Raw genomic sequence first — 72,089 nt, 5'->3', positions numbered from 1 at the left:
CTTGGATGAACAAGTGTACAGAGTCAAAGCAACGTGATGAGATGCACTTCTGCTTTCAGTCTAAAAGTCTAGCTTCCTTATTGATACTAACAAGTTTGCACTACAAATGATGGGAACAAGCAACTAAGCTTAAATACTGAAGAATAGCAAAGAGAACTCAGAAATTTACCCAAGTCAATGGCGCCAACACGTACACAAGCCTTTGTAATGTCCTGGCAGAGGGCACTGTTGAAGTTTTCATGGATACGGAGATTTGAAAGTCTCTGCACTCAAACATACACCACGTGCTACCTACCATTAGACGAGCAAATTAACAAGGACCTCCTATTAATTCAACGAGATAAAAGAGACTAACAAATATCCGAAGTCTCTGCAAAATGTCGTGTAAAAGATTAACATCTTCATGGTTCACACAACTTTGTATTAGGGACCACAACCAGGCATTTGGCGGAGCAGATCTTTGTTCCACGACAGATTTCAGCATCTTATCATACAATTCCTTCACGGATTCTGCTTTAAAACTACGATTCAGAAATAAATATAAACATAAAAATCAAAACCACTCAAAACCATTCGCGAAAACAAACTATCACCTGTCGCACTACTACTTTCAACTGGCCCTGCTTCTGTAGAAAATGATGCCTTGAGCATCCTAGAGCATTTCTCACATTGACATACATTTCTCCGAATATTGCATTCTGTTTGCATATAATTTCCATTAATTGTAGTACCTGGTTATCGATAATATACCTATCTTAGGATACCGGTAAATCAAATCTGTCATTTAGCCGGAAAACAACAGCAACTTTACTATAGCATTCAGGTATAGACTTGTCTAAGTTGAAAATTTATTAATTAGAAAATCTTCAAATAGCAATCATACTTTCTATAGAACAAATTGCACATTTCACAATTTTTGACCTAGTAAAATCCAGAAGAAAACATCCTCTTGCTCAAATCAAAAATGAATAATTACCAGAGGTAAAGTAACCACGCCGTGAAGAAGAGTTGAGACATGATTCAGTAGCTTCATAGGTACAATGACATTGAATTCGTGACACTGAGTTGAGCAAAATCGGAGACGACGAGTTTCTCAAAACCCTAACGAGCTGGCGAGCCTTCAAAACCCTTTGCATTTTTGCTTTACCTAAACCCTCACAACGTGAGTGACAAGTCTACAGAATCAGGTGTTCCCAAATTTTCGTGCGAACGTCGTCACGTAGATCTAACCGTTCACTTTATTTTTGAAGTGTGGACCTATTAAAAAAAAAAAAAAAAAAAAAAAGTGTGGACCTATCAAATGGTCCAAACAAGGAAGTCCAATTACCTGATCCATATCAAAAATAACTTGTTAGCAATTAGTAGGCGCAAGTGCATAGATAGCCATTCCCGGGATGCTATTTAAAAATTAGCCAATACTTATTTTGTCCTGAAATTTTAAATTAAAATTCTTAATTTCAGGAAAACTCGGGATATTTTATCCTGAAAAACTGAAATTCAAGATGCGTTGGATAATTCTTAAATAGCATCTCTTTAGAGTGGTTGTTGTTGTTGTTGTTGCATCTCTTTAGAGTGGCTACCTAGTGTCATTTCTACCAATATGTTTTTATCCTATGGGATCTTTATAGAAATAGGCGGTCGGATTTACTATTTATTTTTTTAAACCGGTATACATAGATTTTATACTAATTATTTATGGTTACACCCATATTTCCTCCATCCCAATTTATATTAAGGTATTTGACTTGGCACGTGTTTAAGAAATAAATGAAGACTTTTGAAACTTGTGGTCTAAAACAAATCATAGAATTAGTATGACTATAAATTATTTCGCTACGAGTAAAGAAGAAAGTTTAACGCTGATTGTTACTAAATATAGAAAAGTGTCATTCTTTTTGGGACTGATTAAAAAAAAAGAGTATCACATATATTGGGACATACGGAGTAGTATATGAGATACATTATATTCTACATCGTTCGATTATTTTTAGTTTAAGCGGTTGGATGGCATGTATTTAAGTTTTATTCTTCTTGTCCTGTTAATATTTTGGCAAACATGAAAAACAAGTAACGTACGACCAGTGGCGTAGCCACACCATGCCAATGGTGGTCAAGCGATCACCTTCGCTGAAAAATTACACCGCGTATATAAGTCAAATACTACTTTATATGACTATAGATTATATTTTGGACACCCTTAACATAGTTGGGTGAGATAGTCCAACGATCCAGGGTGTTCACAGTGATATGTTGTTCACAAGTTCAAAGTTATTTGCCCATTTTGTTTGCCAAAATTAACCGAAGACCACCAATATGATCTATTCGATTCTTTTTCAATCTAATTATTTAAAAAAAAAATTGTTAATACTTAAATGTATATAAAGACAAACAACTAATCTTAAAAAGTAATTTTCTAAATAAAAGTTATTTTTTAAATAAATTTTATAATTTAAAAGTCAAGTTCAACAAAAATTTCTTCAACAAAAGCTCTCTACGAAGTACAGACTACAAACTCTCTCGACTCTCTCTTTCCTTTAATTTTATGCTTACTTTTATTAGTAATTTTTCTATCATTGTCTTTTTATGTTAATTTTAATTTATAAAATTATAGTTTGATTACAAGTATTTTTTATTGTTTAACTAAATATTGCTCAGATTGATTTTAAAAATTTTGGTACACCATTTATCGACAACAAAAATAATTATTGACTTGTTTAAAGTTTGAACATCTTTGACGAAATTGTTATTACACTGTATTTGTAAAATAAATTCTGAAAATATAAATGAATATAAATAGTAATGAATATAAACAGAAATGACATAAACCAATTCGAGCCCACTGAATTCACAGTGTTTCCTTAAGGAATTTAATCCCCTCCTAGTACCCAAGGTTATGGATTATTTCCTCCCAGGATAGAACGAATTACACACTGGTGTAGTGGTACTTCAAACCCTAGTGTTTCAGCGAACACAAAGTTCGGTAGCAAATCACACTTACTTATTGCTTTGTTTTGATGCTAAAAGTATGCAGAAGAAGGAGAGGAAACTCAGAAAATTGTAGTTAAAATTCTGAGCAGAATAGTGTTGTATTTATAGCCAAAGTTGGGTCTCTTCAGAAAGGCTGTTTATGCAAAACGCCCACAACATAAATGTCATTATATAAATGGCCATTTACTCAATAATAAAGAGAGAAAATAAAGAGGGAAAATTGAAGAGGGTAGTTATTTTTCTGTTACCAAAACAGAAAAACGGATTGGATTTAATTTTAATATTTAATATTAATATTTTATTATTAAAACAAATATTTAATAACATTTCTGTTAATATTTTACTATTAACAAATAAATTTGGTTCAAAAAGTTAATCAATCAATCGATCATTTGACCAAATCCGAATCCGAATCCGAATCCGAATCCGAATCCGAAGCCGAAGCCGAAGCCGAAGCCGAAGCCGTAGCCGAGCCGAGCGAGCGACGACGACGACGGCGCGAGGCTTGCCTTCTTCTCAACTCTTTAAGAGCTAGAAGAAGAGCAATTGCTTATATACCCATAAAAAACCTCTTCCTCTTCCAATATGGGACAATGCCCATTTGCCAAGGGAGGGGGAACTTAAAATTTCACTCAAAAATTTCATTTCCCTCCATTTCCCATTCACCCTCTTTTAAGTATTTAATATATTAATTAAATACCTTAAAAACCCAACAATCCCCCACATGAATGGGGAATGGCTATATCACGGAAGTATGCATGAAAAACTGTGTGATTCACAAGTAAGGATTAATTGCATCTGGATAAGTAGGTTTCCCTTTGAACTTTCCATAGTGAACTTATGTCGGATATACTCGATCAATCGGTAGATTTGATATCTTTGAACCGTCGAACTTTAGTGTATACCTAGACAACCACAAGTCACACAACCAACCCTTAACCGTCTTTGGTTCTCATTGTTGTGTTCGTTTCAGCCATGAACACCGCCTGGTTTCATAAGTGCGTAGAGAACTGGCCTTGCTGTGTTCTCCTTGAAGCGGCTAACACTTCACACTTACATAGGTGATTCCTAAACGTGTCGATCCCGTAGATACACTATTTGATATACCCTGTATCAATTTAGAAATCATTAAAAAGCCTTAATGCTTTATCCTTGNACCTTTGCTCCTTTCTCTGATGGCTATGATGGAAATTTTAAAGGATCAGTAGATGAGTTACATTCATTTTATTCTTCTTTGATTAGTCACGGATCTGAATTCGTGACCAGACTCGTTACATCCAGGGCGGCAGAGGGCCGCCCTTTCACGCGTATTATTTATACGACCCTTATGGCTTGGGTCGGTTTCGTGGCCAAGAACATTAATATCCCATCCACACTTTTTTGGATCCAACCAGCCACAGTTTTCGATATTTATTATTATTGCTTCACTGATTACAACAATAATATATCCAGTATATTTCCACAAGTGGGGTCTAATTATGCTGATTATTTCAAGAATTGTTCTCAAGATCAAGTTGTAGAGCTTCCAGGGTTGCCTCAGCTGAGTCGTCGCGATTTTCCTTCGTTTGTGTTCACTGACGTGAATTCTAGTTATGGTTGGGGAGTTAAATCTATTATAGACCATATTGAGCTATTGAATAGTGAAGAAAATCCAAGAGTACTTGTGAATACTTTTGATGCTTTGGAACCTAATGCTTTGAGGGTTTTGAAAAATTTAACAATGGTTGGAATTGGCCCTTCAATTCCTTCGGCTTTTGTTGGTGGAAAAGATCCGTCTGATAATTCATTTGGAGCTGATTTGAGACGAAGTTCGGAGAATTACATGGAGTGGTTGGATACAAGGAGTAAAGAATCAGTTATTTATATAGCATTTGGTAGCTACTCTGAGATATCAAGTCAATTGATGGAGGAAATAGCTCAAGGATTAGTAAAATGTGGAAGACCATTTTTGTGGGTGATTAGGGAAGGAAAAGACGGGGAAAAACTAGGGGAAAAATTGAGTTGTAAAGAGGAATTGGAACAGAAGGGGAAAATAGTATCTTGGTGTTCACAAGTGGAAGTTTTACAACACCCTTCGTTGGGTTGTTTCTTGACACATTGTGGATGGAATTCGATTTTAGAGAGCTTATCTTCTGGAATTCCAGTTGTTGCATGTCCGTTGTGGACGGATCAAGGTTGTAACGCCAAGCTCATTCAAGATGTTTGGAAGACGGGCGTCAGAGTGAATGCCAATGAAGAAGGTCTCGTCGAAAGAGATGAGTTCACGCGGTGTATAGAGATTGTGATGGAAGGAGAGAAAAGGGAGGAGCTTAGAGAGAATGCCAAGAAATGGGAGGATTTAGCTAAGGAAGCTATGAATGAAAATGGTTCATCTAATGTAAATCTCAAAGCTTATGTTAACGAGATTTTACTCGGTCATTATTAAAATGTTCTTTTTTCTCATCCTAAAGTATAGTTTTCATGTAGAGAGAGTGAAGTTATGTAATTCAGCTGATGACCTTAATAAAATAGCTAATTAATTGAAGTTTTTTTGTGTGTCTGTTGTTGGTGGAACATCCTTTTGTTGTTCAATGAGCAACTAGTATGGCATACTTAGAATTTCCCATGGTTTATGTTCATATCTAATTCATATATATGGTCATGTTTCTTTCTTCTTGTCTGTTTTTGCAGGGGTATCCCGGTGTGATTTTTTATTCGGTCTAGTCACGTGGAATTTTGTCTTGAATTTGGAATTAATTGTTATTACACTGTATTTGTAAAATAAATTCTGGAAATATAAATGAATATAAACAGTAATGAATATAAACAGAAATGACTATAAACCAATTCGAGCCCACTGAATTCACAGTGTTTCCTTAAGGAATTTAATCCCCTCCTAGTACCCAAGGTTATGGATTATTTCCTCCCAGGATAGAACGAATTACACACTGGTGTAGTGGTACTTCAAACCCCAGTGTTTCAGCGAACATAAAGTTCGGTAGCAAATCACACTTACTTTTTGCTTTGTTTTGATGCTAAAAGTATGCAGAAGAAGGAGAGGAAACTCAGAAAATTGTAGTCAAAATTCTGAGCAGAATAGTGTTGTATTTATAGCCAAAGTTGAATCTCTTCAGAATGGCTGTTTATGCAAAACGCCTACAACATAAATGCCATTACATAAATGGCCATTTACTCAATAATAAAGAGGGAAAATAAAGAGGGAAAATTGAAGAGGGTAGTTACTTTTCTGTTACCAAAACAGAAAAACGGATTGGATTTAATATTAATATTTAATATTAATATTTTGTTATTAAAACAAATATTTAATAATATTTCTGTTAATATTTTACTATTAACAAATAAATTTGGTTCAAAAAGTCAATCAATCGATCATTTGACCGAAGCCGAAGCCGAAGCCATAGCCGAAGCCGAGCCGAGCGACGACGACGACGGCGCGAGGCTTGCCTTCTTCTCAACTCTTTAAGAGCTAGAAGAAGAGCAATTGCTTATATACCCATAAAAACCTCTTCCTCTTCCAATATGGGACAATGCCCATTTGCCAAGGGAGGGGGAACTTAAAATTTCACTCAAAAAATTTCATTTCCCTCCATTTCCCATTCACCCTCTTTTAAGTATTTAATATATTAATTAAATACCTTAAAAACCCAACAGAAATTTCTGGCTACACCACTGCGTACGATACAAAATCATGTTATTGAAGCTAAAAGTTACTTTATCATGCAACTTCGTGATTTAAAATCCAATAGCTAGACGAAACCCCAAAAACAAAACTCTTACAATTCTTTTTGTTTTGTTTTTGAATCTGAAATTGCTATCAGAAGCATAGTACATTTTGAAGTATTCTTCCAACTATTAAAAAAAAAAAAAAAAAAGATTACTATACAAGTTAAGTTTGAAACTTCTGATTAGTGAGATAACGAGCATAATGGTATTGAACTATATTAGGTTTACACAAAGGTCAAATTTAGCTTTCGCAATATAATGTCATTTTTAGTAGGCGTTTGAATTATTTTTTTTTGGTATTTGGAGTTAAGTTGAAATATAGTATTTGGAATTTAAATTATGTTTGAACAGCATATCACTTGAAAAAATATTGCAGTTTTGTGTGTGGGGAACCAAGTCTTTTTCTGGCATTTTTTAAAAAGTGGGCAAACGCACTTTTTTGATTTTTGAAAAACTCATTTTCGAAAAAATTTCAAAAACTTACAAAATTTTATGGACAAATACATTTAAACAATAAAAAAAAAAATATCTATGGACAAACGCGTCCTTAAAACATAAAGCAGCAGACGGACATTGCTCGTTTTGACCATTTCACCTCTATATTTTATTTTACTCTAATAAACAATGAAGACTGAATATTATTCACCAAGTTGTTATCATAAAATGAAAATAAAAGGGAAAAAAAGATCATGTTATAAGAGAACCAAAGATTACATTCCCATGTTGAAGAACGTCTAAAGTCATGCATTTAAATGCTGCTACGTCAAAAATAGTAACAACAATCCCCTAAGAATCTGAACTTGATCAAGTAGTTAAGTCGTTATTTTTGAAATACAAAATAGTAAAATGTTAGAAAAAATAAAAAAAACTTTGAAAAATTTATCCATACCAGTTAGTTATATCAAATCAATAAATATAAGACGTGCCTTTCATATACATATCTATTACTTAACCATGGTATGATCAAGTACGATATGTATTACAGTATCATTTTATCTAACTGCTAAAATTAAATTATTTGATCAGACGTAAATACAAAATGTGAATAAATATACATAACTTGTTGTTGTTCCTCCTCTCATCTCTTGCACAAAAATTATAGGGAAAACAATATTGTATAGCCGCTCTTAAATAATAGCCGAAAATGTGTATATATATATATGTTATATACAATACTTATACAAATTTTATACACTTTTTCGATTACCGAATGTAAATGATTTTTTACGCAGGCTAAAGTTGATAAAACCCCAAATTTATATATAGTATTGGAGAGAAGCCAAAAAATAGAAGTCTCATGGAAAGGTTGACATTGGACAAATATGAGAAGTCAAAATGTCAATATCTTGAAGCCTAGACAAACTTCAAGGAAAAAGTCCAACCCTGCAGTAATAATTTTATTAATGCGTATTGAAATATTGGAATCAGCTTTCAAACAAGGATTAGGTCAATTGCTTAGTAATTTAATTCTGCTTAATTTATATTAACCAAATTAATAATTTAGTGAATTAGGAACGTCACATCTTCTTCAAGCAAACGTAATTACACGTATATAGGAACGAATTTATGCCAAGAGTTGAAAAACTCTATAACGTTCAATAACAATATAAAATGATCAATAACTTTTCTTTGGTCGCTTATTATGTTCCCAATAACAAAAAATAATCGGAAAATGACTACCTAACTATAGACAGGATTAGTTAAAGAATAAAAAGAATATAGTTTCTATTCTACAGAAAATTGGAACAATTCTACGTCAGAGTGTTGAGTTTTGGGACTAGCAAAGAGCAATTTTGGGCTTTTATTACAACCGTTAATTAGTATTTATCATTAAAGGTTTGTGGCAATATTATTGGGTACATACGTTGAATGAAGTAAAATTGATAACGACAAGTGGATGCTCGATGAATTGACATGTGGAAGCAAAGACAAGTAAGAACTGAGTCAGTAAATAATTGGCACTGGTTACGAACATGTGACCAGTGCTGGGTGAGTTCGGAAGACAGTGAAATCGAGGACGAAGATTTGAAGGGAAGATATCGGTTGGGAAATAGTACAACATTCAATGAGCAGGTGTTACAAAGAATCTTTGCACCAAAACCAGTCGTTATTCAGCCATCAAGAGGGGCTTTATTCATATTAAAGAAGAGCTTGATTTTGAGAATCTTGTCTCCTTGAATAGAGCTATAAATAAGAGAATTTGTATTTATTGTAGGACATAAAAAATCATTTGTATACAAAAGCCAAAATCTGCTCTTATTCTATTAACTACTTTCTCTCTTTTTGTTCTCACTACTAGAAATTCGGGAAAAATCGTCCCAAAAAATCGATCAAAGTAGGTCGGTAATGGCCAATAACCGTCCAAAACGCGACCATTAACGTGTAATCGATATTTTGAAAGTCGGGAGGTCATACCGACCAAAGTTTGTCGGAAATTACCGACCAACTTTGGTCGGTCAATTAAATTCAAAAAAAAAAATTGCCGAAAAAATCGACCAAAGTCGGTCGGTATTTTAATTATGTAATTAAAAAATGCACCATCTGAGAATCGAACCGGGGTCTGTACTGTGGTAGGATACTATTCTACCACTAGACCATTGGTGCATTTTGTATTACGATTGTCTTTTATTTCATTTATACTCTTTAATTGTATTTTCGCACGAAAATAACCGACCAAAGTCGGTCGATTTTATTAAAAAATAAATTTACCGTCCGAATTCGATCAATTTTTTAAAATGACCGGCCGAATTAATTAACCGACCGATTTCGGTCGATTTTTTTAATAATAATTTTAATTTATTTTAAATGAAAAACCGACCAAAGTTGGTCAGTTTCTTGAAAAATAAATTTTGCGGGACTCAAAAATAGTTTCTCGCATTTTTGCACCAAAGAAAACCGACCAAAGTTGGTCGGTTTCGAAAAAAAAATATTTTGAAATACTGACCGACTTTGGTCGGTTTTTGGCCGGTTTTTTGACCGACCAAAATTGGTCGGTCGACCTTGGTCGTTTTATGGCCGGTTTTTTGATCGACCAAAATTGGCCAGTCGACCTTGGTCGGTTTTTGCCGAATTTCTAGTAGTGTCTTGATATTGCTCTTATTATTGTTATCGGAGAAGCTAAGCCCACAGTGAGACTTGTATTTTCTTCAAGTTATTTCTATTCTTAGTTATATTGTATTATTGGATCAAATTAATTCACGTATCTATAAATTATGTTATAAATTCAAATGTACCATTTTACGGGTAAATATACGTAGATCTCCAAACTTGTAATTTTCACACATAAAAAACTTATAGTAATTTTAAGTAATCAAATGAAAATGTAAGCCATCGACAGTTCTAAAAAAATCCTTCCTCCCCAAAATGAGTCAAAAGGAGGAAAAAAGAAAAAGGTATGAAAAATAAAGTAATTTTCCCTTTATATTCTGAGTCCCATCTTATAGCAATTGTTATGGGGGGAGGAATTACAGCTAACGGGAGAGGTGAAAGCAAGGGCGGACCTAGTGCATAGACTACGGGTTCCCGGGAATCCAGTAACTTTTGCGTAAACTCTGTATTTATATTAAGAAATTCACTAAATATTGGTAAATATCTGACTGTGACCCAGTTATTATTGCATATTAATTTGAAATTATGGTAGGAACCCATAAGCCTCAAATCCTGGATACGCCTCTGTCATGAAAGTCGAAAAATTATTGAGTATATATATCAAATAATACTGTCAACTATCTTTTTTCGGAATTATTTAAATAAATCGTCGCTCTTTCATCTGCAAAATAAGGTTTAGGAGCTCTCTTTTTTATACGTATACACGATATCGCTATCACGTGTTTATTATTTTTTATTATCAATATTTTATTGGAATTCCAAAATGGATATCTCCGAATGGAATTTGCTGGCTTCATAATTTCTGTATGACCTATAGGTTACGGGTTCGAGTGGAAGCAGCCACTAATATTTGTATTAGAGTAGGTTGATTACAACATATTCTTTCGGATTCGACCTTTCCTTGACTATGCATAAATACGGGATGTCTTGTGCACCGGGTTGCCCTTTCTTTTTAGATCATTTGTTGTAAACTACTATTATGTTTTTCTCTTGCATATATATGTAAATGATACCCAACTAACAACTTGTTTGGAGAGCATTAAGAAAGGGTGAATATGATTGGCAATAAGCCATAATAATGCGGACAACCCGATCCGACAATCCGAAATATTTATCTGATCCATAGTTTAAAATCCGATCCAATCCAATGTTAATTCGGATCGGATTCAGATTGCATTTTGTAGAACCCGAAATTCGAAATACGAATCCAAAATGTGCTAACTAAATCCGATCCGATCCGATCCGATCCATGCACATCCCTAATAGATTGTATCGTTTGTCGTCGTTTCATGATGTCACACACCAAAAATATAAAGAATAAACTTGCAACATTACTATGAAAAAATAGGATGCGAAATAGAATTATTTTATAAATAAGTAGGGTAAAAGATAAAATATGATTATTTAATAATAAAAAGGGATAAAATGAGAGGAAAAAAGCAAGGTAACAATGTTACCACACCAAATCTGTCGCTACATAAAGTGACACTTTTTGCCGTTACGTAACGACAGATTTAACGATACGATACAATACAATTTAAATAACAATCAAAACAAATATTATATTTAAAGTAACAATACCATACGATACAACAGGTACAACCATCCAAACAAGCCGTAAAAGAAACTCTTGATATGGTCAGATTTCAATTAATTATGTTTCACTTTTTCCCGACGAATTTTATTCTCCAGCTGTAGCAACAAATGAAGGTTTACCTAAAAACAAAAAAATACAAAAGAAGAAAGTAAATATGAGTTAAAAAGGCAAAAGGATTATGGACTCTTAAAGGGAAATAGCTTAATCTGCGTACATATGTAACTCGTTCGAGCTATATATGACTAACTAATTACTATGAAAATGAAACCTCGTAAAAGTCGACATGAATAGACCAACGTAACTTTTCCAAATAAAACTAAACAATGTGCAGTCAATAGAAGATAGAAGTTTGTCTAAAATTTTGATTTTATTGAGTAAATGTTTGGTGCAATTCCACTGAGAGGGTATGGTAGTTGTAGTTTGATTGTATTTGTTCATCTTAGTTTTTGACCTAGCTTTGGCAATCAAAATTACTGTAATTTTCAGTTTTTCCTTTTACCTTTTAACTCTAATTAATTGTGTTGCATGCAATTTTATAATTTAAAATTAATTATATATTGGTCAGTTTTTTCCGACCAATATATAGAGTATTAACATATTTTATGGAGTGATTAATTGGTACTAATAAAATTTATCATTAATTTTATTAGCTTTACACCTTAGTTCTAGTTATAATATGAAATGTCTAGAAATAGGACAAAAAAGTTGAGACAAATAAACATATACTGATAATTAACTGATATAGTATAAGAAATTTAAACAATAATTAATGTCCATTGACTTTTGCAAAGTGATGTCTAAGATTTTCAAAATTACAAAATTGTCCTCATCTACCTACCACTTCATTTTTACATTAGAAACCCCCAATTATATTATAGCCCTTTGTCAAATGATCCCTTGCATAGAACTGAAGAGTTTCTGACCTATCAAAAACGGTCGCGGTAGAGTGATAAGTATTGCTTCATCCTTAATCAAAAGTCTCGAATTCGAACTCTGGGTATGAAATCGCTTTTATTATAGAGCGCGTTATCCCTCAATGTCAAACTTTCTGACGCAAATCAAGATTTAATCAGGCCCCAATACTAATACCGGACAACGGGCGAGAAACCAAGAAAATAAAGCTGACCTAATCACAAGAATATTGTTATGTTGCGATGATGTCCGACCTACTATCTTCTGACCCTGGCCTACCCAATATTCGTTTGTTTTACACTTAACAAATAGGAATAGGTTCATTATCTAGATCTAATTACAAATACTTCATATGATACTCCCTCATACAAAATCTTGAACAAATATATATATATATATATATATATATATATATACAAGACTAAGCCAATAAATAAGGATTAATTAGAATAGTTTAATTATTATGTGATTAAAAAACTTTACATATTTGTCCATGAGCTAAGCTTCTAGAACATCAACCACTGTGCTAACAAACCTACCATTTGCTCCTTTTGGATAGATTTTGACATCTGACTAAATCATTGGAGAGAAAGCGTGTATCATACCCTACTACTACTTTTATAATTTGAAAAAGAAATGACTTAAAACTACGAAAATTGGGAGTATTTCATGGAAAGAAATCTTTAGCCACATAAAGCCAGCTCCGATAAATATATTTATAAATATTTGACAAAATGACACTGTATAGCCACTCTTAAAATAGTAGCCGAAAATTTATATTTTTTGTATATATATATATATATTGTGTATATTAGATACAAAATTATATAAATTTTACATATTTTTTCGGTTGTCGAATGTAAATAGTTTCTGGCGCGGGCTAAAAGTGAAAGAAGTCCTTTATATTTAGGAATAGAATTAAGTATAACGCTATAACCAATGATTTGCTAAATATAATCACTGCATTTTTTTTGGGAACTTTCTAGAAGTACTGAAAGCAGGGAATGCAGACAAAATGTGTAACAAGTCTAACAACCATTAGATAATCTTAATTATAAGAAATAATTAATACAATTTTATTTATTGACTATGAGTTATATTAATAAGTATAATATAAATGAAAACCAACGTCAATTAGACCAAGCAAGTATAATTTCTTAATCAAAATTAATAGGCAAAGAGTGAAAACCCAACTTGTTGCATTTTGAATAGTGACCTTTTGAGTTTTGATCACCAATGTTGAGTTAAACTGGCCGAGAAGATTAAAGTGCTTGTTTGGCCATGAATTTTTTTCCATTTTTTCCCGTAAAATCTTTATTTTTTTTCGAAATTAGTGATTGGTCATAAAATTTTTCAATTTTCACTTGAAGATGAATTTTGAATTTTTTCGAAAATTTGAAAAACTTCAAAATAAAATTCCAAAATTTTCACTCATATCACTCACAAAAATTTAAAAACAACCCAAAATTATATTGATATCCAAACACAACTCTAATTTTCAAATACTATTTTCACTTGAAAAAAAATTTCACTTTTTTTTCAAAATTTTACCATTCTTATGTCCAAACGTCCACTAACAAAGTTCTTATTACGATGAATGAAAGATCTTTCTCTATAGTGGGAAAAAGACAAGTGGCTCTATGCATATTTCAAAATACTTGTATATATTTTAACAGACTGTCTTAGCAAACTCTAAGCAAGTGTATATAATTAATTAAGACATATGTTTGTCAAAAATTAATCCTTTTCTTTGTCCTATTTAAAGATTTTTGTAAGACATAATTTTTGTCATATTAGCTATTTTCAACAACATTTTTTAATATTGGTGGATGATAGGCAAGTCGTCAAAAATCAAAGAACTCGGTCGTGGAAACGCGCAGGAGAATTGGCCAAAGCAAGAGTGTCTGATATTTCATTGAATTTCTTATTAGTAGTAATTTGTATGTTGTGTATTTCTCTGAAATTTCAAAACAAATTTGAAAATTGCTCACTAGAAATTCTGCCAAAAAAAAAAAAAAAATTAGATAAATAAGTTAATTATTAATGGAGAGAATCTTTTTTATTTAATTATCTGGTATTCGGCATCTCCTGGCCTGACTAATCAAGATATGCTCCATGTATTATGTATTACTAAAGAGGAAGCGTATCGTACTATGAGTTTTTCCATTCTCATCGCTCGAATCGAGACCCCTAATTAAAAATGAATGGATTCAGTTCATCCCACCACGTCTCTCAGTAGAATTAAAAGAAAGTCACACAACTCTAAAGTTTTTTCTTTTTTTTTTTTTTTGTTTTTCATTCGGTGTTCGATTCCTACATTGGGGCCCGACTAAGAGCCCGTTTGAATTGGCTTAAAAAAAGAAAATTTTCAGCAGAAATAGTTTTTAAGCCAAAAAAGTAATAAGTTTGGGTTGCCAGCTTCTTGCTTTTGGCTTGTTTTAAATAGTTTTAACTTATTTTAAGCACTTTTTGACTTTGCCAAACGCTGAAAAAAGCTTAAAAGAGCTTAAAAGCTGATTTGACCAGCTTAAAAGCCAATCCAAACACCCTATAAATTCGGATTTGTGTTGGGCACTCCCACATTGAGAAGTAAAGTACTCTCTAACAAAGGCGATCTCATACTCAATACTCGACCCCAAAACCTCTAATTAAAGATGAAGGAGTACTTAACGGTTCACCACCAACTTTTGTTGGTAACTCCAAAAGTTTCACTATAGGGATGGAGCCGTTTGGAAGATGGAAACAAATGTAGAAAGTGTGGAAACAGATTAATTTCTTCCAAAAGCTTCCTAAAAACAAGTAGTAGTTCTACATAAACAAAAGTCAAGATAAGGGGGCAGCCAAGTCATTTTTTATTCAACCAAATATATTAGACTTTTTTTTGTTTCCCATCCGGTGTCCGGTTTTTGTATTGGAGCCCGACTATATCCGGATTCGCGCCGCGTAGAGCCCCATTCGGGGGGAAGCGCTCCCTACCAAAGATTTTTCCATACCTAGGGCTCGAACCCAAGACCTCTGATTAAGGGAAGAGCAGTACTTTTTGCCCACCACTACATAAATTACTCCACTACTTTAATTCGTCCTTCTAATATTCTTTCTTTATCTACACGTCTTTATACACTTGTAAAAAATATCATAAAATTGGACTCGTCAAAAAAATAATTTTATATGGTATATACACGTATAAATGGAAGAAAATTAAACACTGCATGAGATCATGTTGTATACATATAAAGGTATTCCTAGTCTTTTTTCTTTGTATCAGGTAGCTAAAGCAGTTGGATATTTTGAATATTAGCCTTTTGTTTTCTCCTTATAAGCAAATCATTCTTCCATTTCCATATCCAAACAACCCTAATTGTTTCCTATTTCTTGTTCTCTTTTCTTCTCCTCTTAGGGCAACAAGAACAATCCAATATATCATATTTTAATATATAACAAATGACAGTGATGAAGATTGCATGGGAATCTCTAGTTCCAAACTGTATTAAACCTGATCAAAATACGAAGAAAAATCCAAAGGAGAAGAACGTTATTAGAACACAAATTTCATTCCATGGGATTCCAGTCTCAGATATTAGCTCTTCAACTCTATCCTCAGATCTTTCAATTTCTCTGGCTGGTTCTAATATTCATTCTTTTAATCTTCAAGAACTTCGAGTGATTACACAGAACTTTTCGACGAGTAATTTTATTGGTGAAGGAGGGTTTGGACCAGTTCATAAGGGTTTCATTGATGATAAACTTAGACCTGGTTTGAAAGCTCAGCCTGTAGCTGTTAAACTCCTGGATTTAGATGGCTCACAAGGTCATCGCGAATGGCTGGTACGTATTATATATGCATTAATAACTGTAGTTATCTTTTAAATGACCTGATAGTATAAAAATTTAATATTTTTTTGGTTAAATGACGATACATGTATTATGTATGATTGATAATGTTACGTTTACGTAGTATTGACTTTTGTTAAAATGTGTTTTATTATTTTGAACAGACTGAAGTGATATTTCTTGGGCAATTGAGTCATCCACATTTAGTGAAGTTGATTGGATATTGTTGTGAAGAAGAACAAAGATTGCTAGTATATGAGTACATGCCCAGAGGAAGCTTGGAAAATCAGCTCTTTAGAAGTATGATCTCTTTTATCTTTAATTAATCCACTAGCTAATTTAAAAGTATTTAATTAGTATGTAAAAATGTTTGTTAATTCTTTAATATTTATGGCTTTTGGAAGTTCGAGTTATTTTCATTTGGCTCCTCAGCTTTTTTGGAAAATTTCTCAGTTAAACTCGCAGCCGCTATCTTTCGGGTGCGCATTGGATAATCTGTTCAAAATGCATCACAAATCACACATCAAATATAAACTGCACTATACAAGTCCCATACAACAAATATTTTGCTCGTTAGCTGTAACCCAGTAATCCATGTCGTGGAATCGGTCGTAAACTTTCTGAAAATTTAACAATGAAATATAATATAAAAAAGTCAATAATATGTAATTTTGTGAACGTTGACTGAGGTTGTTGTACCATACTTTTTCTTTCTTTTACCAATTCCGGATATTAATTGGCTACGAATAAGAGTAGGTCAACTAAAGTTTAGTTACAAAGCAACTATCGGTTTTGTATGTATAAAATCTTACTTTATCTCATTAATTATTGGTGGATTGATATCACCAATTATCATAAAATAAAAAAGAAAAATTGTACACGTTGTCTAACGAATGCAAGTTAATTTTTTTTTTAAAATATAGTTATTGTTGAACTAATGGATTTTATTATTGATTTTTTTTTCCAGGATATTCAGTATCACTTCCTTGGTCAACAAGGATGAAAATAGCACTTGGTGCTGCAAAAGGTCTGGCTTTCCTACATGAAGCTAAAAAACCTGTCATTTATCGTGATTTCAAGGCTTCAAACATCTTGTTAGATTCAGTAAGTTCATTTCCCTTTTTTCTTTTCTTTCAATAGTTAAAGTTCATTCAGAGGCGGATCCAAGAATATTTGAAGTTTATGGCTTCTTATAGAGACCTGATAATAACTGAGAGTCAAATATTTATAAATATTCAGTGAATTTTGTAATAAATAAGTATAAAATTTGAGCTAAAACTAACAGGGTCAACGTGAACCTGTAAATAACACTGTAGATCCGTCCTTGAGTTCATGCTTGCAAAACCCTAATTAACTAGTATGATCACATGTAGACTAGTTGTTGATCCTAATCACAGACAAACCTCTCTATAACAGCCTCGCAATTCCGATATTTTTTTGTTGCTATAGTGAAGTGCTGCTATAGAGGACATATATTATAACCTAACATATAAACTAGTTCCGAGAAAAATTTGACTTTTATAGTGAATAGTTATTATATAGAGATGCTGCTATAGAGATTTGTGACTGTAATTAATTTTTATTTGTCTTTTCTTCATCAGGATTACACAGCCAAACTCTCAGATTTTGGACTTGCAAAAGATGGTCCAGAAGGAGATGACACACACGTCTCCACTCGTGTTATGGGTACACACGGCTATGCTGCTCCTGAATACATTATGACTGGTAATAATTTCATACTACACTACAAATAAACTACACTTTTTAATCGAACATACTTTTAATTACTTAATTATGTTACGTCTCAACATTACTACAGTCAGAAATGCTAATTCTATTGAAATCTTGTGTAGGTCATTTGACAGCAGCTAGTGATGTGTATAGTTTCGGAGTAGTACTGTTGGAGCTTCTAACAGGTAGAAGGTCAGTCGATAAACATCGTCCACACAGAGAGCAAAACTTAGTAGATTGGGCGCGACCACAACTAAAAGACCCTCGAAAACTACGTAGAATAATGGATCCGAGGCTCGAAGGCATGTACTCAGAAGAAGGAATTCAAAATGCAGCATTAGTAGCATATCAATGTCTAAGTCACAGGCCGAAGGCTAGACCGGACATGAGCACAGTGGTGAAAACCCTAGAACCTTTGATGAACTATGACGATAGTTCATCAATGGTAACATTTGTGTACACAGCTCGAGCTGAAAGCAATGACGTCAGTGAGAAAGATATTAAAGGCGAAGATGGCCAAAAGGAATTGAAGAAAGAAAGTAATACTAGTCCTCATCACCAAAAACAACACCATAAGAATCAAAATAGGCATAGAAAGGAACTAAGTCCAAATTCACCATTGCACAATGGTTTTAAGAGAGCTTAATTAGTTTAAATTATCAAATTGTATATGAGATACTTAGAGAATTATTCCTACGTACATCCATAGTTCTTTTTAATCTTAATTAAATTTATTATATATACTTCAAATATTTAGGACAAATATTTGAGCAAAAGCTCTTTTTTAGGTTTCTACATTTTTGAATTATTCTTCCCTTTTTTCTTTTGAATGAAAGTTGTACTTACTTAGCCTTTTTCATTTTATTTTAGTGGAGTCTGGACCAGTTATACTTAGCTTTATCTCTATTATAGTGGAAATATATGAAAGTGATATATTTATTAGTGGAACAATTTAGATGAAAAATCACACCTCTTTTTGCAGCAAAATATATTTTATATAGCTAATATTCATAATGCATTGATTTTGAGATTTATTCTACTATATTTCGTCCCATTTTTATCCAACAGTATACCTACAAATTGAGAGAAGTTGTTACCAGCTTTTATATAAGCTGAATTTTTGTGTACGTAGCATCATTGGAAAAAGAAAATTCAAAACACAGCTAAGAGAAAATATCCATGATAAGGATTCTATTTGCACTTTTTTTTTTTTTTGTAGGATCAAATCTATTGTCTTCACATAGTGCTTCCAATTCATGGTAACAAAACCAACTACACAAGATATTAATTAACAAATATACACTTGCTAATAGGGGTGGATCTTGCGAAAAGGTTACGGGTTCACGTGAACCAAATAATTTTTGCCTAGATTATGTATTTATACTAAAAGATTATTAAATGTATATTTAACTTGGACCCAGTTCATTGTTCCAATTATCATTGTATATTAACTTGAGATTGTTGCATAAATCAATAAGCTTAAAATTCTGGATCTGCCTCTGCTTGCTAATATATGTTTTGAAAAACCACAAGCGATAACTTAAAAAATTACCATACAATATAAACTGTTTATTAGCAGCCATACAGGGTTTGATCAAGAAGATATGTTCACACCTATTTTATATAGAACAATATGTTCGTTAAACTTCAAATAGTTAATATATCCTATAGTTTGGTTCCAACATTTTGTAATGTCAATGTTTGGGTCAAAATATTGCTGAGGAAGTTGGGCGTGGAAAGAACGTAAAGTGAAAGACTGTATTCTGATTCGGGCTGATAAGACGAGGACGACCAAAGCCCAACAACGAGCAGTCGCCGATCGAGCCGTAGAGGTCGAGGTCGAATAGCGAAGAATAGGAATAGCGGTTAGTATAGTCTTGGAATAGTGATAGGAATATTCTCCTGGATATTCCCTTTGTTGTACTTTTTAGGGTTTTTAGAGAATATCCCATATAAATAGAAAAAGAGAAAGAAGAAAAGGGGCACGTGAGATTGAATCTGAGAACACTATTGTAAGAAGTGGACCATTGAGGGAATATAGAAAGTTTACCTTTCTATAGTGATTGATTTTATCGATTATTCTTCCTTTCCATTCACATGATCCAAGAAAGCATTACTTATATTCTCGTTCACTGCCATATCTCCTTGTTAGAGGGAAGAATCTTCCACATCATTTGATATTCAGGTGAAGTGTTCTTCCTATTTACATTCATTGCCATTTCTCATGTTTATTGCTTGTCCTCTTTCCTTCATTTATTCACAAGAGTATCATTAAACCGCTTTTCGGCCTTAAATAGCTTTAAATGCGATTTCTAGGTTGTTACTTCCCATCAATCTTGGATCTAGAACTTATTGTATTTAACTATAATTTACTTATTATCATTTTACTTAATTAGCTTAACAAAAATATTTAAGACTTTTTGGTCAAACAATTTGGCGCCGTCTGTGGGGATTTTCTAGTTAAAAGTTTTAGTTTTTTCTAGATCTAAAAAAAAAAAACACAAAAAACTCTGCACAGTCCTGTTTCTCGTTGTTTGCACAAATCTGACAAGGCAGGCAATGGGGAAGAAAAGAGAAAGGTGATAGCCGATCTTACCGCTAATCTCCTGAACACTATCGACGAAGCTCACGGAGAGGACGAGGAGAACGTGACACCAAGCGCCTCACCCAAGCGAAGTGATTCACCCCCTCCTCATGGCAGCGTTACCGCTTCTCATGGAAAGGGAGCCTCTACGTCCACGACGGAAGAAGCACCACCAACGGTAAAAAAGCTACTGGAAGCATGGCTAACGAATACACTGAAAAACATACTAGATAAACCCGTTCAGAGGGCGAGCAGAGGGTGTGCGAGTCGACATCGCCACAACGACCAATGAGCAGCACACCCAACCTCCCACGATAGGTACTACTCACCCTGTTAATGATGCAGGTAACGACGCCCTCACTGTTATTTTTAGAAAAATGGAAGAGATGGAGAACGAGAACAAGGCACTACGCGACCAAATGAGGGAGCATCAAGAAAGGGTAGATAATATACCGGGCGCCCCAAAACTCCTACCAAAACGGGACGCCGGCCGGTTCGTGGAACAACCATATAGCGACGAGGCCGCGCCACATGCTATACCAAAAGCTTTCAAAATGCCACCATATTTGAAAATATATGACGGCCCGACAGATCCGGAGGATCATGTGACCCGCTATGTCATCGCAGTGAAAGACAACGACCTTGCAAAAGAACAAGTATCATCCATATTGCTGAAAAAGTTTGGAGAGACCCTAACAGGAGAGGCCCTGACTTGGTATTCGCAGTTACCTGCGCGCTCCATATAAATGTTTGAAGAAATGGCTGAAAAGTTCGTCACCGCCCATGCCGGGGCCAAGAAAGCGGAGGCAAGGGTGAACGACATATTCGCCATCAAGCAATCTCTTGGCGAGGGACTTAGGGACTTCCTCTCCCGATTCAACCGTGTAAGAATGACACTTCCGAATGTATCTGAAGGGATGGCGGTGGCCGCCTTTCAGAGTGGGCTGAGCAGAAATGGGTCGAGGGCGACCAAAAAATTGCTGAGCCGACTCATAAAATACCCTCCAACCACTTGGGATGAGATACACAATGCCTATTGTGCCGAGGTAAGAGCCGACGAGGATGATCTCAACGGGCCTATTCAACGCCTGACCTCGATCCAAATGGAATCTAGGAAAGACCGAAGAAATGACAACAGAGGAGATCTATCAGGGTCACGACCTAATCGAGAAAGTCATCAGCCTTACATCAGAGGCACCCCCATACCACCTCCATGTCACGAAGAAGGCCCATCCAGACCGCAAACGGGAACCCACCGAAACGAAAGAGGTATGCCCCATTTGTTATCAGCTCACAATTTTTGTGTTTCCCCCTCAGAAATAGTATACGCATTGGAGAAGCTCGGCCCGAAGGTAAAATGGCCGCAAAAAATGAAGTCCGACCCGAGCACCAGAAAGTCAAACGCCCTCTGCGAATTCCACCAGGAACGAGGTCATAAGACCGAGGACTGCATCGCCCTCAGACAAGAGGTCGTGAACATGCTTCTCCAAGGGCACTTGAAAGAGTTGATGAGCGATCGAGGAAGGGCAAACTTCGCACGAGGGGGGGAACAACATCATGGGCCGCCCAAACCACCTTCCCCGGTTCGGACCATTCAAATGATCATCGGGGGAGGCGACGATGCATCTATCAACAGCGTGAAGTTCACCACCACTCACAAGCGATCGATCACCCACGAACGGTATGACGAACTCGAAGAAAGTATCATCTTCGATAAGTCTAATACCACAGTTTGGTTTTCCTTCACTATGATGCTCTTGTAATTACTTTACGTGTTTTTGATATTGATGTAAGACGTATCATGATCGATGATGGAAGCGGCGCGTGCATCATCCATCCTCGAGTTCTCACCCAAATGAAGCTCGAGGACAGGATAGTGCCACGTTGCATCACACTAACAGGTTTTAACAATGCAGTTGAGCGAACATCTGGAGAAATCACGCAGCCCGTCCTTGCCGGCGGCGTCACTTTGTAGACCACGTTCCACATTATGGACCAGGATACGGCGTACAACGCCATCATAGGCCGACCATGGATACACGCCATGAAATCCACCCCCTCTAGTCTATACCAAGTCATTAAATTTCCCACCCCCTAGGGAGTATTCACTATCCGGGGAGAGTAACTCACGGCCCGAGAGTGCTACCGCATTGCCCAAGATTGCACATACGCCCAACAGTTGAAAGGAAAAACGGAGGAAGAATAAAAATTAACGAAGGCGGGGTCGGATGGCGAGGAACGAAAGATGTCATCCGCGATCCTGAAATCATAGAAGCCACGGGCTCAACCGTAGAGGACCTCGACCCAGTCCAATTAGACGATGATAACCCCACCAAGAAAGCTTTCATCGGCCATAAGCTCCAAGATCCAAGTAAATTTCACCAATTCTTAAAGAATAACATGGACCTGTTCGCTTTTTCCCATGCAGATATGTCAGGTATCCCAAAGGAAATAGCAACTCACAAGTTGAACGTCGACCCATTTCACCCCCCCCCCAGTAAGACAGATCTGACGAAAGTTCAACTCGGCAATAAACGACGCAGTTTGTAAAGAGGTCGAGAAACTTCTAGTGAACGGTTCTATCAGAGAATCGAAGTACCCTCAGTGGGTCGCCAACGTAGTCATGGTGAAAAAGAAGAACGGTAAGTGGAGAATGTGCTGGACTTCACAGACCTAAACAAAGCCTGTTCGAAAGATTCATTTCCGCTACCTCACATCGACCAACTCATCGACGTTACAGCCGGGCACGAACTACTGAGTTTCTTGGATGCCTACTCAGGCTAAAACCAAATCCTTATGGAGGAAGAGGACTAGGAAAAAACCACCTTCATCACCCACCGGGGGACGTACTGCTACAGAGTGATACCGTTCGGGTTAAAAAATGCGGGGGCAACCTAACAGAGGCCAGTGACCAAAGTGTTCAAAGAATAGCTTGGCAAAACTGTGGAAGTATATAGTGACGACATGTTGGTCAAGTCAAAAAGAAAGGAAGATCATATCGACCACTTGAGAGAGGCCTTCGACATACTCAGAAAGTACGACATAAAATTAAACCCCGAGAAATGTGCCTTCGGCGTGACGTTTGGGAAGTTTCTCGGCTTCTTGGTATCACAACGAGGCATCCAGGTCAATCCCGACCAAATCAAGGCCATAGAGGGATCCCAGAAAATCTACTCAGCAAAAAATAAGTGCAAAAACTAACCATTCGAATAGCCGCCTTGTCAAGGTTCATCTCGCGGTCCTCCGATAGGTGCCACAATTTGTTTGGCGTACTCAAAAAGGACAATGGACTCCAATGGAATACCGAATGTGTCAACGCCTTGAAAGAACTAAAAGCCTACCTGTCTTCGCCACCGTTGCTCGCTAAGGCGGAACTTGGAGAACGCCTTCTTGTCTACTTGGCCGTGTTCGATGTCGCAGTAAGTGCAGTCCTGGTACGAGAAACTAAAGGTACGCAATCTCTGATCTATTACATTAGCAAAATTTTGGTCGACACTGAAACGAGGTATCCCCACCTCGAGAAGTTAGCTCTGGCCCTAGTCGTAACATCGTGGAACCTTAGACCTTATTTCCAGTGCCACCCCATCTCGGTGGTCATGACTTTCCCTCTAAGGAGTATTTTGCACAAACCCGAATTGTCGGGTAGATTGGCCAAGTGGGCCATAGAGCTGAGCGAGCACGAAATAACCTATCAGTCGCAAACAGCGATAAAGTTACAAGTTCTTGTCGACTTCGTCGCTGACTTCAGAGTGAAGATAATGTCCGAAGTCGAGAAGGAAACCGCCATTACTTCTACCAAAGTACGCGACCTGTGGGTCCTGTATACCGACGGCGCTTCTAATGCATCTGGATTTGGACTGGGACTCGTGCTCGAGGTCCCAACGGGCGAAGTGGTTCGCCAATCCATACGATGCCCTGATATGACTAACAACGAGGCCGAGTATGAGGCCGTGATTGCAGGGTTGAAACTAGCACTCAAATACGGAGCACGAAGAGTCATCCTTCAATGCGACTCGCAACTCGTCGTCAACCAGGTCACATGGACTTTCAATTAAGGAGAAACGATTACAGAAATATCAGACCGAGATTTGCAATATATTACCCGAGTTCGACGAATGCCAGCTCGATCAAATACCTCGAGCGCAGAACATCGAAGCAGATGGCCTCGCCAAATTGGCAGCGGCCACCAAAAGCATAACCGGAGAGGGGGACGTGGTCACTCTCCTCCATTCATCGCTAGACCAAATCGAGGTACGTTTTATAAACCTGACTTGGGACTGGCGCAATCGTACTATCTTATACTTGCAGGACGGAGTGCTCTCGCCCGATAAAAAAAAAGTCAAGAAGCTTCGAATACAAGCGGCCAGGTACAGTGTCGTCAATACCGACTTGTACAAAAGAACATTTGGCGGCCCCCTAGCAAAGTGCTTAGGGCCAAATCAAACACAGTGCGTCCTCGAGGAAGTGCACGAGGGCCATTGCAGAGCTCACACCTGCAATCGAGCCCTCGCCAGATGCCTCATACGGGCGGGCTACTATTGGCCCACGATGAAGAGGGAAGCCGTCGATTTCGTCAAAAGGTGCGAGCAATGCCAAAGATACGCCCCCATGATTCACCAAGCGGGCGAACACCTTCATTTAGTCACTTTGCCATGTCCTTCATCAAGTGTGGAATGGACATCGTCGTACCCCTCCCGGCGGGACGAGGTAATGTACGATTCCTTTTAGTTTTAACTGACTATTTCTCCAAATGGGAGGAAGCAGGTGCATTCGCCCAAATACGCGAACAAGAAGTAATCACGTTCATATGGAGGAACATCATATGCCGCTTTGGCATCCCCAAAGAAATCAGCTGCGACGACGGTCCCCAGTTCACTAGAAAAAAGACCCCCGAGATCTTCGAAAAATGGCACATCAAGAGAATACTCTCCACGCCATATCATCCTGCAGGAAACGGTCAGGCAAAATCCTCCAACAAAACAATACTGAATATCATGAAAAAGAAACTCGAAAACGCCAAGGGACTGTGGACGGAAGTGCTACCAAAAGTGTTATGGGCATATCGCACCTCGCCAAAGACGAGCACAGGGGAAACGCCATACTCACTAGTATATGCAATGATACCAGTCGAGGTCGAGGAGCCTAGCTTGAGATACTCAAATGAAAACGGGCAAAGCAACGACGAGAACAGAAGGCAAAACCTCGATAAAGCCGAAGAGCGAAGAGACATGGCCTACATAAGAATGATAGCTAAAAAACAACAAGAAGAGTGGTACTACAACAAAAAATCCAAAATCAGGCCACTCAAAGTCGGGGATTACGTACTCAAAGCCAAAACACAAGCAAACAAAGATCCACGAGAAGGCAAATCGGGAACCAATTGGGATGGCCCATGTAAAATCACGGCGGCAGTTAGCAAAGGGTCATTCCAACTAGAAACAATGGAAGGAAAACTACTACAAAATAATTGGAACGTCGTCCACCTCAAATACTTCAACTTTTAAGGATAGACGTCTCCCGAGTCGTACTTTTTTTCCCTTACCCGAGTTTTGTCCCGATTGGGTTTTCTCAGGGAGGTTTTTAATGAGGCGACAAAGAGAGCGTCTCAGAGTTTTTAGTATAAGTTCATTGCTCGACCTATCAACTACTTTTCCAGGTCGACCAATGAAGGGACTAGATGGACTGGGACTTCGGGAAAACATGCAAACTTCAACGTATGTAAACTTCTCCAACATATGTAAACTTCTCCAATGGATATGTGTAAACAAAGCGAAATATGCACGCATGAATTTATCTCCACCAAGTTCATATATTATGCCAAGTCAGACATTCGACCTTGTTCGAATTGACTCACGTTCGACCTTGCTCGAATTTATTTACATTCGACCCCGCTCGAATTTATTTACATTCGACCTCGTTCGAATCATTTAAAGAGTCAAACATTCGACCTTGTTCGAATTGACTCACATCCAACCTCGCTCGAATTTATTTACATTCGACCTCGTTCGAAACACTTAAAGAGTCATACATTTGACCTCGTTCGAACTGACCCATATTCGACCTCGCTCGAATTTATCTACATTTGACCTCGCTCGAATTTATTTACAGTCGACCTCGTTCGAATCACTTAAAGAGTCATACATTCGACCTCGTTCGAACTGACTCACATTCGACCTCGCTCGAACTTATCTACATTCGACCTCGCTCGAACGTATTTGCGTTCGACCTCATTCGAATCATTTAAAGAGTCAGACATTCGGCCTTGTTCGAATTGACTCACATTCGACCTCGCTCGAATTTATTTACATTCGACCTCGTTCGAATTGACTCACATGCGACTTCGATCGAATTTATCTACATTCGACCTTGCTCGAATTTATCTACATTCGACCTCGTTTGAATAACTTAAAGGATCAAAAATTCGACCTCGTCCGAATCGACTCACATTCGACTCCGTTCGAATTCATTAACACTCAACTTCGTTTGAAATTTATTAACATTCGACCTTGTTCGAATCAAATAGCGTTCGACCTCGTTCAAATCAATCGGCATCTGACCTCGGTCACGTCAACTAAGTTAAGAACTCTTACAAAGGAAAAAGCATACGAAGAAAAATGAAAAGAGCCAAAACATACCGCAAAAAGACAAGTCATTCCATTCCAAAATAGAGTATCTTACAAAGGGCCAAAAAGACCCCCCTCCAAAAAAGATAAAGAGCAGAAAAAACTAAGTATAAGAAAACTACAATGCATCACCTCCGTCACCATCTTCGCCGCCCGGTCCAGCAGCACCATCTCCACCCTCGCCATCCAAGTACTCGTCTTCATGCCAAGCATCTGGCTCAATCTCGTCCACATCTTCCTCGTCATCATCCATTCTGGGCGTGCCAGGGTCATAGCCGCAAGCGGCACGAGCATACTCAAACTCCGCCCCATAGGCTTTCCAGGCCGCCGACAAACCCCTGAATATGTCAAGATGAGCCTCAGTATGGACCCACTTCTCGTACAAGTCTTTTGGGACGTTGGGGTAAGTGGAAGCATGAGAGGTAGACGGTTGGGCCTGCTGCTGCGCTATCTCGGCCTTGAGGATAGTGATCTGCTCGTTCAAATCCTGAATGTCTCCTTCCAGTCCGCCAATTTGCTCTTCGAGCCTCGCCTATTTGAGAGAAAAAGGTCTCTGCTCACTAGCACGCTCTGACCTGAAGACGCGAAGGGTGCCTGCCAACGCCGTCGCCTACGCCACAGCAGCCGACCTGGCTCTCTCAACTCGCTCCAACTCCGCAACTTTGGCAACCAGCTCATCCCTTAAGCCGGTAACCACAGTTGTGCTCTGCTCAAGCTCGGCCCGTAAAAATGTCACCTGAGCTTGGAGATCGACGCACTCGGCCATGACCCCCTTGCTCACCTCGAGCCCATCGTTCTTGGCCCTTAACGTCTCCTCAAGCTCACTACACCTGCCAATAATCCTCATGAGCTCATCATCCTTCTCCTTTAACTCGTCGTCCTTCACCTTCAATTCCTCATTCTTTTGCCTCGGGTCGTCCCGGAGGGTTGGAAACAGGGCGTCCTCACCAAGCAACGGACCAGGGCTTTGTATTTGGTACGATACTCTCTGTACTTCGCTTCCATCTTCTTATAGACCCTCGTCCTTTTCTCCTCCCGACGGGCGCTCTCAATCTCCAAGATGAGGGTCTGATAAACAGACAATGAAAGGTCAGCAACGACAAATAACGTAAAAGGAAGAAATCAAAACGATAAGAACGGACTTACTCGCAGGGACATCCCAGAAATGCCTAACGATAGGTCCTCATCCTTCAGCGTCTGCAAGGTCCTATTCTCGGGCTCCACACATAAAGAGGCCAAAGCTGGAACCACGCTCTCCGAGTTGACTAACAAGTTAAAATCCATAGGGATGACAATATTTCGAGTGGACCCCTCGGTCCTAACCTCCACTCGAGTAAATCTCTCCTCAAAAGTCTGCACCTCTTCTGTATCAGAACCAGACCCGTAATCTTCCATGGCGACCGCTTTTCCTCTACCACCAGCAGATGATGAGCTGTGCCGGGCAAACACGGTAGTAACGGAAGAACTCCTCCGCCAATGGAGGAAGAGGAAGAGAATAACCTATATGGAATGGGTAGGCGTAAAACGCATAATACCCAGGCTTGTGAACTTGAATCACGTCGTCTCCGGCCGGAACCAGGTCAACGTGGGCTGGAATGTCGTACTTGGCCCTAAGGGCGGCAAGGTGCTTCGCTTCCATCTCCGACTTCGCCGACTCCGGTTCAAGCGTGGGTTCCTTAGAGAAGTCAGACCTGGAAGGAGGGTTATGAGGAATAATCTCCTCCACAGTGGGAAAACTTTCATCCTCTACCACCGCCGATTCTCCGCCACTGGAAGGCACGGCCACCGATAACGAAGTAGGGTTGGAAACTATCTCTACGTTGGGGGTTGTGGTAGCCATTTTCCTATAATGTGTATATGAAGAGACAGAAAAAGAAGAAGGGGTGGCAATGAAAGCGGTTACAGGAAGTAAGAACACAAGAAGGAGAAAAGGAAGCAAATGTAGGGTTGAAGAAACTAGAAAGAGTTCAAAAGTTTCTTTGAGAAATATCCCCCTCTTTATTTATAGACCTCAGGGGCGCTCGAATCGATGCGAGTAACCGCCAATGGCCCTAGAATCGAAACAACAGGGACTCGAGGTACGAGACAACGCATCGGGAAGACGCGCAATGATGATGCATGCGTTGTGATGTCACCCTATACCAACTCCATGGCCCACGAATCTCAAAATGACACGTCATGGCTTTGGCAACGAGCGCCTCCACTCGATCACTACGCCCAAAAACTTCTTCATAAGTCAGCGACTGAAAAGGTCCGCTCATCGGGGCCGGCCAAAAAGCAACCCCGACAAGCGGAGGGACTAACTGTATGGGTCAAAATCTTGCAGAGGAAGTTGGTCGTGGAAAGAACGTAAAGTGAAAGACTATGTTCTGATCCGGGCTGATAAGACGAGGACGACCAAAGCCTAACAACAAGCAGTCGCCGAGCGAGCCGTAGAGGTCGAGGTCGAATAGCGAAGAATATGAATACCGGTTAGTGTAGTCTTGGAACTAGTGACAATAATATTCTCCTGGATATTCCATTTGTCGTACTTTTTAGGGTTTTTAGAGAATATCCCATATAAATAGAAAGAGAAAAAGAAGAAAAGGGGCACGTGAGATTGAATATGAGAACATTATTGTAAGAAGTGGACCATTGAGGGAATATACCAAGTTTACCTTTCTATAGTGATTGATTTCATCGATTATTCTTCCTTTCCATTCACATGATCCGAGAAAGCATTACTTATATTCTCGTTCACTGCCATATCTCCTTGTCAGAGGAAAGAATCTTCTGCATTATTTGATATGTGGGTGAAGTGTTCTTCCTATTTACATTCATTGCTATTTCTCGTATTTATTGCTTGTCCTCATTCCTTCATTTACTCACAAGAGTATTATTAAACCGCTTTTCGGCCTTAAATAGCTTTAAATGCGATTTCTAGGTTGTTACTTCCCATCAATCTTGGATCTAAAACTTATTACATTTAACTAGAATTTACCTATTATCATTTTACTTAATTAGTTTAACAAAAAGGTTTAAGACGTTTTGGTCAAACAGTCAACTATTTTGGCTGAAAAAACAAATCGTTAGGAAGTAGTCAAACTCCCATGAAAAGGTAGTTTTATGTGGGTCGCCTTGAGTCCATTTGTGTGTAAATTAATAAGATTTCACACTTCATGAAGTAGAGACTTCAACCAACAAAGACCTAACTTCCACTAAAAAATTTGAAACCAAGAAAATTGACTTTATATCCATTTGATTTCGTTCATATAGTAAGCAAAACAGATATTGTGATTTTTTTGTAAGAAAATCGATTCAAATCGAATCATGTACTCTCTTAGTATCAAGATGGACTCAATAACTAATTTCGGAGAACAGAATCTGAAATTTGAAATTTTGAACTAGAACCCCTACAATATGAACAACTCTTTGATCATTTTTTATTGTAAGAAAATCCGACATGTTAGAAAACTTTTACCGTTAGTTATTAAGGAAAAATGTAATCCATTTATGTAATGGCAAAGATAGATTTGACCCCAACTATCGATAGATGATAAATTTGAACCATTTCCCAAAGTTTAACACGAATTTAGCCAGTGCCCAAAAATAAATAGATATCTAAACATAGCTCTAAGAACAAGAAGACTATAGAATGAAATGAAAAAGAAAGAAGAAAAAGAGAAGAATTTATCTTCCTTTTTTGTTTGGAGTGGGGGGAGGGGGGGTTGGAGGGGGTGAAAAGAGAAGAAACTATCGAATGTGAAGTCAAAAGTCAACAAAAATTGGAGTTGGGGACTTTTGGGTGAGTCAATTATGTCAACATTGTTGGAACAAATTATTGGGCTTACAGCCCATTCTCTACTGGCTTAAGTTAGCCCAATAGCTTCTAATCTTCTATATATACCCGACTTCACGATTTTTTTCAATTTCTTCACTATTAGACGGAAAAATTCCCCGTCTTTGTAAAATCGAATTCAATTTCTAGTGTATATTGAATTCCAAAGGAGCGTGTTATAGCTTCTGTTCAATGGCATCTGTCGACACCGACGTGACTATGGTTCCGGCCGGCGAGGGTTCTACCGGTGCCGGAGCTTCATCATCATCTTCCACTAAGAAGGCCAAGCGTTTTGAGATAAAAAAGTGGAACGCTGTCTCTCTATGGGCTTGGGGTAATTTTCTAACCCTAACCGTACTCGTACGCTTACATTTCTTCGTATTTGTAACGGTTTGATGATATCATATGTGCTTATGTATTTGTGATGTCTAAATATTTTTAATTATACACACACATACACATGTACATTAAAGCTCGTGTATAAATTCAACAAGTTGATGATATTTTGTGCGTATGTGTAGTGTAAATATTTCTGATTATACACACACTTACACATACACGGACATTAAAGTTCCTGTAAATATTTAATTATACACACATTCACATATATAAAGCTCCTATACATATAAGAGTGTGTGTGTGTACAGAGGCGGATTCAGGATTTAATAGGGGTGTGCATTCGATTAATCGATTCGATTTTGACCCTTATCGATAATTACTTATCGGTTATCGATCTGTATATATGCTTATCGTTATCGTTTCAATAAGGTTTCGATTTTTTCGATTTCGATTTATCGATTTTTTGGGCTTATCGATTCGGTTATCGATTACACCAATAAGAAAATTTGCGGGATTCCACGGAAAGTATATCACTATAAACACGCCTAACTAATATGGACCAAAAGAAGCTAAAATAAGACGAACACCGTTTATAGCATAAAAATTGTGTCAACAAGCACTTGCAACGAAACTAAAGTAAGGGATCAAATGTATGCCACCAACACTCCAACGGTATAAAAAAAAATACATCATCACGGCTAATTCTATTTTCCATTAATTTGAACTTCATTCACTTGAGCTTTAAATATGGTCATTCCTTAAATGTGGTAGATGAAATAATAGGGTTAGGGACTTAGGGTAAAGGAAAAGGTATTATAGAATAAGGGCAACAAAAAAGATTAAAAAAAACACTAAAAAAAAAATTAAAAAAATTAATTTTTTTAGTATTTTTTATCGGTTTATCGATAAACCGATAAACCGAAGAGGACAAAATCGAAATCGAAATCGAAATCGATAACTCGATAAGGAAAATTTCGAAATCGAAATCGATAAATCGATAAACCGATATCGATAAACCGATAACAAATAATCGATTCGATTTATCGATAAACCGATTCGAATGCACACCCCTAGGATTTAGAGGTTCTGGGTGCCACAAAATTTTGAAAGTAGACAGGGCTACAACTTACATTGTCTAAATAGGGTATAAAGTTAATCGGTTTTGTCTATTTGGGTTTCGGTTCGGGATATCCGTCTTTGAAATTAATATAAACAAATCAATCGAGCAAAAATATTATGTAGTAGTTATTATTGTAACTTGGAAAAGAAGCATAAAATTCAACTAGATTATGCATTTTGTATAAGAAAAAAAGGCTCGTTATCAATTTATATTTAGGTACCCAAGGCAAAAACTTATACTAATAAGCACTGTAAACTTTAAAACCGAAGCAAGTTTATGGACATTTTTCAATTTACTATTTTTTATGAAAATTAACTCAATCAATATTATATACAATTATCCTACTTTTAGAGCAATATGGCAATAAAATAAACTTTTATCCTTGATTAGAATAGTAACTTATTCAAGGATTTCTATATTTTTTTGGTTTCTGCAAATAGATTTATTGGAATTGTGCTCCTAGAGAAAAAAAATTAATTTTTTATCGTCTATTGATAAATCATGGAGGAGTTGAGAAAACGCCACAGTAATAGATTTTCGAAAGAAAAAGATTTATATAATTTATGTTTAATGTTTAAAGAAAAAAAGGGAGAAAAGAAATTTCAAAATAAACTAATAAACAAAGAAAAAGTCAATAGGAACTGGTACGAAAAGTGTGGTAGGCGGGATTCGAACTCGCGCCACTAAGGTGGAATGTCAGTGCACTGCCAGTGGCACCTTCGGTCACTTTGATAATGGGGGTGCCACTTAAAATATTTGTACCATTTCTTCTATATACACATGCATCTATACATACTATTGCATAGTCTCGGCCAAAGTTTGCGGGTGGCGTACCACCCCATCCTTTATACATAGATCCGCCCCTGTGTGTACATTTAGTAAAGCTCCTGCACTAGCCACGGGAATGTAATGCAAGTAAATTGGTCCCCTCTGTGTGTGTGTGTGTATGTTTATGTGTGGAAGCACACATTAAACATCATCTAATGGCCACCAGAAGTCAATGAAGTAGATTGGTCCTTCAAGCATTGAGTACACTGTGGACTTCGCACTTTAACATGATGAACATCATATGCACACACACATTGACACTTATGCAACTGTTCTTCCGTCACTTTGATACTCAAAACACAAGCTGAACGTTAGGGGTTAATCTACGCACAAACTCAGGCCTAGAGTTTGAGTAGGAGAATGCAATGTTGAGTATTAGCTAATATGCTTTTGCTATTTTCTTCAGCGGTTCTGTCCTGTAATTTATAATGCTGTCTTTGATGGAGCTCTCTTTTGTTGATGCAATGTTAATTGAATTTACCTAGTGGAGAGCAGGGGCAAAGGAATATTTTAACACATGTTTATACATATTACCAGGAGTTTTAGTGTAATAATATGTACTTACGTGTCAATATTGTGCTATAATTTCGTGTGCATGTTCTTAAATTCAGTATCCCAGACAGGTATATACTTGTGCTCTATGTATATATACAATTATCTATTGTTTTGATGTATATGAGACATATGCTTGTATGATTTTAATTGAGCTTTTCAATGTAGTCTCTTTACTTGCTGATTGCAGATATTGTGGTCGATAACTGTGCTATCTGTAGGAACCACATCATGGATCTCTGTGAGTCTTGGCTCTCTTTTCTACTGCTTCTGAAGTGCACTTCTGTCTGCTTATATGATCGTCATTTCATTGCTAAAGCTTGTTCCTCTAAGTATTTGCTTTATCTTGTGGTCAATTTATTAGGTATTGAATGTCAAGCTAATCAAGCTAGTGCAACAAGTGAGGAATGCACAGTGGCTTGGGGTATGTTGTTTCTCTTTTATGGAAGTAGAATTATTACCAATTTTTATATTACCCTAGTTTGTCAACCTGCCATGCTTTCTTATGCCTTTCTCTAAGTGATCTTCCATCTTTGTGTATTACCATTAGTTATTTTTGCTGTCTCTGAATATAGCACAGTTATCAACCATTTGACAGAATTTAATCACCACAACAAATGAAATCGTTTGATTATCAACGATATATATTTTGTGATAAGGCGGGATTAAGTTTGTTCCAATAATTAATGTATTTTTAATTTATAGTGTACCCAAGATTTTACAGCACACTGTAGATGTGATTTTCAGTCTTTCGTATACTGGGCGTTGTCCACACATGAAGATGTCTTATCTTTTAATCTAAACAAGATAGGGCCATGTTCTTTATTTTCTGTCAGAGTAAACCAAGGGAAGGAGGAAGCAGAACATTTTCTATACAAGATCCTACGAAAAGTTTCCCTATGGGATTACACCAATGGGTTGGATCATGCGAGCATACATAAACAATAAGATCTTGTTTTAGTAACAGGACATGATGTAGAATTGTCAACAACTGAAGCTAAATACTAGTCCACCGGTTTTGTTACTTATGTAAATAACTAAGATATCAGGATTTTGATTGTTTTGTTTAAGTCTTTGGTGTGTAAATTTTACTAGGCACAAATATTTTGGTAATAATTCAATTTTTTAGTTTAAAATTAATTTTTTGCTTAGAAGATGATTTATTTTCATTTCATCATTTTGGAGGTTCCTCCCCAATCCGCTCTTTTTATTTCAAACTAATGGTTGTTGTTCACTTTTCTCTCTCTCTTTTCTCCTTCCCTTTTCTTCTTCCATTATTTGTCTTCACACCTGAAAAACGCTTATTCTTCCTCCGGAACAAGCTCAGAAATTGTACCATCTAGTAGGTGAATTTTACTTTCATATTAAGCTTTGCCTGTATATTCTTCAACAGACCAACACAAAAACCAGTTTATCCCCTTTGTAAACCCCTCATTCTGCTACAAGCTGGGAGAAAGAACTAATTGTGAATGAGGATGTGAAGAAAGCAAAAGGGAGGGGGAGAGGAACAGAACTTTTTTGTTACCATCAATTCTTTTTACCTAATGTGTCTTTGCTTTTGGTTTTAGTGGAAAATCAAAAGGTTTTTTCCCATTCCTAGTTTTCATTTTTGAATGGAAGGGAGAACCCATTTCTCACCAGACTGCATAGATTTATGAGAGTATGACTCCCTCAGAATACTTTCTCTTTTGGTTGGGGGAAGGAATGGCACTGGACTTGGTTGAAGAAATTTAATATTGTGTGCTTCTCTTGTGGCCTTTCCATTGTGTAAGCCTGGATGTAATGATGATGTGATCATGACAGATTATCTTATGCTGATTCATCAGCTTATCTGACTCAAAGGAACAATGATAAGTGACAATCTTGGCAATTATTATTAATTTATATTTGAATCTTGACTTCTTGAAATTAGAGATGCTGCCAAGAGTATTTTGCTTTACCTTTATTATTTTTAGGTAACTCTGGCCTTCCTAATGTATTTTACTTGTAATGATATTGTAGTTTGAACTAAATTAATTTACTGGCGGATATGCTAGGAATGTGTTATGAGGGGACCTAAACTTAGTCATGTTTCTTCTTCTCTCACTTTAGCCACTCTTCAAAAAATTTCCTTCTACACGATATGGCATTTATCTGATATTATGCTACTATCCGGACCATAATTATATCTTACATTTACGTTATTGCTGCCTAAGAATTGAGCTTTGAGAAGGATATTGGATTGAGTGCTCCAGCTCGGTGCTCTTCATGTTTCTATCTATTGGAGGAACTTAATTTATCAGATGCCTTTGCTTATTAGATTGAGTGCTCCAGCTCGGTGCTCTTCATGTTTCTATCTATTGGAGGAACTTAATTTATCAGATGCCTTTGCTTTCGTTGACTATATGTGTTACCCCTGGCATATACCTGATATCTAGCAGATTTTATCCTGTATAAGTGTTAGGACTGTGTGTTACCCCTGGCATATACCTGATATCTAGCAGATTTTATCCTGTATAAGTGTTAGGACTGTGTTCCTTGAGTCAGCTTGACATGGATCAGAGGGCTTCAATAGTTGCTATATCGACCTTCTTTTGTTACTGTTTTTTTAAATTTTTTTTTAATTTCCATTACCCAAGGACTGCATTTTCTGTGAATTTTAGAACATAAAGGGCACAAATTTATACTCATCATCAGTTTATGTAATGTTTAATATGGGATATCCTTCTATACTTGGAAATTCTCAGTTTGGCCATTTGCTGCTTATTGCAGGAGTTTGCAACCATGCGTTCCACTTCCACTGCATTAGTAGGTGGCTCAAGACTCGTCAAGTCTGTCCTCTTGGTAAGCTGTGTGCTAATGCTCTATTGTTAGGCATACAGTTGTAGCATTATGCATATCTCCTAACAGTTGTGTGCTTGTTTTATCCTTCAGACAACAGTGAGTGGGAGTTTCAGAAATATGGTCACTAGAATTTGCTGCTCCTATACAGGAAGTGGGATTTTCAGAAATATGGTCACAGAAATTGCTGCTCCTGTACAAGAAGTGGGATATTCAAAAATATGGTTAATTTGATCAGAGTATACTGATTGAATTACCCGCCTAGGTACATTCCTTGATTGGGAACTCTAACAAAGCTTTTGTGCTTTTAGTTCATAGACGTGACTGTGGATACGACTATGTGAACTTGTGCTATTTTGGATGTGCCGTTGATTCTTTCATCAAGTAATTCGGTCATCTTTTTGGGTAACTGGCAGTTTATTTGTTCCGCCGCCATCATCGCTACCTGTGGTTTATGGCTAAACATAAATTCCTATGCTGTCTTCTGGAGCAGATACTAATAATGTTGGGAATAAGGTGCTATTTTGACTGCCCTCTGCTACACTTTGTTAAATGGCATTTATGCCACTCTGTTACTTATGTTATGTGTGACCCTAGATGAACCAAATACAGAGGCCAAACTAGAGGAGGATTATAAGAGACAAAGGTCAAGTATAAAGACATTAAATATATAGCAGCATCGCAAACGTTTAAAATAGTAGATAAAATGTGAAAGAGTAGACATGAATGTCAAGATATTTATAAAATTAAAAAAAAAAAAAGTAACTTGCTACAAAAGGTTACGTAGGAGATAAATACAAATAACTAGATGGAAAACTAGTAGGTAGTTTGCTACGTTAGGTTCAGGTACACTAGATGTGTAAAGTTATCTTAAGCTATCAGTTATATCAAAGTTCTATAGTTTTAATCTTTCAATTTATTTACTGAAAGAATTGGATAAGCAAACCAGCTCATGAAGAAGGGATTATCATTAGGCTTTATTTACTTTAACACAAAAAGCGTGAGATGTGATGATTATTAGATTGTAAAGCGTTGTTGGTAGGAATGCACAATCTGCAAGATTATCCCATTTGACTAACGATTATTAGAGGGAATAACCTAATATAGTAATTGAAAAAGGAGAAAGGGTTTCTTGAGTGCTTCATAGTTGTAAATTCTTTCCTCTTTTTCTCGTTTACAATAATGGTTGTCGCAAGAAGAAACATTATTATATATGGTAATATAGGTAAAGCTGTTAATATTTTAAGCTTTTATTGGACCCAATTTTGTTCAAATGGATGATATAAATCATGGATCAAAGCACGCAGTGGAATGATTCAATGAGCAAGGCCCATGCAGAAAGGGTATTCTAAGTGTAGGGTCATGGTCTACATCATCAGCAATGGTTACCTAATTTGATTTTCCCAACTAAGGCAACTACTTCACTATCACAATATCACTTCAAGTTCAGGTGTTTTAAGTTCATTTACGAGACACTTTAGTTAAAAATTTAAAAAAAAAAAATTACCTATTTTCTGTTCTAAAATAAAACAAAAAATTGTTTAATAAAATATGGTTATAGGTATTTTCTAATCTAAAACAAAATACTCTACTATATTTAATAATCACGTTTCAGTTGTATAACATTAAGTATGGTCGATTTCGAATTTAATGGTGTTAACATCGGGTTCAGCATGGCCTATAAGCCACGGATTTTGAGTCATAAAAGCAGCCACTAATACTAGCATTAGGGTAGGTTGTCAGCATCAGACCCTTTAGGGTACGTCCTTTCCCCAAACCCTATATGAACACAAAATATTTTGTACATCCTTTCTTCGAATCCTACATGAATACGAAATATTTTGCACATGGAATTGTGTTTTTTAAACATCGGTTTAGATAAAATTTTACCGTGTTGGATGCTGTGACATTGTTGAAAGTAGAGGGGAACAACATTGGACCACTTGCCCTCGAGCACATAAAATTAATAGGTCTCTCTCATCATGTTTGAGGGACAAACAGAGTTGGGAAATGGGCCTTTATTCCCAAATCCCACTTCAAAGTGAAAAAACAGCGCATGCCTAATATTATTCGGCAAGTGTTAATTATCTGAAAATCAAAATTCAAAGTTAAAAAGCAAAAAAGAGAAAAAGCCAAAGGAAATGAATGGAAGAGTAAAATGAATAACGTCGCCTGAGAGATTCGAACTCTCGCGGGGAAACCCCATGTACTTAGCAGGCACACGCCTTAACCACTCGGCCAAAGCGACTGTTGTTGATAATAAAGCAATAGCTTAGAATATTGTTCTTTCTAGTTTATGTGACATATTTCACTTTATAGCATGTGCAAAAGGTCTATCGGAAACAATCTTTTTACCTTCTCAGAATAGAGTAAGGTCTGCATATATATTGCCCTCCACATATCTCATTTGTGGAATTACGTTGGGCTTGTAATTGTTGTTGCAGTCTGTGCAAAAAAACGAATGAGATTTATTCTAAATTTGGAGATAACTTAATTTAAACTTCTCATTTGTCCTCAATGACAAAGTTATAAAAACATTGTGACATATTTAAGATAATAAAAAAGTTTATACCTTTTTATCAAATTCCATTTCTATTCAAACATAATCAATTAAAATCAATTAAAATGAAACGGAAAAGTTAGGTATATATAAGAAACGGCAAAGGGCCAAATATACCCTTATACTATGAGAAAAGGTTTAAATATATTCTTCGTTATACTTTGGGTCTAAATATACCCCTGTCGTAATACTATTGGTTCAAATATACCCTTCTTCTGTTAAGTTTGTCCAAGATGGACATCCAATTCTACGTGGCACTAATATTTGATGAGGTGGATGCTACATGGCATGCCACCTCAGCGCCCTAATCCATATATAAAAGACTAAAATTTGAAATACAATATTTTTCATGGTAGCGATAATGGTGGCAATAGTGGTGGACGGGAAGATAATTTTAGTGGTGAAAAAAATAGAAGGGAGGGGTAAAATGGGTTAGAGGCACTGAGGTGGCAAACCATGTGGCATCCACCTCATCAAATGTCAGTGTCACGTAGGATTGTGTCACGACCCGGATTCTCACCCTCGGGAGTCGTGATGGCGCCTACTCGTAGAAGCTAGGCAAGCCACGAAATTTAGAAATCTTTAACCTTTTCATTTTTAACACCTTTAACTACTTGTAACAACAGGTGATAAGCAGTAAAATAATAGCGGAAAACGAAAATTTAAGCGGAAGACTTAGACAAATATAATACCAAATCGTTACTAATAGCCAACATATGTCTCTACCCAGAAACCGGTGCCACAACATTCACGGACTGTCTATGATTACTACATACAAATGTATGAAAGAAAGAAACTCAGTCTGTCTCGGATACAAATGATAACAGAACATAATAGTGGATAGAAGAGACGTCGGGCCTGCGGACGCCTGCAGGACTACCTCGGGATCTCTGTGGACTGAAGGCTGGCTCCCAACCTACTGCCGCTGCCCCAGTACTGCTCCGGTATCTGCACAGAGTGCAGAGTGCAGAGTGCAGAGTGTAGCATCAGCACAACCGACCCCATGTGCTGGTAAGTGCCTAGCCTAACCCCGACGAGGTAGTGACGAGGCTAGGGCCAGACTCCAGATAAACCTGTGCAGTTATATATATTACAGCGGAAAATAAACTAGAACAAACAATTTAAAGCTGGGAAGGGGAAACATGCTTCGGGGACTAACAGATAAAACAGAATATCAAGGGAATTATCAAGAAACCAAAAATTCAACTTCTATCAAGGATAAGGAAAACAAAGGCAATTTACACTTTCGGTTCACATCTCGTTGCAGGCGTGCAACCCGATCCCATTTTATTATATCTCGTGGTAGGCGTACCACCCGATCCCATTTCATCATATCTCGTGGTAGGCGTACCACCCGATCCCATTTCATCATATCTCGTGGTAGGCGTACCACCCGATCCCATTTCATCATATCTCGTGGTAGGCGTACCACCCGATTCCATTTGCAAGCCAACACAAAGTTATAAGGAATCCCGGCAAGGGAACAAAGATATATAATAACTTCCCGGCAAGGGAACAACAATATTTAAGACAAACATCCCGGCAAGGGAGAATCAGCTATAACCAATCCTAACTCAACTCCTACTCAGCTCAATTAGTACCAATCCTCAATCATAAATAAAATCCACGAAAATAAACTAAATCTTTGCTCAATATCGGATACCATCAATTTTTAACACCCGTAGTATCATTCAAGAACACAATAACTATCAATTCAAGACTCACGGTCATGCTCGACACCAACGTATAGATACTCGTCACTATGCCTATACGTCGTACTCAACAAGAAGCAATTAGCAAATAGGACACAACTCTTAATCCCTCAAGCTAAGGTTAGACCGGACACTTACCTCAAACTTCCACGGCCAACTCAAGCCTCAAACACCGCCTTTCCTTTCGAATTCGGCTCCAAATCGATCGTATCTATACATAATCAACTTCATAACATCAATAAACGCTAAACAATTCAATTCCAATGCTCAATTGTAGCTTTTTAATTATTCTTCCCAAAAACCCAAAAATTGACCCCGGCCCGCTTGGTCAAAACACGAGATTCGAACCAAAATTCGATCCCCCATTCACCCACGAGCCCAAATATATAATTATTTTCAGGATTCGACCCCAAATCAAGGTCTAAATCACAATTAATCAAAAAGACCTAACTCTACTCAAATCCCTAATTTTCTACCCTTAATCACATATTTTAGGCCTAGAAATCTAGTGGGTGTTGATAAACATGGAAGAAAACAAGTTAAAGATTACTTACCCAAGAGATTATGGTGAGGAAATGCTTCAAAAATCGTCCTAGAGCTTTGGAGAAGAAGAGGTTTATGAAATTTTCATAAAACCCGTAAGTGTTCTGTTTTGGGTCTTTTAAAATAACTGGGCAAAAATGCCTTTCGCGTTCGCGACAGACCCTTCGTGTTCGCGATGGGTGAGGCTGGATAAGCCTTCGCGTTCACGTAAATGGGCTCGCGTTCGCGGAGAAGGATCCCCTCGAGCCCTCGCGTTCGCGTCCAGTGGGTCGCGTTCGCGTAGGGTAATTGCCCCACCCCCTGCCCAGGCCCACTTGGCCTTCGCGTTCGCGTGGCCAGGACCGCGTTCGCGAAGGTATAGCCCCCCACTGCCTCGAGTTCGCGACCTGAGCTACGCGTTCGCGTGGAAGGATTTTCCTTCGACAAAATTTACTGCATCGCTCGCGTGGGTTCTCCCGCGAACGCGAAGAAGAAAGCATCAGTATACCAGATCAGCTGTTTCTGCAATTTTTCTTAAGTCCAAAACTTCCCGAAACACATCCAAAACACACTCGAGCCCTCGGGGCTCCTAACCAAACATACGTACTAACTCAACTACATCATACGAACTTATCCGTGCGATCAAATCGCTAAAATAACCTCAATAACAATGAATTAAACCTTAAAATCAAAGGATTTTTCTCAAACTTCATAAAACATCAACTTTAGCAATTTAGGTCCGAATCACGTCAAACGACATCCGTTTTTGACCAAATTTTACAGAAATGACTTACATCATATATAAGACATGTACTGGGCGCCGGAACCAAAATACAGGCCCGATACCAGCATGTTCTAAACAAATTTCATTTCAAATTTCCTTAAACAATTTTAGAAAATAATTTCCTTTAAAAATTCATTTCTCGGGCTCGGGACCTCGGAATTCGGTTCTGGGCATACGCCCAAGTCCCGTATTTTCCTACGGACTCTCCGGGACCGTCAAATCACGGGTCTGGGTCCGTTTACCCAAAACGTTGACCGAAGTCAAATTAATTCATTTATTAGCCAAATTTTATCAATTTTCACAGATTTTCATGTTTAAGCTTTCCGGCTACGCGCCCGGACTGCGCACGCAAATTGAAGTGACTCTAAATGAGGTTTTCAAGGCCTCAAAAACACAAAATTTAATTTAAAAGCAAGTGATGACCTTTTGGGTCATCACAGATTGGATGTCCACTTTGGACAAACTTAAAAGAAAAGGAGTATATCTGAACCAATAGCATAACGATAGTGATATATATAGACTTATAGTATAACGAGGGATACAGTTAAATAATTTCTGATAGTACAAGAGTATATTTGGCCGTTTTCCGTATAAGAAAAACACCCAAATGGTTTTATTAAACGAGGTAGAGGGAGTAGTTTATAGACGCAAACCAAAATGGCTAAATTTCTAGGTACACACATCACGGTGCTACAAAAGCAATAAAAAACATCTTTCCCATGTGAATGTTACACTATCTAACAAAAGAAGGAGTTAGAATGAGAGGGGAAAAAAGGAATTCGAAAGAGAGAGAAAAAAGCATCTTTCCCATGTAATTTATTACTATTAAAATTCATACTCCCTCCGATTCAAAATAAGTAATTTTTTGGCTGTTTTCACACAAATTAAGAAATTCACCTTTTAACATCAATTATCAATGAAATTGACCATATTAACCTTTACTATCTCTTCACATAAACACTCCTAACACATACTCCAATACTATTTACTCCATGGACAATGTAGGAAAAAAATAATTAATTCATTTTTGAAATCTGAAAAAATCACTTATTTTGGACCACAAAAGAAAGACCAAAAAATCACTTATTGTGGACCGGAGGGAGTATATAATAAGTGCTTTACTCGACTACTAATGAGATTTGGTAATTGTGACTTATAGTCGCATTAACGAACGACATTGCATTTAGTGAATGTGACTTGTAAATCACAAAGACAAACGTGATTTATAAAACGTAATATGCAATTGCAATTTATAAAACGAATATGCAATTGTGATTTAACCAAAATAAGCACTCCTATAAAATTTTAAGTGGAGAACTCATGTAGAAGGGGAAAAAAGAAAGAAGGATTGCAGGCGAATTTAATGTTTATTAACATTGGGTGAAAATTATTTACATCCTCAATTTTACTTAAAAAATCAAACTATTACTTCAAGTTTAAACAAATAAATATTTCCATCCTCCTATTTCAATTGTATTTTTAATGCCTATTTAACCCATTAAATTATCAATTTTATCTATCTTTCCTATGAAAATGTTACACTGTCTAACGAAAGTAGGAATTGGAAAGAGAGGAGCTTTACTTGATTTATGAGTCATGCATTTGCAGGCAACTAGGCAAAAAGCTCTCCTCGAACTTGTAAAAGTTTTCCAGTCCAATTGCCAAAGCATTTATAGGTTACATCGATTTGCATAGCAGGAACTAAAGTCGTCTTTCACAAAATTTGAAGTCTCAATTTTATCTTTGTTTACCCTCAAAATCGGATAACAATTGAATTTGTAAGTGATTCTAAGCATACGCAAATTAATTTGACACAAAACTATAAATTGAATTAGATTGAACAAGTAAAGATAAAAATAAATTCAAACCACACGCATAGGATAATTTCAGCCTTAGTGAAATCTATGCCCTCGATACGGGCTCACTGTGGCAAGCACTGGTGAACAAGAAAAGAGCTAATAGCAGAGAAAAATAATAATATATTGCTTTGGAATGCGTGTTACAATGGGTGTTATGAATCATCAGACCCCCTTTATATAGTAGGAGAGTCTCACTCTATGTACGATTCTTATAAAAGGTAAAAATCTTCTAATTAATTGATACCCGGCCGGTCACGGATATCACGGTCTTCCGTTGGTCGTGCTTGATTACTTGACAACATCCTTCGAAGTTATTCAAAGCTAGGACCGGTCCCGAACCAGGACCCCGATATTCTCGAGGCTGGGCGTTATGCCCCCGGACTTCGACTCGATGAGAACTTCGCCTCGATTTTGGCCCCTTGACATCATGTCTTGAGCTTGGCTTATCACGTTGGGGACCGGGGTGTATAACGAGCCTGGTTTTACTCGTATACAGATAGTCCCCTCATTTCTCGGAGAGTAAACGACGAGAAACGGCTTGAGCTTCTGATTCCTACTTCGATACGTCGTGACAGAAATGACAAAACATTTGAAACGTCTCATCAGTCACATCATAATGGCATTAAATGCATGTCAAACGTCGGTCGGCTATCCCTGAATGCGAAACGTCGCCGAGTTCCTATAAATACAACCTTCTTTGTTCATTTTTACTTTACATCAAACCTTCTACCCTCGTATCCCTTAGATTTCAATACTCTTTAGCACATTTACCCTCATAATTCAAGGTCCTTTGCAAAAAATATTACCCATCTTCTTCTCGGGCCAACAAGTCCAATCTTTCAACTTCGTTTCTTTCCTCATCTTTTCCAGATTTTCCTCCATTTTTATTCTCTGAAATAATGGCAAAGACTTCCAAAACAGTTCCCTAGAAAGAAGTTCCTTATACTTCGCGGCCGGCTACTGAGGTCGAAGAGACTGCTCCGAGCGTGGTCGTTGATGAACCAGTACCCAAACCTCCCCTAAAAATGTTCATCTCCGGGGGATGCTCGGTCAGTGATGATTTCAAAGTTGAAAAGCCTTCCTCTTTACAAGGTCGGTGTGAAGAGGTCCTCTCTACGGTCCGAAAAGACTGCAACTAGGCCGATAAAAACATAGTGGTCCCCGACCTGGAGGAGGCCATTACCACCCATGTCAAGGGATATCTGAGTGGTTACACTTATCCCTTTACATTAGGACCAATAGACCCGGTCATCATAGATTTCTGTAAGAGATACGGGGTATGCCTGTGTTAGATTCATCCTTCAATGTGGAGGATTGTGATCCTCCTACGGTTTTTTGTGAACAAAGTCGACTTATGCCATTTTACTGTAGATCATTTACTCCGTTTGTACAGTCCCCGAATGTTCCGAGGGGGGCTGATAAAGCTGGTGCGCCGGGCCAGCAAGGCCCTGTTCTCAAGTATCGATGAGGACCGGGATCGAGGCTGGCAAGGGCGTTTTTTCCGAGTGAGGACTTTGCACTTGATTCCTGCCGAATGCAGGTTATTTTCCGACAAGTGGAATACATCACGTAAGTAGAGCTTCCCTTCAATCGTTGATTTTATGTTTACTTCTCTTTTCCTTATCGGTATTCAAAGTAATGCAGTCGTCGCTCGAGTCCCCAATGCTGTCCCTCGACTCAAGGAGTGGGTTGAAGGTATAGATTCACAAATGCCCTACTCCGGGCACACGTGGCACAAAATATCAGAGGGTCGTTAGGAGGCCCGTTCTCAAGGTATTTCCTTCCTGAATAGGTTGTGTCAGGCTTCTTTTTTTTAACATCAAATTCTTATTTCCTTTACTTTCTTTCATAGGTTTTCCTAAGGACATCGAGCTTAGGCCTCTAGTTGGTGGCGAGGACTTGCCTGTTGAGTCCACTGCTCCGAGGCGGACCGGAGAGAAGAAAAGAAAGAGGACTCCGAGTTCCCTAGGCTCGGAGAAAAAGAAAACGCGAAGAAGGCTGGTGTGTAAGCCAAAGGAGAGCACCAGCTCCCGAGTGCTCGACGCGGACTCACTCCTCCGGCTCAGGACGAGCCAGAGGAGGACGATCATTTTCTGGCCTATGAGTCGTCTGTGCCCGACGAACGGGTGACAGCCGAGGGGGAACAACGGAGGCCAATCCCTCTAAAGTTTAAGAGGCTGATGCAGTAGTGAGGGTCGAGAACCCTCAAGACGCCGGTTCTGCCCCGCCCGGTATCATTGACATAACGAGATCGCCTTCATTCACTGAATCGATGTTCAGTGAAGCTCAAATGACGAATGAGCGATCAAATGAGGGGGTCCATGGAGCGGACAATCCCTTCCAAAGATTTTTTGATTGTGTGGACTCCACCGCTACGGAGGACGCCACCAAATTAGGAGAACCAGAAGTACCGAGGAAAAGTTCGACCTCGGGGGCAGGTGGGCCTAATTTGAGCCCGAGACTAGTCAACCGGTTCCCTGCCCCGAGTGTAGATCCTAGTCGAAAGCGGTCAATTATCATCACCATTTCGGAGGATGCTCGGGTTCTTTCCTCCCTCGTTGGGGTAGCTAGTTACCTCTGGTGCCTGGTAACCGAAGAAGACCAGGCAAAAATGATCAAGGTGGATTCCCCATGTTTGTTCAATGAAGCACAAAAGGGGCTGAACCGGGTAAGGTGTTACCAAACCCTTTTATTTTTCAGCTTTGGTTATGGGTGATCCTAATATTTCTTCTCATATTTGCAGGCCGAGGTGCTTCACCAGGAGACCTTTCTCTGGTATCAAGATAAGCTGAGCCAACTCGAGGCCGAAGCCAAAGAGCTCGCTTAGAAGAGAGACATGTTCAAACTTCTCAGTGAGCAACGTGAAGGAGAGTCTAAGAGCCTTAGAGCCGAGTTGTACGCAACTCAGAAAGAACTTGGAACAGGTAAAAATCTTTGAAGTTAGTGACGATGAGCTAGACACTGTGACTAATAGTCAGATCCCGCAGATCCAATAGAAGATTGATCGGATCGACCAGCACCGAGCCGAGATGGATGTAATCAAGGTCGAGGACGAATAGTGGAAAGGCAAAATGGACCGCTTGGACTCGAAAAAGGAAAATGCACGGGCGCAATTGGCCTTGGCGGAGGCTCAACTTCGAGCATCGTTTCTTGAATATCACCTGCAAATGTTAGTTCGACATGTAAAGAAAAGAAATGAATGGGGTCGTACCTTAGCAATAGTATCGTTTCATGTGAGTTAAGTTCCAGTTGTTCGATAGTCGGTCACCGCTCATTGCTCCAAGTTTGTACGATTATTTTCTAGTGATCTCGATAATTTAATATGGACCTTCCCAGTTCAGTCCCAGTTTCCATTCGTTCGGGTTACGGGTGTTTAGTGTAACCTTCCTTAACACCAAGTTCCCGAAATTGAAGTGTCATAGGTTGGCTCTTCGATTGTAATACCTTTCGATCCGTTGTTTTTGGGCGGCCAACCAGATTGGCTCTTCGTATGAACTCCTTCGCGTCCTTTTCCATGTCGATCTAGTAGTAGCCCGCTCTGATTATTTTCCTAAATTAATGATTCGGCGCCCGACTGATTTTCGCAGGTGCCCTCATGGACTTCCCTCAGAACACACTCGGTATCTCCTAGTCCTAGACATATTGCAAGTGGTCCATCAAACATTCTCCAAAATAAGGTACGGTCTTCGGACAAGCTGAACTGGGTTGCCTTCGTACGTAGAGCCCTCGATTCCTTAGGATCCGAGGGCAGTTTTCCGGTGTTCAGATACTCTGTATACTTGTTTCTCCAGTCCCAAGTTAGGCTTGTTGTGTTTATCTCGGTATGACCTTTTCCCACTACCGATCTTATGAGTTGTACGACCGCCCCCGAGCTTAACTTATCATCGTCGACCAATGATCCCAAGTTAGCGAGAGCATCGGCCTCGCTGTTTTGATCTTGAGGCATATTGTAGTTTCCCTCCTTGAACTGATGTAACGTTACCTGCACTTTATCCAGGTATCTCCTCATTCGTTCCTCCCTGACTTCGGACGTCCCATTAACTTGGTTCACCATAAGGAGGGAGTCACACTTAGCTTCGATCACCTCTGCCCCCAAGCTTTTGTCCAGTTCGAGACCTGCAATCATGGCCTCATACTCGACCTCGTTGTTAGTCAACTTTACAGTGCTAATAGATTGTCTAAATACACTACCTGTTGGTGGCTTCAATACTATGCCAAGTTCGGACCCCTTTGCGTTTGAGGCACCATCCGTATCAAGGGTCTAGATTCCCGAAGAAGTCCCCGAGTTCAATAACAACTCTCTTACGACCTCGGGTATTAAGGCCGGCATAAAGTCGGCCACAAAGTCTTCCAAAATATAAGACTTAATGGCGGTCCGGGGTCGATACTCGATATCATATTCACTGATCTCCACGGCCCGAGAGTTCGGGTTTTTGCACTATGCTCAGTGGGTAAGTAGTTATAATATATATGGGGTGGCATTGGAAGTACGATTTTAGCTTCCTAGAGGCGCTTAGCAAAGCAAATGCCAATTTTTCTAGGTGAGGATACCTAGTTTCGGCCTTGCCTAGAGTTCTGCTAACATAATAGATAGGAAATTGCGCACCTTCTTCTTCCCGGATCAGGACTCCACTCATCGCCACCTCGGATACTGCAAATTATAGGCACAGTTGTTCGTCTACCTTCGGAGTGTAAAGCAAAGGCGGGCTCAATAGATATTCCTCCAAGGATTGTTGGCATTCCGGGGTCCACGAGAAGTTATTATTTTTCTTCAACAGTGAAAAGAACCGATGGCTCTTGTTGGAGGACCTCGAGATGAATCGACCCAAGGCGGCTATGCGACCGGTTAACGTTTGAACAGCTTTGACGTTGTCCACAACAGTGATGTCTTCAATGGCCTTGATCTTATCGGGGTTGATCTCAATCCCCCGGTTAGATACCATGAATCCGAGAAATTTCCCCGATCCGACTCCGAACGTGCATTTCTCCGGATTCAACTTCAAATTGTACTTCTTCAATATATTGAAGGTTTCGTGCAAATGTTTTAAATGGTCCTCTGCTCGCAAGGACTTAACTAACATGTCGTCAATGTAAACCTCGATTGATTTTCCTATTTGTTCTTTGAACATCCGATTTACTAGGCGTTGGTAAGTGGAGCCGGCATTTTTTAGTCTGAATGGCATTACCTTATAGCAGTAGGTACCGTACTTAGTGATGAAGGACATTTTTTCCTCGTCGCCCGGGTCCATCCGAATTTGGTTGTACCCGGAATAGGTGTCGAGAAAACTGAGGATCTCGTGGTCGGCCGTTGCATCGATCATGCGATCGATGTTGAGCAAAAGGAAAGAGTCTTTGGTCATGCCTTATTCAAATCTTTATAGTCTACCCACACTCTTAATTTATTCCTTTTTTAGGGACTACCACTACGTTTTGTAACCAATCCGGGTATTTAACCTCCCGAATCGACCCTATTTTAAGGAATTTTGATACCTCATCTTTGGTGAACGCATGTTTGACTTCAGACTAAGGTCTTCTTTTCTGTTTGACTGGATGAAACTTCGGGTCCAGGCTCAGCTTGTGAATGGTTGTTTCCGGGGGGATCCCTGTCATATCAAGGTGGGACCAAGCGAAATAATCCACATTAGCTATGAGGAATTGAATGAGTTTTTCATGAGCTCGGGACTTAACCTCATGCCTAGGTATACCTTATGATCGGGCAAATGCTCGATCAGTACGACTTGCTCCAGTTCCTCGATCGTTGACTTGGTGGCGTCAGAATCATCAGGGATTATGTAGGACCTGGGGACCCCGTAGTCGTCATCCTCACCCGTCCCCTGCTTCTCCGATTCGGTCGAGACCGATATCGGTGATTGATTTTTGGTTCCTTCCTTGGTGACCGAGTTCGGGTCTTTTGTCGATGTAAGTGTGGATATCGAAATCACCTTTTCAACCGCGAACATTTCCTTTGCGGCTGGTTGTTCTCCATAGATTGTTTTAATCCCTCCTGGCGTTTGGAATTTTAACACTTGGTGCAGAGTCGGGGGTACTTTCCTCATGTTATGGATCCATGGCCTCCCGAACAAAGCGGTGTACCTCATATCGCCTTCGATTACATAGAACTTGGCTCCCCGGATCGTTCCATCGGCGTTCACCGGTAATGTTATCTCCCCTTTGGTGGTTTCACATGACATGATGAATCCGTTTAGAACTCTACTGCAGGCACAATTTGATCTTGTAGATCGAGCTGTTCCACAAACCTCGATCTAATGATGTTGGCTGAGCTACCCGGATCAATCAAGACATGCTTAACTCAAGTTTTAGCTGTGAGTATAGATATTACCAGTGCATCGTTGTGGGGATGCACGATCCCTTCTGCGTCTTCGTCATTGACAGACAAGGTTCCTTCGGGCGCATAATCCCGAGTCCACTTTTCCCTCGTGATGGATACTTTGGTGCGCTTTAACATCTGCCCGTGGGGAATATGGAGGCCACTGGCGATCATGTTAATGACGTACTGAGGTTCTTCCTGCTCGACCTGTTTATTAGCATCTCTATTCCTCAAATGATTCTTGGCTCGATCGCTCAAGAACTCTCGGAGATGTTCGTTATTGAATAGCCGGGCAACTTCCTCTCTTAATTGTCGGTAATCCTCTATTCTGTGGATGTGAGTGCCATAATATTTGCACATTAGAATAGGATCCCTTTGGGATGGATCGGACTGTAGAGGCCGGGGCCATTTGGTGTCTTTGATGCACCCGATGGCAGATACGATGGCGGCAGCGTCGACGTTAAATTTATATTCCGATTATCTTGGCGCTTTATTAGGCCCGATGGAAATGTCGAAATTGTTTTTGCTCATGAGTCCTCGTTTGTTTTGACCTTGATCACTCGGCCTCTCACTTCTCACAGGGTTTCGTCAGGACCCGTTACCTCTTCGGTCCCTATTGTACGGTTGATAGCAATCCCTGCTTGATCTTGGTTCACGATCAATGTCTCTCTTGACCCTGTCGACGGCTCTGGCGGGATAAACAGACCAGGAAGGGGCCCCAAGTTGATCATCTTTGACCCTAATTTTCTATTGATACTGGTAGGGGTGTGCATTCGAATCGGTTTATCGATTTATCGATTTCGATTTCGATTTTGAAATTTTCCTTATCGAGTTATCAATTTCAATTTCGATTTTGTCCTTTTCGGTTATCGGTTTATCGATAAACCGATAAGATATACTAAAAAAACAAATATACCCTTATTCTATAATACCCTTTCCTTTACCCTAAGTCCCTAACCCTATTATTTCCTCTACCCATTCTTCAGCGTTGCTTTTACCTTTCTCCCTCTCTCCCGCGAACTGCAAACCCAACAGAGAAATTGAACTCCAGCGAACTCCGGCGTATTCCGGCGATTTCAATAGTACGTTTCTCCCTCTCTCTCTCTCTATCCGTGCCTTTGTTACAATTTCAAGCATCAGCAGATTTCACCTCCGTATCCATTTCAAGAGACCTTCTCTCTCTGTCATTGACCTCTCTTCGGGTGTTCGTCTTATTTTAGCTTCTTTTGTCCATATTAGTTAGGCGTGTTTATAGCGATATACTTTCCGTGTAATCCCGCAAATTTTCTTATTGGTGTAATCGATAACCGAAGATAAGCCCCAAAAATGGATAAATCGAAATCGAAAAAATCGAAACCTTATTGAAACGATAACGATAAGCATATGTACAAATCGATAATCGATAAGTAATTATCGATAAGGTCAAAATCGAATCGATAAATCGAATGCACACCCCTAGATACTGGTTATGCACGTCGGCCTATGTAACAATCGGATACTCTACCAGATTTTGTTTCAACTGTTGTGAAGCCAACGAGCTTCGAACATTGAGTCCCTGGGTGAAGGCCTGAATGGCCCAATCGTCCGTGACCGGAGGCAGGTCCATCCGTTCCATTTGAGACCGGGACACGAATTCTCTGAGCATCTCATTGTCCCTCTGTTTTACTTTGAAAAGGTCTGACTTTCTGGTCTCAACCTTGATAGCCCTGGCGTGTGCTTTCACGAAGGAATCTGCAAGCATAGCAAACGAGTCAATAGAATTAGGAGGTAAGTTGTGATAACATATCATAGCTCCCTTTTGACATAGTTTCCCCGAACTTTTTCAGCAGGACAGACTCGATCTCATCATCCTCCAAGTCGTTCCGTTTATGGCGCATGTGTAGGAGGTCACGTGTTCATTTGGGTCGGTCGTTCCGTTATACATAGGAATTTCGGCATGCGGAACTTTTTAGGGATCGGCTTCGGAGCTCCATTCGGAGGGAAAGGTTTTTGAACTAACTTCTTGGAATCCAGGCCTTTTAATATCAGCGGTGCTCCTGGTATTTGATCGACCCTAGAATTGTAGGTTTCCACTTTTTTGTCATTGGCTTCGATTTTTTTCTCTCCCGATTCTACCTTGTTATCTCCTCGAGCATTTTTATGATCTCGGGGTTAGTTCTTGATTCATTTTCATTCGGCCTCTTCGCGACCATTTCATTTCTGCGAATGACTTCCCGGGATGGCTCGGCTCAATTCTTCTCGGGGCACGGCTTTGGTTCTGGAGCTGGGCTATTGCTGCCTGTTGAGCCTGTAATATTTCGAAGATCACCCACAAGTTGATCCCATCATCTTCGCCTTCGTCCGTATTTTGTGCAACCGATCGAACTTCCTTGCGGATACTGTTCTCAGGATCGATAGGCAAATTTGCATTGATGGCCACATGCGAGCTAGCGTCGATCGGGTCCACAACTTGAACTCCGTTGAGGTCGATGGGGGGCACCTCGTTATCGGGCCCTACATTGTTGTTCTCGCCATGGTAGCCGGATTCAGCATCCACGTTTAGAGGGGCAAACTGGGAGTTCGACATTTCAAACTTTAACCTGAAATCAAAGGCACTCCAAAGAACAAGTGTAAAATAGGGTGTGCTATAGAAGTTTGTATCAAATAGCCATTGTTCTTCTTAGCCCCATGGTGGGTGCCAAACTATTTACCCTCAAAATCGGATAACAACTGAATTTGAAAGTGGTTTTAAGGATACGCGGATTAATTTGACACAAAGCAATAAATTGGATTAGATTGAACAAGTAAAAATAAAATTAAATTCAAACCACACGCATAGGATAGTTTCAGCCTTAGTGAAATCTTTGCCTCGATCCGGGCTCACTGTGGCCAGCACTGGTGAACAAGAAAAGAGCTAATAGCAGAGAAAAATAATAATATATTGCCTTGGAATGCGTGTTACATCGTGTGCTATGAATCATCAGACTCCCTTTATATAGTAGGAGAGACTCACTCTAGGTACAATGCTTATAAAAGGTGAAAATCTTCTAATTAACTGATTGCCGGTTCTCTATCGATACATGCCGAGATCCCCGCCATAATACTCGGCCGGTCACGGATATCACGGCCTTCCGTTGGTCGTGCTTGATTACCTGACAACGTCCTTCGAAGTTATTCAAAGCTAGGACCGGTCTCGAACCATGGCCCCGATATTCTCGAGGATGGGCGTTATTCCCCCGGACTCCGACTTGATGAGAACTTTGCCTCGATTTCGGCCCCTTGCCATCATGTCTCGAGCTTGGCTTATCACGTCGGGAACCGGGGTGTATCACGAGCCTTGTTTTACCCGTATACAATCTTCATTTATCCCTTTTATTTTTTGGGTTCCAATTTGTTTATGACTTCATTATTAAGTGATATTATAATATAATACAACAACAACAATAATATACCCAGTGTATTCTTACAAGTGGGGTATGAGAATGGTAGTCTGCACACAAACCTTACCTCTACCTTGCATAGGCGGAGCCGCCTTAGACGAAGGGTGGTCTGTACACACCCTTCGTCGAAAAATTATGTAGTGTACAGAGGTTAAATGTTAGCTATTACGAATGTATATTTAATTTTGCACTCCTTTAACACATTTGAGAAGAAAATTCGCACACTCTTCGTCAAATTTTTGGCTTCGACACTGCTATCTTGTGAAGGTAGAAGAGTTATTTTCGATAAACCCTCGACTCATAAAAATAAAGATGTTATAATACGAGCTTATTAATATTTGCTAAGAATACGTAATTTTTGAACGTCAAAAGTTGAAACACAGCACAAACTATTAAGAACATTAAATGTGGAATTCTTGAAATATTTTGTGATATCTATAGTAAAAACAATAAGGGATCGTTTGGTTTGAATACGGTTTATGCCGGGATACGTTTTACTGATATAAGTTATGCTGGGATAGTTATGCTGGGATTAGTTATGCTGTAATTATTTTTTATCCATTGTTTGGTATGTTGTGTTAAATATGACAATTGCATAATTTGTAAGAAGAACATATAAGTTATACCGGTGCTAATTACCCCACCCTCGATAAGGTATAAGTTATCCCGGTGTTAATTTTAATCATGGGATAACTTATACCTGGTTTACTAACCAAACGAAGTATTAAGATGGTATTAAATTTTTATACCAGCACTATACCTTCTTATACCTCGTACCAAACGGCACCTAAAGTTCTTTTGAAAAGTTAATAGGAGTGTTATTCTAGAACACTCACCTTGATTGCCCCACAAACAAGAAATAAAAAGAAAAAGAAGGCAATTATTTTAGGACATTATGAATTGAGCTTTTGAGTGCATTTGGAGTTTCTGGTGGTTCAAAAGTGCATTTGGAGTGATCACATACTCATGAAAGATGGCAATTGCCGATTGGGTCAAAGACGGACGTAGAATTTAAACTTTATCTATATTATTATAAAAGCATGAATACAGTGTCGGTTTACAAAACTAACCTTATAATATTAAGCATAATAACTCATAATAAAAGGATATAATCGGAATTCTAGAGATTAGCCTTATAATCCTATTAGTTTTAGGACATAATTGTATAAAATTGTTAGATTTCAGATAATAATACCCCTTAAGTTCGAACTTCTTAGCTATTTGCGGTATTCTTTTCTACTTGTATTGAAATTTTAAAGCCAGTCCAATCTCACAAGGACAAGAACTTTTACTTATCTTGAAATTCTAGAACCATTCCAATCTGACTAGGAGAAGAATAATTTGAAGCTTCTGTTGTTTGTATATATAAAGAGTTTTCTTTATTTTGAACAAGCAAAAGTGTTGTTGAAGAATCTTTAAATCAGTTCCTACCATGATTAAATTTCAAAGTTATACAAGCTATGAACAAGCAGTACATGTGAATATTGGAATGTTAGTCTTTCTATAGACTATAGGCAATTTAATTTCCCTCAACACGTGAATTTTCTTTCAAAGATTAGTCTTGTACGGTATTTTCTTCGATGTTGTAACAACTATAGTGAAATTTGATTTATTCTCTATCCTCTATTACGAAGTTATTCAATATTTTTGTTCCTAATTAGAATAAAGGACCCACTGTAATTACATATGCTTTTAAGAGTTAATTGAGCCACTCCGCCGATATTTTGTTTGGATATCTGGAATCCAATCTTCAAAGCATATATTAGGTAAGTTTCTACGTCTTTATATTCTTTTTACCTTATATTTAGTATTTAAATTAATAACTATTTTGTGTGTAGTATTGCAAATGATTTTATATTTGCATTGTACATGTCTCTACATTTAAAATCCAAACATAACCCGATCATATAGTTTTGTTGCATTGATTCGAAGTCATCCTGCTTGGTGCCTTTTATTTTTATTTTATTTTTTAATTCTTAATCTCTTGTTAAGTTTTAATTTGGTATTCGTCTGACCTTCTATGCTAATTTTTAATATGTAAGATTTTAAATTAATAAAATTTTATCTAATAAATTCTCATTAAAAATATGTAGGAAGGTTTAATAAAATCAGTTTCATAATAATCCTTCGTATTGGCAATACATTACCACTAAATAATATCCAATATGAAGAAAAAATAAAAGTAATATTAAATGGACTGCATAAAAGAGTTGAAATTGAGAAAAAAATACCCCCACGATAACATATTTTTATTTTATATTTGAACTATTTTTTTTACTCAAATAATATTTTTTTAATTAATTTTTCGTGTAATATTAAATAAAATCCAATTATTAAATAATAACTAAGAAAATATTTAAGAATACAAATGTGTGAGAAAGAGAAAAAAAAATAGTTAGTAAGAGTCAATACCACTAATGATTCTACAAACATAAAGATCTAAAAGTAAAATGTCATATCAATCTTTTACTCTTTGAAAATTTATGGTGGATAAAATTATAATTAAGATTAAATTTTAAAAATAAGAGATGTACTAATAGTAAGATCTGAATCAACATAGAATAAATTACTTTTTATGTTAAAAACAAATAATTAAATCTTTTAATTAATTATTTAGCACAAGAATCCAATTCAAAATTTTTTTTAAATTCATCATATGAGTAAAATTCTTATTCAAGTTAAAAAAAAATCTTAGGGTATATAAATTTATTCCATAAAAAGAGCGTTAGAACACAAAGTAAAAAGGTTATATATTATTAAGAATCAAAATGATATGCAAGTGTCTCAGGAAGCAGAATTAGCTAAATCCTAAACAAGAACAAGCTTTCAAGACTATATTATAAAGACTCGACTCTGGTATAACGGGATTATTCTTTGTAGATACCTCCGGCGAAATCGAAATATTATTTCAATGTCATGAATTACTTGCAAATATCATATCAAGAGGCATGACACTATTAGCAATAATAGAAAGTGGTGTACCAACAACGATTTTATTGTGAGGCTACCTACTTTAGATTTGATATACCTCTTGAAACAACTTAAATAACCATCACAAATATATCAAAGCAGAGCAATGGTGCTAAATTTATAAGGAAAGCAAAATCGATAATATGGGATGAAGCACTTATGGCTAAGTGTCAAACGATCGAAATAATTGCCCGGAGTTCTAGAGATATATTAGATATTAATGAACCGTTTGACGAAAACTTAATGGTTTGGGAGGTGATTTATGTCAAGTAGTACCATTAGTTCCAAAATCGATAAAAACTGAGACTGTAAAAGCTAGCTTGCCAAAGTTATACTTCTGGCATCAAACGAAAAGATTCAACTGACAAGAAATATCAAGTAAGAACAGATCCAGTATTCAGTATCTTCTTGCTTCGTGTCGGAAACGAAGAAGAGCATCCAATAAAATATGATTTGGTTATTCCTGAATACTTGGTTATCAATCCCAATGGTAATAGTAGTGCATTTAATAAGAGAAATATTTCTATCATTAGATTTTGTGCAAATCGCATGATAGAATCAAAAAGATATCTTAGCTAGCAGAAATGAATATGTTGATCAACTAAATAAAAGGTTGATTGCAAAATTTTATAGTAAAAACAAAATATTTTTCAGTATTTGACTCAGCAGAAAATGATACCAATAATTACTACCAAGAAGAATACTTAAATGCTTTAATACCAAATGGTCTTCTACCATACATGTTTGTTGTCAAGATTCTTATTTCTTACGTATGTAGTGTCACCGTATATATAATAGACTAAGTTAAAATTGATGTTCCATTGTATATAGGTTAATTTTGAAGAAACAATATGCCCGCCATGCTACTGAAAAACTTAGATACGCCGAATAGCTTATGTAATATCACACATATGACACATAGAAGTTTTGATGATAATGTCATAGATGCAAAAATTATGATACTGGTTAATGTGCTTCTAAGTATATTCTAATCCCTGAATTCAACTTTCGCCTTCCGAAACTAAGTAATATCCTTTTAAATTTGTGTAAAAATAATTTTTAGTATGGTTATGTTTTGCACTAATAAATAAAGCATAAGGACAAACATCCTTAATATTGGCCTATATTTATCACAATATGTTTTCTTGCACGAACAACTGTATGTTGTACTTTCAAGAGGGATAACAAGATCGACAACAAGAGTTCTGGTTAAGACAGAGCAACCAACGCATTAGGAGGAAACATACATAAAAAATATTGTCCACAAAGAAGTGTTCGTTAAGATACCATCACATTAAATGCGTTTAAACTATAATATATAATTATCTAACTGACATGACAAAATTGATCGTTTGTATAAGTCTTGATGTTGTCCTTTTATTTTAAATTCATGTATTATGCTAATGTAATAATATTTTTCAGCATTTAGATGATTGTTGTATTATTATACATAAAAAAATTCTCTCATTAATTAAATTTTATTATTTTTTTATATAAATAAATGTTTAAATCATCATGTACCATTATTAACGTGCAACGCACGTTCGTAGATACTAGTACTTTAAAAAAATAGCATCATTAGGTGTTGTGTATTTCGGCTATTTAATATATTTTTAAATACAATATAAAATTAAAACTAAAGTTACGGAATTCGATCGATCCGTGCTTAATCTTCTAACTAAAGTATTAGTTCCTTTTATTAATACTCAACTTTGCTAGTATTTACAAAAAATATTCAGTGCTTGAGCTTTTATAATTATTAAATTATATCTTCCATATTCCTCTGTCTCCCATATATAACTATGGCTTGGGAATCGCAGTGATTCTAACCAACTGTCCCAAGTGTCACAATTTACAAATAACAAAACCATTTTTGTGCTTTAGACATTCGAACTACTAGCTCGATTAATTTAAATTTATAAAATAGGTATACTAAATAAATAAAATATTTCTTTCCAAAATATTCTTTATTCTTTAGGTTTCAGTTCTCGTAACCCTTGATTAAGAACGAAGGAATCTTAATTAAAAGAAATTCTTTTGTTATAGAAATTTGATGTCCAAAATTTACTAATCCAACTAATGATACAACCATTCAGAGTGAGTAGATGCATTTGTTTGAGTGGGTTTGGGGGGGGGGGGGGAGAGAGACAGGCACCTTGTTTGAAGCGGTGCCACGTGACATCAATTCGTCCATTTTTTTTTGTAATTTGTATGTATAAATAATTCATAAATTAAAATATTAGGTATAAATATAAGAAATAATACCGCTTGTCTTTACACTAAATTATACATTTATTCACTTCTTTAAATATTAATATTACTTACGAAAATTTTTGCGTACGCCACCGAAAAGGAAAAAGAGATATCTTGTGCCGTGGTTGTTGGATAATGGAAGTGAAACACAGCTTGATATTCCACTAAGGGTATGACGACTAAATTTTCAGAGTGATGTAATTTGAAGGAAGTTAGTTGCTGCCCTTTTGGTAAGGATGGGCTCATTGGCCATGGCCTCACTAAAAAGAGATACGCGATCCTAAGTCACTATAATAAATAATAGGAGTACTGATTTTTATTTTCACCCGATGTTCGATATTTATATTGAGGTTCCGATTAATTCAAAGGTACATCTAAGGAGGAAGCATTCCGTCAAAAGAATTTCATAATCAGGGTGCGATCCAAAATCAAAACACTAGTTGAGGGTGAAGAGATTCTATCTATCCTGCCGCAACCTTATTGGTCGTAATAAATTATACAGTTTGATAACATAAGATTGCCTAAGCTTTATATAGTTTACATAAAGTGGTTGTACCTTTATCCCACTAGAGCATACACGAAATATTACATATTATAGTATATTGTTACTATCAAAATCATGTGTGTAATCTACTTCAATAGTTTTTAAGATTAGTATAACATTTTTAACCAAGATAATGTGCACAATCGAATATATATATTAGTTTCTGAACACGTATGTTGCACGTGTGTTCCATATCGATTAATACGGACTTATTAGAACAATATAAATACTATTAAAATATCATGCTACCCTATAAATACATGTCCCAACATAGTAAGCAGTTAGAAGAAAATAAACTTATCTAATAGGCCAAAAAAAACAGTATACAGATTTACCTATCGCTTGCAAGTGTTGCTAAGTGAAATATCAAAATAAACAAGTTGTTATAAATAGAATCCTATTTATGGTGAATGTCCATATTTAGAGAGATTCTAAGGTTTATTACTTGGTGGCTAAGTCAACCTCTCCCTATAAATAGATGGTTCTATTCCATTGTAAATCATCCCAAATCAATAAGAATTCTCTCCCTCTACTTTTCTCTGCAATACTCTTCTTCTTCTTTTATTATTTCATAACACGTTATCAGCACGAGACTCTAACCAATTGAGTAGAAGTTTTGGGATTGAGCATAATGATTGTCAATTATTCCATGAACTTCCTTCATGATTAAATTCTGGATTTAAGGTAAGTATTTTACTTTATTTTTCTCTTTTAAATTCTTGAAATTCTATAATTTGATTTTATATACAAGCAAAGACAACAAAGTTTGATTATAACTCTAATGGAGTTTGTAAGAAATTATAACCACCTGAAGTGGTAAAATTTCTATGCCTCGCCATGATCAAATTCATGTATGATTGTGGGCAAAGAATTGAAAACCCGTCCCATTGAATTTGCTCAATTCTCATTCCCTTAAGAGAATGTGATAGTAGTATGTGATAAGTCTGAAAGAAGACAAAATTATCAGTATGAATGTATCAATGGATGTGGACGTGGCAATAGACGAAATTATAATCGTCATCATTGTGATAATGAGAATAATAAGGATTCTCAAAATAATCCCCCACTTTGTGAAAATATTTGTCATCAATTTGACATGAGATTTTATAAAGCACATATAGATGATTATGGTCAATTCATGATGTGAATGTGACAACATCTGGTTTATGAATACATATCCATTCTTCAAAGAATATGAACGTGCTAGTGGTAGTGAATATACCGTACTCACCTCTAAAAGGAGGTTTGAGATGATATAAGAAAATAACGTCATTATTATGACATGAATGATCATTGATCACGTACCTATTGTACGCCAAAATATTTTGGCATTGTGATTATTAAAAGACAACGATAATGCAAGAAACAGAACTTGCGTATAATTTTGACCATAACCATAATGGTATAACTTTCTCTTTAAAAGAGATATTCACCATATTGATGTTGATGAATATGTGGTAGTACCAAGTTAATTGAGAGCTCTGGAATAGCCAATTATTACTATTTTGGAGAAACACAATTGATTACCAATAAGGTATTGTGTTGTAGTAAGTCTCAAAGAAACTTATTGAGTTTCTAAAGTATACGCGAAAGCGGTTGATTATATTGAGACTATAAATAAAGAAACTTGTAGCGGGATAATATGTATGTGAAAAGCTACCCGCTTTGTTCTCCAGTTTGTACTACACAAATAAAAGAATACCATACTAAAGTGGATGTTTATTTATATAAAAACCCATATCATAATAAACTTGGAGTTTATTGATAATTGCACACGTCATGGTGTAAATCTGAAGTTTATCATATTGATAATTTATTCAGTTGGCATAATTGGTTTAGCCATATCAATTTGAGTATGATGTGCAAAAATAATAGAGAATTCACATGGGTAAATGTTAAAGAAAGTTCTTTACAATTCTCTTATGTTGCTTGTTCTCATTATTTAATGGACCAACTAAAATTGGGATTGAATCCCATAAATACTGAAAATATCAAAGGTGAATACGGGACCATTCACCTGCTATGTATACCACATAAGATGCATCTATGAGATGGTTACATGTGCAATTATTATTGACCCACAACCTGGTGTTTGCGACGTAACTTGCTCAATAATTAAATATAGAGCATAATTTTCAGATTTTTTATTCAAGATAGTTCTTCTTGATAAGTTGGTTTACATCACAGTTGGTTTAGCAAAATGATTTATTGAGTGCCTCCACTTAATAGCTAAACTATTGCTTATGAGAACAAAGTTATCTATATCAGTTTGATATAGGTTATATACGAAAGTATATTACATTCTCCCCTCAAAAGTGGTTCAGGGTCAGGAACCAAATAATTTCATCTTATTATTATTGATGTGCGGTGTATATTTTGATTAGCACCATAACGCACAAAGATGGGTTCTCAAAGTTGAGGTAACAAGTTAGTTTTTCTAACATGAGGGGGAGATGAGATACAATAGTTGAGAAAAAGTTACATGGAATGAAGTATCATTTATACATCTAGATCCTCGAATAAAATAATATGAATTTGAAGTTCATAAAAGGATAATTCATGTGCAATTTATTGCAAAGCATGCCAGACGCATTTGCTGAGCCAAAGAAAGTAACTATATTCTCGTTGCAAATGCTCATATTAGAATAAGTCCTAGAAGGACAAAGTCTATCGTACGCTTAAAGCGCATAGACAAATCGGTTTCAAATAAACTTCTTGATAAAGAAGATGAGCAAATGATCCAAATGATCATAATAAAGGAGGCAAGTGATCTAGAAGATCACATGACATAACACTTCATAATATCTCATGAGAGATTCAGGTACCTGAAAATATAAATGAAGAGATCTCTATGTTATGTCTTTATGAAAAAAAATATTGAAACTGATATAAAATGTTTGTCGACGACATCTATGACAGCGCTAAATATATATGAGGATCTTAAGTCTGGAGAAACAATTCAAGTAGAATTTGGTTTCATATGAAAGACAAGTAGTTTTGGACCTGCAGTTCAAACACTTAAAAGTATAAAGTCCATGGTGTGTGCTATCACCTTTATCTATCTTATATGTCTAGCATGACATGAAAACTTGATGTGCATCTAAAGTCTATTTATTTGGCTTATATGACTTAACAATCCCTGAAGGATTTAAATTGCTTAAAGCATATAGAATTCATGGTCATGAAGTACTACATCCTCGGTGCAATTTGTGCACAAATGTATCTTGCTATAATTATATGCATGATAATATGATAGCAAGAGTTTTCACCTCTATGTGAAGATATTGAACTGGCGATTCCAACAAGATCATATGAAGACAATCCATCTCTATCAAGAATGATGATTTCAAGGTGCAATATATTCATTCAAGTTAATATGGCTGATTTGTTCATCAAATATCTACCAAAGATCTTTTGAAGATGGTGCACAAGATTGGAATGCAAATTCTTAATGATGTGAATTGATGCTCTCATCAGGGGGAGTTAATACGCGTTGTGCTCTTTTTCCCTTACAAGGTTTTGTCCCACTGGGTTTTCCTTGCAAGGTTTTTAACGAGGCAACCAATAGGCGCATTTCTAAACATGTGTACTCTTTTTCCTTTTCTAGAATTTTTTTCCCATTGGGTTTTCTTTTAGTTAAGGTTTAAACGAGACACATTATCTGTTGAATAGACATTCAGGGGGAGTGTTATAAATAGAATCCTTTTTATGGTGAATGTCCATATTTAGAGAGATTCTAGGGTTTATTACTTGGTGGCTAAGTCAACCTCTCCCTATAAATAGAGGGTTCTATTCCATTGTAAATCATCCCAAATCAATAAGAATTCTCTCCCTCTACTTTTCTCTGCAATACTCTTCTTCTTCTTTTATTATTTCATAACACAAGCAAAATTATTGTGAAAAAAGAGAATTTCCAACAGAAAATGAGAAATATTGTGATGAAGTAATTAGACACCTTGTTATTCACTCTTATTATATAAGGTGTAATAAAAATATGAAAATGATATCCAATAATGTATTACCACATAAGCTAAAAGGAACATAACAATCAAATGCAATGATTCATAAAGAGGACAAAAGGGAAGAAAAATTCAATAGAAGCATAAGCTTGCAACCTGCAAAAAAGAAGGAATAAAATACAAGTAAAAACTCTACAACTAATAAAAATAAATAAAAAACTATACCATGCCACGACTTACTTACGTAAATTGAATTTCCCAGACTTATGATTTTGAAACTCCATTTTAGTAGGTGGGATCAGATCTTAAGTTTTATTTTCCACTACAGTTTGTCTAATACTATTCAGTGTCCCAATATAGTTTGCAAGATTATCATGATCTTTCATTTATAAGAGTAAATTAAAAGGTTCTAAAACGTTAATAGTCTTGCACCATAAAAAATTTTGAAAACGAAAGTCTTTTCATCTTCCTCCTTTAATTTTATAATGTATTTAGACACATTTGGAATTTTTAAAATAAGCTAAATTATAAATTAATGAGGAAAAAAAAAGGAAATAATAATTTTGTATTGGGGATAAAATGGCCACTTAACTTTTAAAAAATATTTTCGTAAATCAGCTTTTAACTTTAAAGGTGTTCCCACTTAATATAGTATGATATGTACTCTTACTTTAATTGTTAGTTGATAGGGAGAATTTCGCATAGAATAATATAATGTTTGTGATCTACCAAACTAATGCATGATTGTGTACTACCATTGTGTACAAAAATTGCCTTGAAGTACATAATATTTAATTTCTTCTATCACTATTCACGGTTGGACTTTAAGCCATTGGGCTTTAAAGTAGAAGAAGTGTGAATTGCAAATGGAGGGAAATAAAATGGAGAGAAATTGAAAATTTGAAGAAGTAAACTTTTGTCTTGCACTTTGTCCCTCATTGGTGAGGGACAACCACATTTGTGTGCTTATATATAGAATCACTTCTTAAAGCTCTTAAAAGGAGTCGAAGAGAATGAACCCTCGCGCCGTCGTCGTCGCTCGCTCGGCTCGGATTCGTCAAAAGATCAATCGATCAGATTATTTTTGGATAAAATTTATTTAATTATTTAATAATTAATTAAATACCAAATCACTGCTGAAAATACGCCAGAACCCTGCTGAAGGTTCAGAGGGGGCAGCGTATTCTTCTGAAAAGTCACCTTTTCCAGACATCTCTTCTGATAATTGCCTATAAATTCTGAGGCAAGGCTCCATTTTCTAGACACGAAAAACACTCTAGAACTTCTTTCTTTCTGAATATACTACATTCTAATTCGCAGTCTCTCTTTCTCAAATTCGTAAGTGTGATTTTGCTCCGTTCTTTAAGTTCGTTGGTATCCTGCAGTTTGTATTGCCACTGTTGCAGGAAGGTTTATTTCGTTTTATCCTGGGAGGATTTAATCCATTACCTTGGCAACGTGTGAGGGGGTTAAAATTCCTTAAGGACACACAAGCAAATTGTGGACTCGGAATATTTTTTAAACTCTTCTGTTTTTCCAGTTTCTTTTATTTTTCTAACAGTTTTTTTTTCTGAATTTGATTCACCAGTATTTATAATTAATATATTATATACTCACTCATTAATTTTAATATTATTATCACTACATAGTGGTAGTAAAATGATTACAAGAAAATAGTTATCCACCCATATTATTTACTAAAAAATAGGTATAATGAACTTTTTAAAAATGCGTCAAATATGGATTAGAACCATATTATATATCCATTTAGAGAATGGATAACTAATGTGTTTAACTTTTACATTTCTAAAACCTCAAGTTGGGGGTTCTTCAAATTTAGCAGACTAGGAATTTTTCCAAAAGTAATCATATTCAAGAAACCAATATCCAAATTATCCGTCGGTTCACCCGTTTTTTATCCGTATTAAATAAAGGTCGGACCAGATAATTTATCCGTTTTTGCATTATTCGTTTTCTACTCGCACATATCCGACCCGGTCCGCCCGTTTGCCACCCCTGCAAAACAATTTCTTTTTTACTTGTCATTGTATAAACATTTCTTGTATTATCATCCTGCATAATTACTACATGAATTGAACGACTCTTGATCGTTTGAGATTAAAGAAGAGATGATAACAACAATAATTTGGGGCACATGATTATGACCTAAGAACTTCTTAAGCGTAAAGAAATCATTAAAATGCATATGCATTTACTCTGCTGACCATAAGAAAAGCAAACGAAAAATATCTATCATTTTCATACAAGTCATTACACTTGGCATAAGTAGCTAGCAATGTGGCCATTTTTTAGAAAGACAACCATTTTTTTTTTCCGTCTAAGTTTTATGTTTTCTTACGAAGGAAGAATTACCATCTTTAAAATCAAATTAATCAAAGTCGGTGCACATGAATATCAACCTTGAGATGCGTTATTGTCCATTTCGAGACTCCGATGAAAAAAAGAAAGAAAGAAAGAAAGAAGAGATACGTTATGTATATGTTATTTTATAAGAAATTAATAAATAACTAAGTTTAAAAAGTAAAAATTATAAAAATTATGATGGAGTGATAAATATTATATCCTTAATTAAACATCTTGAACTAAGTCATCTTTGATTAAACAAAAAAAATCTTTACTTTCAAAGTAAACCTTTTCTACACAAATTCAAATCATATGGAATGTACGTGAGATTAGATTAAACCACATGGCTAGAGGCGTATTCAGTGTAGAAGCTATGATTTAACTGAATTCATAACTTTCGCTCATATCCTATAATTTTTGTCAAAAAATTTATCAAATATATACAAATAATAAATTTTGAACTCATTACATATACATATAATGAATATACATATGTAGTCCACTCAACTAAGCATCATTTTTCATTTTAGCATTCTATCTCTACTTTGTTCCATTTTGGCCCTCCAACTTCATTTTATATGTTCTATTTTGGCCCTTCAACTCTATTTCTTATGTTTCACTTTAACACAAAAGCTAAAATCAGTGTAAAAAATATAGCCGCGTATGTATACACATATTTGGACAACTTACAAATTAGTACAACTCCAATAATGGGAGTGCGAATTAACATAAAGAAAAGTTAGAAGAATGCATGCGGTATTTGTGGAACATGAAATAACAGGACATGGGGCCCATACGTGTTGGAGTTTGCGCCATTGCGGCCTTCAATGGCGCCTCCATATTCGGTTACTCCTTCTGGGCCCAATCTTACATTAATATTTGAAAAATTAACACTGTATAATTACTGTCAAAATATTAATTTAAAATATATGTATATATTTTAAAGTATATATATATATATAAAATTTATATTTTTTTCGGCTATCGAATATAAATAATTGTTATCATGGGCTAAAAGTGACAACTCCCATTATACTTCGTTCCTTCACAAAATATATACTACTACTCGTATATTATTTGCACTTAATATATGTACTATCAGTCAATGAAAAATAAAATTTTGAGTCTTTCAAAATAATTATTGTAACTTAATTATGACTAAATAATTTTGTATTATAATAATATTTTTACATTGACATTTTTATTTAGTTTGAACAATGTGTACTTTGGTTATTGCGATTAGAAGAATAATCCCAATACAACATTAGGAAATTATTTTATTCTAGGTTTGATTGGATTTTTATATTTGGTAAATCAGGATTATTTTTCTACCATAATGCTCTCTTTGGTCCATTTTAATTGTCGTACTTTTCTTTCGCACATCTCTTAAAAAATTATTAATGAAAGGACTTTTTATTACTATACCCTTATTAATATTCTTCACTGATGATAGGCTATAATTGCATATTTTAGTCGCTTATTACACTCTAATTTACTGCACTTTAATTGAGTTTGCGCTTTAATCGCTAGTGTTTTGCACTAATTGTGTGTTTTATGCCTTGTAGGTGTGATTCCGAGCTATATAGATGTTATGGAATGAATTTAAGTGATTTGAAGCTTTGAAGTCTGAGTAAAAGCTCAAGGAATTAAGCCGGGATCGTGTTCGGGGTCAAATTTGATAATTAAGTACGAACGAAGACTTGAGGAGGCATATTGCGCACTGTCTAGTAAAATAGACATAACTTGTTGCTCAGAACTCCATTTGGGCTCCACAATATATGGTTGGAAAGCTAACTCAAAGAGCTACAACTTTCATGTTTTACATTTTTCCAAATTCCAAACGGAACAGGGTGAAAAACTGCGGTTTTGCCGCGACCGCGGCAGAATCGCGGTAGAAGATGGTCGCGGACAACTGAAGAATCAGAGGGCATGTTTGGCCGCGGTTCCACCGCGACCGCGGAAAAAACGCGCAGGAAGCGAAAATTTCAGGGACTAAAGTGCAAAACATTGGATTTTAAGTCCTAAACCCTATATTAAACAAAGGAGGCCGACCAAGAACAAGAGGAGGACATATTTTGGACACAAATTAGACCTAAGGAGGCGGAGAGACACTACTTTAGGGTTAGAAAACACCCTTGGAGGCAAGAACACATTGGGAGCAAGGCGGAGAATTCTTCTACGAGTTTTTTCCTTCCTCTTCCAATTTTTTTCATTGTTGGTTATGACTTTTAGTATTGTAGTTTTACATACTATTATAAATAGCTAATTTGTTATCTAGAGTTTGATAGAACCTTTTGTAAGATAAATTCTTGTTATGATTTTATATAATTGAGCCATAGCTTTTCTCTATTTGTTCAACTACGTTTATATTCTGGTTGATTGAAGAGCTCTCAATTAGCTGTGCCTATTTAGTATGCATAACTCGGGAGAGAGTGCATATTTAGGTAATTGTTGAACAACACCACTCCCAGAGTATATGAGGGATTAATAACCGAGGGTTTAAAGGTGGGATTAGGGATAACGAAGCCTTGGGTGCGATCTGAAGTGAGCTGTATTAAAAGCCAGCTAGCGTAGCTCGGGAGAGCGCGTCTAGTAAATTGTCGTAATTACTCGGGAGAGATTTACGGTAATAAGAGTGCTCATGATCGGTAGAGAATACTTTGGCGAAATTATAGAAGACATAGCGGGAATGATTCCGGCAATAGGGGAAATCATAACTCTAGACCTCCTTAATCTTTTCTCTAACCCTCAGTATCGTTAGTTGTTAATTTACTATTTTAATTTATTAGTTAATTAGTTAAACAGAAGAATCTTAATATCTATAAGTTAGAAATTATTCAAGCTTGTCTTCTTGGTGGTAGTGAACAGCTGTAGCTAAACCTTAGTTCTCTGCGGGATTCGACTCCGGACTTGTAAACCGGATTATATTTACAACGACCGCATTGTCCTTTTTATAAGGCATAGTTGGGCGTGATCATTCACCCTTAGGTTTTCTATGCAATATAGTCAATTTTACTTTTAAGAACATTTAATACTAAGGGCAAAAAGGAAAAGAAGTAATTAATTATACCTTGAATCTTTTAAATCGGTAACTATTTTGGACCAAATATGTTTAGTAACCACGACAATTAATACGGATAGGAGGGAGTAATATATTACGATATGCCAAATTTAACATGGGATCCAATATCGAGATTAGCAATTTTTAGATAAGCGGTACAATTGTCTCCGTTTGAACTATAAATTACGGGTTTGAGTCGTAGAAGGAGCCACTAATATTTGCATTAGAGTAAATTTTCTACATCACACCCATGAGGTGCGCTATTCCTCAAACTCTGTATAAATATGAGATGTTTTATGTATCGGACTGCCCTTATACATCTTACTTTTGTTATTATAAAAATAAGCGTAAATTGTAGACAGTACTAATCCAACTTAATCATTCATCAGAATTTTTTTTAAATGCACCTAATAATTATAAGATTATTACTCCAATATTATAATTCTTATATATTATAAAATGGGTATAACTTTGTGTGCGAACCAAAAGAGTAGAAGTGTTTAATTTCTCATGTGTCAAACAGCTACTCCCATAAAATCAGCCACCGTTTAAGCTAAGCCCTCTTTCCCAATTTGCTGCGGCGAACAGCTCGTTTACACATTGCCAATCCACCGACTCCTGAAAACCGCCGCTTTTGGCTTTTTTATTTTATTTTTTTATGGCTAATGTTGGATGATTTTATTCTTTCAATCAATTTGATAAGGTCAAATCTTTCGATAACAGTTTCGTTCATTTTAAATATATTTTATTTTTTATAGCAAAGTGTTATTGTAAAAAATATATATATATATATAACCGTTATAGTAAAGAATCGTTTAGAAGATGATTGTTATAGAAAAATTTGACTGTATAATAATTGGAATGCATGTTCTATGCTCCTAAAAAGTTGTCATTTCGGAGTTATTCAACTAGTCAATGTAGGCACATGAAAGAGAAAAAAAGAAAACTAGACAACGTAGCATAATTGCATATTTGCATGTGAATTTGAAAAGAAAAAAGAAAAAGAAAGAGAAAGATACATACTAGTCTTAGAAGTAAAAAGGTGAAAGCTAATTATTTTTGGAGAAATACTAATTAATGTACAACAGCTAGGTCGCTAAATTACGAAAATGAAGAGCTACAAAAAATTGTTCAATTCATAACAATTTCTTACTGAAAAATGACAAACGTTGAGGCCAAACATTAATTATTGACTCATAAACTTTGTGCAATAGTGTGCATTGTATTTTCTTTGTTTTACTTTTTTTCTTTTTTACATTATTTCACATACTGGCAAGATGAATTATTTTGAGATTCTAGACGTGCTAAGGTGAGAATTAATTGTCGGAGTCCAAATATGGAAAAATTAGCTTTTTGAAAGCGTAAATATTATACAGTCAAATCTCTCGGTAACGGTCTCATTTGTTTTGGATAGATTTTTGCTACTATAGCAAAGTGTTATTATGGATAACACATATTATAACATAACATGGCAAATTTGTTCCAAATTAAAATCTTGATTGTTATAGTGAACTTTTGTTATATAGAGGATGATTGTTATCAGGGACGGAACTAGAGTGCCGAGACCTTGTAACTTTGGTTCGAACCATGTATTTGTCTTAAAAAATCTATTGAATATGTATAAATAAATTATTAACTCAAAACACATTAACTTAAAACGATTAAAATTCCGAACCCGTAAACTTAAAATTTTGGTTCCGCGTCTGACTGTTATAGAAAAGTTTGACTCTATTAACCGTAAAATGGACAATTGAACTAGGAGTAAAGGCGACTGTATACTCTTTAAAATTTGTTCACAAATTTATCAATTGCTTCACTGGCCATTAAAGTCGTATCAAAGGGAAAAAAGAAAACAAGAGTGTTGAGTAGACAATTTTAAAGGGGACATAGCACCAGTTGATATAATATTGTATTTAAAGTGTATATTATGAATTTATCTCTAAGTTAACAAAAGAGTATTACAATAAGTAATAAATAATCAACCAAAAAAATTAATAAATAAGGATGGCATTATGCTTCGACGTAGAACCAAATACCAATTATAAGATTTTATAAAAAAATAATAAAGATAAGTTGTTAGCTTGTTTCAGAAAGATAGGTGCTGTAATTTTCAGTAACAATTAGGAATCAAACAATTTGTATTTGATTAATTAATTTAAAAAATATTTTTGAGCAGCAACTAATGTTTGACCAATCTTTTAAAAAGTGCTTCTAAATATATTATTCTCAAAAATACTTTTCAAAAGTGCTTCTACTTCTCAAAGACTACTTCTGCTGCTCCTTAAAAGTACTTTTATAAAACTTGGCCAAATACCTTAACTTTAAAAAAAAGTAATACTTTTGGTAACAAAGAAGCGTAACCAAACATGCTGTAATGAATGTGCTTTACAGTTTAAAATTAGACATGCAAGTGTGTTTTTCTATTTTTCATTGGGTATTTGATATCTGCATTCGATTCCGACTATATCCAATTGAGAAATCTTACATTTGAGTCTCCGAAAGCAGAAATTTTAAAATACTACTCTCTCCGTCTCATATTAACAGTCATGGCTGTATGGGTCAAAATCTGACCACAAGTGGATTGCCATTAAAAGGAATGGTAAGGGGTCGACTAAGCCATGGACGCACCCGTAAGGCGTAGTGGCGACGAGTGTCTCGGCCACTGCCGAGATCGAGCCATCGAAAAGCTTGCACGGCAGAATATGTAATCATGCTTGAGCGAGTAAAGAGGGGTATAGTCAAGAAGGGGTATGCTGGTTAAACACCGTTGGACAAAGGGGAAGATAGGTAATACATATATGACAAAAGAAAGCAACAGGGGGGAGTCTCCAAAAAAAGAGAAAATGGAACAGAAGAACGGGAGGAGACCCTCAACAACAAAGTAGAAGCCTAGATTTTGGTTACAAGATTGTAATCGTTACTATTGAATCAATAAAGATAGATCTCTTTGTTCTCAACGAGATTCCTTCTTTTTCTTCTTCGCTCTTTCAGATACAAAGCAAGTTGGTGTCAAAGATGTAAGCTTACCAGTTACCATTTACATTTGATGTTCTTTAATCGTCCTAAGAAATGTTATGCAAGCTTGGTCTTATGTGATTCTCATATTCAATATTCTTAGATCTAAAGTTAATTATGTTTGGCTAGGATTTATCCTCTATTTTCTTCTATATTTAGTTAACTT

The 72,089-nt window shown here is 36.7% G+C and overlaps 4 protein-coding genes and 1 non-coding gene across 6 annotated transcripts in view; 3 read left to right on the top strand and 2 right to left on the bottom strand.

The window, feature by feature from the left end:
- LOC109225598 overlaps positions 1 to 1,214 on the bottom strand; it is a 6,206-nt gene extending 4,992 nt beyond the window's left edge. The window contains exons 1-4 of one of the 2 annotated variants that reach the window (XM_019390316.1): positions 977 to 1,214; positions 594 to 731; positions 356 to 510; positions 170 to 263 (exon numbers count right to left, since the gene is read on the bottom strand). In XM_019390316.1, coding sequence (XP_019245861.1) covers positions 170 to 263; positions 356 to 510; positions 594 to 731; positions 977 to 1,136 — 547 coding nt within the window. In that variant the 5' untranslated portion in view covers positions 1,137 to 1,214. The remainder of the gene's footprint in view (positions 1 to 169; positions 264 to 355; positions 511 to 593; positions 732 to 976) is intronic. The other variant, XM_019390319.1, reaches the window with a different exon arrangement.
- LOC109226096 (crocetin glucosyltransferase, chloroplastic-like) lies at positions 4,130 to 5,517 on the top strand. Its single transcript, XM_019390899.1, has one exon. It carries the CDS (start codon positions 4,130 to 4,132, stop codon positions 5,411 to 5,413), a length of 1,284 nt encoding a protein of 427 aa, XP_019246444.1. The 3' UTR covers positions 5,414 to 5,517.
- Positions 15,564 to 18,857, top strand: LOC109225597 (serine/threonine-protein kinase At5g01020-like). Its single transcript, XM_019390315.1, has 5 exons — positions 15,564 to 16,153; positions 16,324 to 16,459; positions 17,127 to 17,263; positions 17,761 to 17,884; positions 18,013 to 18,857. The coding sequence occupies exons 1-5, from the start codon at positions 15,770 to 15,772 to the stop codon at positions 18,534 to 18,536; spliced, it is 1,305 nt and encodes a 434-aa protein (XP_019245860.1). The 5' UTR covers positions 15,564 to 15,769; the 3' UTR covers positions 18,537 to 18,857.
- On the top strand, positions 30,992 to 37,109 carry LOC109225596 (RING-box protein 1a). The gene is made up of 5 exons (XM_019390314.1): positions 30,992 to 31,248; positions 33,944 to 33,994; positions 34,118 to 34,177; positions 36,505 to 36,576; positions 36,667 to 37,109. The coding sequence occupies exons 1-5, from the start codon at positions 31,107 to 31,109 to the stop codon at positions 36,702 to 36,704; spliced, it is 363 nt and encodes a 120-aa protein (XP_019245859.1). The 5' UTR covers positions 30,992 to 31,106; the 3' UTR covers positions 36,705 to 37,109.
- TRNAS-GCU lies at positions 38,740 to 38,821 on the bottom strand. Its single transcript has one exon. It is a non-coding gene; the product is annotated as a tRNA-Ser (tRNA).

This window comes from Nicotiana attenuata, chromosome 5 (assembly GCF_001879085.1).
Source record: "Nicotiana attenuata strain UT chromosome 5, NIATTr2, whole genome shotgun sequence".
Lineage (NCBI taxonomy): Eukaryota > Viridiplantae > Streptophyta > Magnoliopsida > Solanales > Solanaceae > Nicotiana > Nicotiana attenuata.
The sequence above is the reverse complement of the archived record's forward strand: the minus strand, read 5'-3'. Positions and strand labels throughout refer to the sequence as shown.

What these genes read in the sequence shown, in the direction of transcription:
- LOC109225596 (XM_019390314.1), top strand. Translation starts at nt 31,107, where the DNA reads ATGGCATCTGTCGACACCGACGTGACTATGGTTCCGGCCGGCGAGGGT. An exon ending in TGTCTCTCTATGGGCTTGGG is followed by an intron (nt 31,249 to 33,943) that starts GTAATTTTCTAA and finishes TGCTGATTGCAG; the next exon opens with ATATTGTGGTCGATAACTGT. An exon ending in TCGTCAAGTCTGTCCTCTTG is followed by an intron (nt 36,577 to 36,666) that starts GTAAGCTGTGTG and finishes TTTATCCTTCAG; the next exon opens with ACAACAGTGAGTGGGAGTTT.
- LOC109225597 (XM_019390315.1), top strand. Translation starts at nt 15,770, where the DNA reads ATGACAGTGATGAAGATTGCATGGGAATCTCTAGTTCCAAACTGTATT. An exon ending in CAAACATCTTGTTAGATTCA is followed by an intron (nt 17,264 to 17,760) that starts GTAAGTTCATTT and finishes TTTCTTCATCAG; the next exon opens with GATTACACAGCCAAACTCTC. An exon ending in TCCTGAATACATTATGACTG is followed by an intron (nt 17,885 to 18,012) that starts GTAATAATTTCA and finishes AATCTTGTGTAG; the next exon opens with GTCATTTGACAGCAGCTAGT.